Here is a 72,089-nt window from a genome sequence, read left to right as displayed (position 1 = left end):
ATTAACCATCACTTCACAATAAATATGGTGGCACCCATAGTCAAAAATGAGGGAATATGCAAATTGACACAACAAAGATGGTGGCACCAGCGGAACAGTGGACGGAGGGCTTGGCTTCCTTGGTCACTCCAGCCCATCTCCATGGCCGCTGCCCAAACAAAGACATATTGGCAGGGCCAAGGAAGAGGTGGTTAGGGTTAATCAGGCCAGGAGGGGAGGGCAGTGGGGGTGATCAAGCCACTGGTGGGGGAAGTTGGGGATGAGCAGGCCAGCAGGGGGGTGTCAATTGGGGCCAAACAGGCTGGCAAGTCAGTGGGGTGGGAGGGCAATAGGGAATGAGCAGGCCAGCAAGGGGGCAGTTGGGGTGAGCAGGCCAGTGGGAGGGGCAGTTTGGGGCAAGCATGCTGATAGGGGCAAGCATGCAGTTGGGGGCGAGCAGGCTGGCAGGTGGACAGTTGGGGGCAATCAGGCTGGCAAGTAGAGTGGTTAGGGGCAATCAGGCAGGCAGGCAGGCAGGTGAGCAGTTAGGAGCCAGCGGTCCAGGATTGCAAGAGGGTGCAGACTGGGCTGAGAGACACCCCCCCCCCCTACCCTGCACAAATTTTGTGCACCGGGTCAATAGTTCCTTAATATGTAGTCTTGTGGCCACATCACTCCAATTCCTATCTCTATGATCACAATACTTCCCTATGTTCCTATGTTTGGCTTCGCCTCTGTGAGTCATTTCTATATACAGTCTTAAGGACTTAGGGCACATTCGAATAATCAAGTATAATCAATCCCCTTATCTCAAAATCTTAACATAATTGCATCTTCAATGATTCCCTTTTCCCCAAATAAATAGTTACAGGTTCCTCCTGGATACACCATTTAACCCACTGCATAGCATTTATATTATCTAACTTCAGTACTTCTTACAAAGCTGTAGTAATCAAGACAGTGTGGTGTTAAAATTAATGGAGAGATCAATGGAACATAATAGACAATACAGAAATAGACCCACATCTATAGGATCAATTGACTTTCAATGGCAAAGGCAATTCAGTGAAGCAAAGATAATCTCTTTAACAAATGGTGCTGGAACTAATGCATAATCATTAGGAAAACAAATAAATAAAATAATTGATTCATATGCCATATTATCACACATATTTGAATTTTTGTGTCCTGTACAAAAATAAAAATTACTCAAAGACCAAAATATAAAACCTAAAAATGTCAAACTTAAAGAAAAAAACATAGAAGAAAATCTTTATGACCTTGGGTTAGACAAATATTTCTTACATATAATAGAAAAAGCATAATTATACAAGAAAAAATTCTGATCAAATTTTATTAAAGCTAAAAATGTCTGCTCTTTAATTAATAGACATAACACTAATAGATTAAAAAGTTAAGCCACAAGCCCCAAGAAAATATTTGCAAATCATATATCTGACAAAGGATATAAACATACAGTTCACTAAAGGAATTATGTGAACAGCAAATAGGCATGTGAAAAGATTCTCAACATCATTTATTATTGGAGATATGCAAATTAAAACTTTAATGAAATGCCATTGCACACCTATCAGAATGTCTAAAATTATTAAGACTGGCTCTATTAAGTACTAGTGAGGTTGTGGAGAAACTGAGACTCTCATACATTGCTATTCAGAATGTAAAATGTGCCATAAAATTTAAAACTTTCATTTTTTAAAAAAAAATTACAGAGGTACAATTTTATCCAAAGAAGTCATATTTCACCAGGTACTCTTATTAGAATTACTCCTTCATAATTCATAGTTTTCCTTACTAATTTAACAAACATGCCTTTGTTGTATTTTTATGTACCTCTTTTTCCATCTTTAATGACGTGCTGCTTAAGTGAGCATGAATTAAAATACGGTTGCTGACAAATGCGTGAACTGCAAATAAACTTCACAAACCGAAAGCTGCTGGTATAAGATGTCCGTTGCTACAAAGGGCTGGCAAGTACCCCTTTGCACTGGAGATGCTATTATTGATGGCTCTTACTGCGGACACAGGCAGGAATAAGCATCTCCAGAACACTATTTGCTGTGGAGGAGCTAAGGAGTTTGGTTTTGCCATTCACTGTTTGTAGATATTGTCTTCATAAGTCAAGTCTTTTATTAGCATAGATAGAAAAGATAGACAAGACATGGTCTTCCTTGTCTTTTATAGACCATAATCACCCCTTACAAATTGCTGATTGAAAAGATCATGACCATGAACACTTGTTGAGCAGCCCCCTGGGTTCCAAGGCTGTAACAAAAAGGAGAGAAAGGAGAAATGAATGACAAAGTGAAGCAGAAGGGCAGGTTCCAGAGAAAGTTTTAAAGTTGCCTATCAAGATTCTAAGACATGTGGCTTGTTCTAGAAAGGTAATTTAATTAAGTAAATTTTATTTAGTATTAACTGAAGAATTGAGATGGTTTTAAAAGATAATTTTAAAAGGCTCAGACTTGGTATGCTCCCTCAAAGAATTAGTGGTCCAGGTATACAGACAGAAGAAACATGTAAAAAGTAAAAAAAACAAAAAACCAAAAAAAACCATTCAGTAAATTAGGTTCAAATGAGTAATGAAGAGTGAATAGCTGTGGATGTGGACCGATGTATAAGGAATAATATATGATTTCTCAGAAGAAATACATTTTAAGAACAGGCAACCTTTGATGCCTGGAGGAGAGAAAGGGAGGCTGCACAGAGAGTCGGTGTTAGGCCCTACAACTCCTGTCCATGAGGCTTTGGTGAAGAGGATGTAGAGGTTGTGGCAGACTAATTAGAGGCAACCCCCCAAAGATGGTTTGGGGCATGACTCTAGAAAACCTGGAGTAATAATAAGTACATTTTTCTCTAGTAGATTCTACAAGCCCAAACCACAGGGTGGCAAAACATTTATCTTCCTTTTTGTACTTGGAGGGGAGGGGGTTGTTTTCCTACAGCTTTTAATAACTTCCCCAAACACTGACTTTTATTTCAACCAAACCACATATATTGGGTTACTGTGCTAGGTAAAAAAACAACAACAAAAAACAAACAAACAAAACTGTGTCCAAGAGCTCACAATGGGAAAATAGAGACCTAGAACACCAATACCTCGAATCTAGGACAGCATATACTTACTTTTGTAAGAGAGGTTTCAGGTGAGATGGGTTCTGATAAGGAAGAATTTGCATCTGGCTGAAGGCATCAGCAGGCATGTGGGTTGGATGGCTCTTCCAAAGAGTCTTTGCACAACCAGGAAAGATGTCAAAACCCAAGACAGAGGTGCAATGTTAGGCTCTCTGATAAAAAATTAGGGAGATATTTAAGGTGAAACTATCTCCAGGATATTTTTCATTTTACTTTATCAGGTGACTGCCACCCTACCTGAGACTCATTGGAGAATGAGGGGTCTTTACCTCTGCTCACCATAAACAGTGTGCTGCAGAAATGTGAACAAACCTACGGGCCGCTGAACCATGCACATGGGTAAGACCCTGGGGCTCAGCTCACTGGGTCGGAGAGTCTGCATAGACATCTCTCGGGGCTGGTAATGACATTCCAGCATCAATATCTATGTCTAGGGAAAATGTCTACATCTGCTTTCATGTTTAGAAGAAAGATACTTCACTGACTTTTCAAAGAAAACATGTATTATTTAAGAGAAGGAACAGGAGGACTGGCTATCAAAAGGGTCTTTGTGGCAAAAGACTTTCTCCCTTGCAAAGGATTAAAATACTGACTTGGTTTATTTTTTAAAATTTCTTTATTGATTATGGTATCACATAATTGTCCTCATTCCCCCCATTCCCATCCCAAACCCCTCCCCACATATGGCCACACCCTCCTGTTGTCCATGACCACTGGTTAGGCTTAAATGCATGCACACAAGTCCTTTGGTTGATCTCGCCCCTTACCCCCACCCTCCCCTACCTTACCTCTGAGGTTTGACAGTCTGATAGCTGCTTCTCTTTCTCTGGGTCTCTTTTTGTTAATCAGTTTATGTTGTTCATTATTTCCCCTAGATGTGTGAGATCATGTGATACATGAAATACCCTTATAAGAACTGAAACTGAGACAAGCCATAATGGTTATTCTGAGAGGCAAATGAATCGGTCTGTAGTGAGTTCCTTTCTGGGCCAACAGTTCTTTTAAGATCCAATTTCAATGTCAAACAGTTCCTCATGTGTACATGTCAGCCATGATATTTCAGATCTGATTGGTGGACAAATGGTGATGATGCAGGTTTAGAAATAGCACAAAAAATGTGAATTTACAAAATAACGTGTCTTTTATTCAAGTTCATTTAAGTAAGGAAATTGTTTTCTATCATGAATGTTTTAAAATGGTGATCCAATGCTTATCATATATCATGGCAGCTGAAAAACATCTGCACAGTGATTTTTGAGTAACTAAACGTTGTTTCATTACAATTTGTTTTGCTGCATAATAACTTTAGCTACAGGTTGAGCAAATATGCTTTTTCTTTGTTTTACAAAAGAAAGAGGACCAAAGTAATTGCGTGGCTAGAATTATATATCTAGTAAGTCCCAAATACATGTTCTTTTTCTATGACAACACTGTAAAACCCATAAAATGGTATTTTGAAATATGCTCTTCCAAAATTAAGGGAGGTTCAAAAGATTTAGACGTAAGATCTGAGTAGATTAAAGAATATGTAGTATATGATAAAGAAAGCGTTGTGTTATCAATAGAAAAGAAATGGATGATTTGATAAACGGTCTTGGAAAATTGTTAAATAATCTGAAAAAAAAAAAAAAAAGTTTAGGTCCCTTCCTCACAACAAAATAAATGGCAGCAAAACGTGATCCCAAGAAAGAGAAAGAACTGGAAGAAAATATAGGTGGCTATTTCTATACCTCTGATATGAAGATGCATTAAATATTACAGCAAAGCAACAGCCATGAAGGAAGCAAGTAATTTGATTGTATAAAATATAAAATGTCTTTAAGCCAATGTACTAAATACAGAAGACAAACAACTCACCTGAGAAACATTTTCAATCTGTATCACAAATTTCTATAGCGATTAGGTAAATATTTCTTACATGTCAATAAAAGGTGAATAAAAGAACAATAGGAAAATATCTTGAATAGTAAATTTACAAAAGCAAGAAAAAGAACCAATAAACATGAAATAATTCAGCCTAACTCTCATGGGTATTAAGTAATGAGACTCAAAACTGCACTGTGTATGTTCAAACTCAGGCTTGGTGACAAGCTAAGATATTTTTTAATAAGGGTAAATTATTTAGTTTAACATTTTAACTTAGATAAAAGGACTTTAAACTTCTCTGAGCCTCATTTTCCTTGCCTATAATATGATGGCATAAATAGGATACTTCATAATGCATACTTTGTAGATATATTGTGGGGATCAATTATTTATTTTATGTGCTCTAAAAATTGTTTGACATACAACAAGTACTAATTACCTTTTACATAAATTAAAATAATAATAATCAATCTTTCATTTCTCAGATTGTCAAAAACGTATAGACATAACACTTCTGATAAGGACTGTGGGGCTAGTTTTCAGATATCCTGCTAGTTGAGTGTGAGTTGATGGAGTCTTTCAAAAGAACAAAATACATCAAGCTTTACAATGTACCTATCCTTTGATCTAATAGTTCCTCTTCTCAATATTTGTTCTGAGCAAATAAATAACATTTATAAGCATGTTATTTTTATTAGGGGAAAATTAAGTAATTTAAATGTCCAATAATATGAAAATAGTTAGATAAATTATAATTTGCATATATTTTATTGAGATATAATTGACATAACATATTAGTTTTATGTGTACAACATAGTGATTCAATATTTGTACATATTGTGAAATGATCACCACAATAAGTTTATTCTTTAAAAGTATGCCTGTAAGGACTTATGTGTTATAAATGTACATACATATTATATTTAATGCTATATGTATTTGTATATATGGTGTTTTACCTGGTAAATAAAATATAAAAGTGTGGCACACCCGAAACTCCTTTTGACCTTAAACTGCCCTTTGGAAGCCAATAAAAATAAATAAATAAGTAAATAAATAAATAAATAAATACCAAGAGAATTAAAAAACCTGATGAACAATATTAACTGTTGAATATGGTAGGATCGGAGGTATGGAAGGGGAGTGGACTGATGATTTTTAGGGAAAAGAGGAGTTGGGGGTGCGAGAAGAGACTGAACATAGACTGTGCACCTATGGATGAAGACAATAGGGGGTGGGGAAAGGGCAGAGGGTGGGGTGGGAACCTGGTGGAGGGGGAAAAAAATGAGGAACTTTTGTAATAATATGAACAATAAAGGTTTATTAAAAAAAAAAAGTGTGATCAGATTATAGTGATAACAAATTTACACAGAAAAGAGAGATAACAGATGATTTGAATTTTCTTTAGTTTCCTAACTATTATCACTAAAGCTTTAGTGTCATTACTTTTATAATAAGAACTAGAGGCCCAGTGCACGAATTCATGCATGGGTGGGGTCTGGCTGGCCTGGCCCCAATTGGGGCTGATTGGGGCTGGGCCTGTCAGGAGGAAGAGATGACAGGCGGTTGGCTGGCTGGCCCACCCCAATCTGGGCCAATCAGAGCCAGCTGGCTGGGGCAAGGGGCTGCAGGTGATTGGCCAGCGGCTCACACCTATTGGAGTTGGGAGTCCATTGGGGGGCGGGGCCAGCCATGGAGAGGGGCTGTGGGTGGTGAGCCACTGGCCACACCCCAGAATGGGGTGGGGGTACTGATCAGGGGCCAGTGGCCTGGGGGCAGGGCCATGGGTGGTTGGCCACTGGGGTGGGGGGGTGATTAGGGGTGGGGCTGGCCAGGGGGAAGGGCTTAAGCCGGATCAGGGTTGTAGGGGCACATTAGGGACACGGCCAGCCAGGGGGAGGGGCTGCAAGAGGTTGGCTGCCCAGACTGGCCCCCTATGGGATGAAGGGAAAGGGCTGGATTCTGGGCTGATGTCTGCTGGCTTCACTTCCTCCCCCTCCGCAGGCCCACTCCTCTCCTCGCCAATTCTGCTGTGTTCCCTGGAGGCCTGTGGTCCCTGTTCCTGCTTGCCAGGCACCTTTACTCTCTGGGCAGGACATCAGAATTCTCAACCCCAGGGACTCCAGGTTGCCAGGAAGGGTCCAGGCTCTGTGCGGCCCCACTCTTGATTGAAATGGGAGAGTCCAATCAGGGGCAGACTAGCAGAGGGGAGGGGCCGGGAGGTTGGCTGGCCTGTCCCACCCCCTAACCCGGTGGTTCGCTGGCCACAGTGGGCATCATAGGGACTGGTCATTTGGTCATCATAGTCGTCACAGACACTGACTTTTTATATATAGAGACAGTAATTGTTGTTTTCTTTAAGGGACAAAGAAGAAGTGGGAGCTGCAGAAACACTGCATAGGCATTTAGGGGAAGTTGGTTTTAAATAGCCATATGATTCAAATTCTAACATGGTAAATGGGGCCTTTATCTCTAGGAGTGCATCCCATCTAAGTGATGACTGCCACCCAAATATTGCTAATGTGTTTGTAACTAACAAGATTGAATGTTTCTTAAAACCAAGTCAGAAACTGTGAATGTCCTGAGCTTGCAAAAGCCAAGTTTTTGACTATCCCATTGACATCACTTAAATTTAGCAAATCAGTCATCTAAATGCATCTAAATTAGTAACTCGTGTGGATAATAGAAAAATTGCATTCAGTTTTCTGACGTATTTATCGAGCATCTCATTCTGCACCAGTGCTCTGCTAGGCCTTGCGAATGCTGTAGAAAAAAATAGACTCTGACCCAGCTCGCAAACTGTCACCCAGGTGTGAGAGAGATATTTAACAAACACTTACTGTAGCGTCAGACAGAGGCTGTGATGAGGAAAGGGCAGATATTCACTGAATGAGTGTCTCCTGTGTGCAAGGTGCTACCACACACACTGAGGATAAAGTCATGAACCTACTGATTTGTGCCTTTATAGAGTTTACATCCTAGTGAAAGGAGAGAGAAAATAAAATAAATAAACTATAGGGTAGGTTAGATAGTGAGAACGTGTAAGAAAATCGTAACACAGGTAGGGGAATGTTAAACAATTGAAATTAGAGGGCAAAGGGAACCTGCGGGATGGGGGGGAGGAGGGGAGCATCTGACTGAAGACCTGATGGAGTAAAAGGAGTGGGCGTCATGTGACATTTAGGTTACGGTCATTTCAGAAGAGGCAAAGGAAGAGCAACAGGGTTCATCAGAAGCAGAGGACCCAGCAAGGGGAAAAGTTTTGAGGTGAGAACATGGCTGATGCTTTCCAGGAGCAATAGGTTGTCCATGTGGTTGGAGGTAGTGAGAGGGAAGAGAATATAGTAGGCTATGTATGGTGTCAGATATTTATTTATCTATTTATTTATTTAGGTTTTAATTCTTAATATGAGAAAAATAACACTGATCTGTATCCTTATTTTAGAAAAAAAAAATCCAGAATAGAGATAAAAATGGATAATGTAAGAGAGAGGTAATTACTGGATCAGTGGCCTTGACTAGGCAAGGGAGGATCTAGCACACAATAAAAAAATGTCTTATGGTGATTGCCTAGATAAACAAGGTCCTATGTGTTAACATAGTTCAATATGTTAAAGTTTCATATTTGATTGGGAGGGTGACATTATGAGGAAGCAGAAATGAGGGTAGAGGGAGAGTGGTGGGAAGGGATGAGAGGCAAAAAAGAGAATATTCACGATTTGATCTTCATTTTGTGACAAACTAATTGTCCAGTCTGGTAGGATGTCTTCGGAGATGCCATATCTGAGAAATTGGTAAGCTGCCCACCGGTCCAGAACTTGTTCCAGCAGTTCACCTCTCTCATCTGTCAAAGTTGCCTCCCTTCAGGAAGACCCGGAGTGGGAGGCAAGAGGTGTGTATGTAAGCACAGCAGAGGACAAGAGGGATGGTAAATTCTTCGGGCTTGGATGCAGATAGGTGGGTAGTATGGACTTTGTGAAGTTTCTCTTTTGTTTTCTTCTATTTTCTCAATAAAATAGGCTGAGTGAGAACAGGTGATGAGGAGGTTTGGGATACTTGTGGACAGAGGAGGTTAAAATGATTATCTGGGACAATGGGAGGCATAAAAGGACCACGGAGCCCAGGAGCACCCGCTTTGTCTAGGGCTGTGGTCAGCAAACTGCAGCTCTCGAGCCACATGTGGCTCTTTGGCCCGTTGAGTGTGGCTCTTCCACAAAATGTCATGGCCTGGGCGAGTCTATTTTGAATAAGTTGCATTAGAAGAAGTTTAAGTTTAAAAAATTTGGCTCTCAAAAAAATTTCAATCGTTGTACTGTTGATATTTGGCTCTGTTGACTAATGAGTTTGCCAACCGCTGGTCTAGGGAATCTGCAAGGGAAAGGGACCTTGAAGCTGAGACTTAAGAATGAGCTATAGCCGAAACCGGTTTGGCTCAGTGGATAGAGCGTCGGCTTGGGGACTGAAAGGTCCTGGGTTCGATTCCGGTCAAGGGCATGTACCTTGGTTGCGGGCACATCCCCGGTAGGGGGTGTACAAGAGGCAGCTGATCGATGTTTCTAACTCTCTATCTCTCTCTCTTCCTCTCTGTATAAAATCAATAAAATATATATTTTTTTAAAAAAGAATGAGCTATAGTTCATGGGATGGACAGGAGACTTATCATCTGGAAAAGAAACAGAGTGTGTGTTAACTCTTGGAGTCTATGAAAAGTACAGCACAGTTGAATGTAAGTATTACTGAGTGTAGTCCATGATGAGCAGAGAATAGGAAAAGAGTTTGTAGAAATAGCTCGTTGGAAGATTTGCCCTTCAGGTCTTATATTTCATAATATATAAATAATATCTATAATAGAAATATTAAAATACAATGCATTAACAAAATATATTAAAAATAGGTAATGATTCTTAACTGCTTAATTAGTTTTGATTAAGAAGGGGCTTGGTCTTTTCTGACAACATTCATAATAAAAATACTTGATGAATTAAGGTCATGAAAGTGCAAGTCAAGAGTTAAGACATTTAAAAATATTGTGAAATTCAGCAACAATGGGAATTACTGACGTTCCCAATGAAAGTCGCAGTTGGTCCCAGGAACAGAGAAGTAGGCATAACTACGGTTCACAAATATGAAAAGTATTCACTTCACAGATAATAGATATTATCTTTGGCTCCTCTGTAATATCTTCATAGCTATTACATCAGAGAGGAATTTAATGATATACTTATGAGGCTTAGAATCTTTAGTAGAATTATCCTAAGAGCCTACTCAGAATTACACAAACACACATCTGTGCACATGCATAGATATTCTTAACTTGGCAGAGAAGCTAGATAAAATGTGAAATGAAAGACATAAAAATAAAACCAATTACTATCTTGGCAACAAGGGTTCTTTCACGCTACTTAGCCATCTCTCTGAAAATAAAAGTATGCATTAACAGCAATTCAGATAGCAATATGTTTTGATACTTATGTCTCTATGAATCCAATAAATAATCAGATATACTTGGACATGATAACATCTAAAACTATAGAGAATTAAGAATAAAATTAACAGGGTAATGAGACTCCATTTTTTAAAAAAGTCAGACTTGGAGTACTTTCAAATTTTAGGTCTTCAACTAAACTTGCCAATACTGCCCCTCTTATCTTGTGTATCGTGAAAGAATGCATCTTCGAGAGCGACCCTTTGATTTTATTCAGTCTTCACTGTATCATCGGTATGTCTACGATGTCCTTGAAGTTAAATGCTCAAAGTTCGGAGAATACTAAAAGAAGAAGTATCTACCCTGGGAGAGATTCCCAAAGAAAACCCATGAGAACTATAGTTCTCCCTTCATCCCTCACTCAATAAGGTAATTGGCTTAAGTCCATGGGGCTTCTCCAAATGGAAGAACCACATTAATCACAAGTGCTTCCATCGTTAGCCATTAAACTGCAGTGGAAAAGTTAAGTCACTGCACGCATGACATGCTGTGGTCCACGGAGGGGGAGAAGCAGTGTGCCTCCTTTAATTACTCCCATGGAACTGAGCACATGTCTAGCCCTGGTCTTTTCTTTTACCGTTTCCCAAATAATGAGCGCTCTAATTGCTTCAGCTGCAGCAGCCCTTGCTCATTTTAATACCTGGCTGCCAGCGTTCTTTCCCTTTCTTCCCTCTGTTCTCTCCCCATTCTCTCCCTTCCTCCCCCCTTTTCTGGTCTGAATTAGATGAAGGTCTGGTTTTTACTCCCCGAACGTTTAAGTGGTCGAGTTAAATCACGACTTTCTTTGGTCGATCACCTAGGGAGCTTTTTAGGAATTGGGGAAACATTTTATTTATGACTCAACTTTCCACCTGTGCTGACATGGCATGGAATTTACAGCTGTATTGAAAGCGTTATAACCATCACCTCAGAAATTCCACATTCTCTGGAGCTGCATTATTATGGAACATTTGTCAGGCTGCCAATTGCTGTGTCAGCCCCTAATTGATTTATATTAGCATCGGTAAGAACGAAGTGGAGTGAGAGTGGGGGTGAGCCCGGGACCACTTTAGACTACCCAGTTGCCCAGCTTCCTGTGGACGTGAGAGATTTCCAAACAGAATTGAACACAAGACACCATGGTTGTCTTTTTTTGCTTTATTGTTATGCATCACCTTTCAAATTACATATATTAACAAAACCAGTAGAAGCTTTACTTTGTGAAAAGTGGAGTGAGCTTACCTTCTCTCTGCTATGCTGTTCCTTAACCGTAAAAAACACCTGGCCCTGAAAGGTCGGATTCATTTTCCCCTGGGGAGGGGGTGAATAAAGAAACCAAGAAACACCTTCGAAATGTTTTCCTCTGACAGCCTTCATTTACAAAATAGAGTAGTTAGCTTTAATAGCTCTCTTTTACACTTAGATTCCACTCCTCCTGGATTAGAGACATAAATCTAAATTATTCATTTAGAAACACCTGGTCTGAGGCTAGGTCTGCATTGAGGAAACCTGAAGAAATCAGCAAAAGGGGATCATGGTGAGAATGCCCAAGACACCCATTCGCTATAACATTGGTTCTTGAATGCATTTATGGTTTATCCAAGAGCTCCCAAACAGTGGAGCTCCCACAGTGTCTTGGCCAACCTGATCTTAGCTGTTGGCATCTTTGACGGATATGCCATTCCCTGCCATTCCCCAATGCATTGTATCTGGCCCAGTTCACACACGTAGGGAATGTGCCTGGCCTCTGTTGGTGCACGAGTTTTGCAACAGAATAATTATACCCTGAGCACTTTTTATATGTCAAGCATTGTTCCAGTTGCATTGTTCCTGTTGTCTAGAAGCTCTGTAAGAGGTGTAGGACAAGGGCATGGTGTGAGTGTGGAAACAGAGCGATACGATGAAAGAAAGGAGTGCCTTTGGTTTATTTGGGCCTCTTGCTATGGGACAACCATAGCTGAGATGACTCTGGGGAATGGGTGGCTTCCTTCTACGGCCCCCAGAGAACTGGCTAGTCAGTGGAGGTCCTAGTGGCAATGCCAGGCCTGGGGCACAGTGTGCCTGGGGCACAGAGCTCCAGGCCACGGCAGACCTGGAGTACAGTGTTCCTTGATCTCCATACCCTACATCTAATCCATCAGCAAAATCTGTTGACTTCAAAGTCAAAACACACAATTATAATCCTCACTGCCTTCTCAGCTGAAATTGGCATTAAAGCCTGAAAAAGAATTTTCAGGAAGGCAAAAGAAAAATAAAGAGTGAAAAAGGGATTGATAGTGTATTAATTTCCTAAATATTTATTCATTCGTTGAACAGTCACGCACTGAGCACTTTTTATATGCCAAGCATTGTTCCAATTGCAGGAAATAAAAGGATAAACGATAAATGAGGATGACAGACAATAAGCAAAATAAATGAGCTGAATATATGGTATGTTACACTGTGACAAATGCTAAAAAGGAAAATAAAGCAAAAAAAAAAAAATGTGCTTAGTGATATCAGGGGTGGGGACTGCAATTTTATATGAGGTGGCCACAGAAGATTCAATCATTTGAGCTATCGCCTGAAAAAAAGGGAAGGATCCAGCAATGTTGACATCAAGGCAGAGCACTCCATGCAGAGTAGAAGTTGAAGCATGTGGCTTGGGGGAGGGGTCCAGTGGGGGATGAGTAGATGATACAGGAGAGGTCACACAGGGGTCAGAGCCTAGGGCCTTAGAGATGATTGCAAGAACATGGGCCTTTTCTCAGTGGTGCAGGCCAGGGTACTGAGGGGTTTTATCCAAGGAAAGACTTTCATGTTAACAAGTTCATTTAGTGGCTATGTTGTTAAAGAGGGTGAGGTTGGAAGCAAAGAGATTAATTACATGACCATTATAATAATGCAGCCAAGATGTGATGGTCCTTTTTTTAGGCTTTATTGCTAATTCCACTTCCTCTTTTGTCCCCTACACTTTTGGCTTCCTTATTTATTCACTCACCAACTCTCTTATCTCATACCTTCTCAAGACTTAGATGGACGCACAGGCTAATGATTCACCTCCCTTGGTCAGGAACATGGTTTACTCTCCCGTGTGTTATACTCTTCAATAGTTGATTAAAATTGCCACTTGGTCCTCAAATTGTAGAAAATATTGTAGAATTTATTATCTTCTCTCACCAAACTTACCATGTTCTATGTCTCAGTTAATCGGTGCTACCATCCACCTAAATCACAAAACCTAGAACGTTGGTTATCTTCGCTTTCTCTTTCACAGTCACGTCCCACTTCATTTAGGTCTTTTTCCGGTGAGAAGGACATTCTGATTTCTTGCTTCCATCTTTACCTAGCAAATATAAACATGTCTGCATGTATGGGTGTATGCGTGTTGTTATATATACTGTATGTGACATAGCCACACTCAAAAACGAGATGAACAAAACTATTGACTAGACTCAAGTAACAAGACAACAACACAAGCTTCCCTATGATTTTTTCTTTTCACGATGATTCATATAAAATTCTATGGGGAAAAGTTGTAAAAGGAAAGGTTTGGTGTTGAAAGAGGAGTAGATTCTGCCAGATGAGAGAAGAGAAAGAGCATTTCAGGAAAATTATTTTGTCATTTGTCTAGGACAGTGGTCGGCCAACTGCGGCTTGAGCCACATGCGGCTCTTTGGCCCCTTGAGTGTGGCTCTTCCACAAAATACCACGTGCAGGTGCACACGTACAGCACATTTGAAACTTTGTGGCCCACGCACAGAAAAGTCAGTTTTCAGCTCTCAAAAGAAATTTCAATCGTTGTACTGTTGATATTTGGCTCTGTTGACTAATGAGTTTGCCAGCCCCTGGTCTAGGAGCTTCTTGGGGGAAGAATCATTGTTTTAATGGTGTAGGACAGCCTAAGCATCTAAGACAGCACCTAGCACAGTAGCCACTCAATCAATCAATGTTTGCTGAACTAAAAATGAGAAAATATGCATGACAACCAACAGTATGTTGCTAACAAATTTCAACTCTGAGCTGTACATATGTCAATATAAAGCCATAGAAGTTCATAGGGGCTGGGCAGGGGTACTGTATTATCCTGTTAAAAAAGCTGGGAGTGTGTGTGTATGGGTTGGGGGGGAACTGGGGAAGGGGCATGCATGATTCAAGGGATGGGCTGGAATCAATGCGTGAAAAATTTTACATGTTATACCTGGGGCTTAAACTTTAGCTGTTGAGGGTTTTTAAACAGGAAGGTGACCCATTTAGATCCATTTTAGGAAAACAAATCTAGCAACAGTGGAACAGGGAGTTGGTTGAAAGAGATACAAGGGGCAAGAAGACACTGCAAGGGACAGAGAATGATCTGAACTTGGCTGTGGTAATGGGATAAGAGGAAAGGCATGAACAGCCTCGAGACAATTCAGATGCAAAAGCAACAGGAATGGTGATGATTGCTAATTAAACGGAGTGCCAGAACTGGACCCGAAAATCAGCTTGTTCTAGAACCTAGGACATTCTGAGTGAAGTATATTCAACAGTTGTAGGTAGCTCAGGTAGAATTAATTCCAGAAACAGGGGCCCTACTAAGTTACAGCATTTAACTCATTGTATTGTAAGTATTTATTTACATACCTGTTTCCTATCCCACTGATAATAATTAGGATAAGGGTAATTTACTCAATTCATGTCACCTAAGCAACACATACAACCAAGTGTATATAAAAAAAAGTTTGACAACTGATAGTGTGTTGTTACCAAATGTCAACTCTGAGCTATAGATATGTCAAAATAAAGCCATATGCAGAAATATCATATAATTACAAAAAATGACAATAATTTCATGAAGGCATTGGTGTTATGCTCAAATATGATTTAAGAAAAAAAGTTGGACATCTTAAAATAAAAGCCCAAATCAACCATGAAACTCAACAAAGATATGTGAAAGAGGAAATAATTGTAGAAGAAATCCGAGAATAAAATTGTAATGGTCTTGAGTTGCTCAACCTTACTCTTTAAAATGTATTTTCAAAAACTCTTTAATTAAAAAAAAAAAAAGTAAATCTAATAAAAATCTACATGTGAATATTGGTTTCCATTTCTTTTAAAAATAAATTTTATTGATTTTAGAGAGAGGAAGAGAGAGGGAGAGATAGGAAAGTCAATGAGAGGGAAACATTGATATGATGCCTCCTGCAAGCCCCCCACCAGGATTGAGCCTGCAACCCAGGCATGTGCCCTGACCGGGAATCGAAGCAGTGACCTCTTGGTGCGTGGGATGGCACTTAACCAACTGAGCTACACCAGCCAGGTTGGTTATAATTTGTGTTCATGGGTATAAATCATCATATGGGAGGATATGGAATTCAGGATAAAGAATTCAGATCCTTGACAGGAAATAGAGTAAAAATGGGAAATGAACTTACAATTTTTGCAACAGTAACAATGTATTTGATAAATTGTACACATTTCAATCTATAACATATATTTTCTACCTCAAGTGAAATCAAACATCTGTATTAGAAAACACCCCACCACAATCAAATGTCTCAAGAAACAAACAAACAACAACAACAAAAAACTCCAAAAAACAAATAGCCCAAAATATTGGAATAATTCAGTAAATGTCCGTGGACAGACTTCCTCTCTGTTAAAATACTAACTAAAGTACCTCTGAGCCATTTTAGGTCAAACTTGAAAACTCTCAAGATTGTTTCAGTACACCCTTATTATACATTAAAAAGCCTCATGGAAAAGAGAAGTTCTGGTAACTGGATATTTCTGGAATACTGAAATTATTCATTATGTGAAGAAACTGTACCCCTCTTTAAAGACTCTAATAATTTTTGGCAGGATATTGTGTTATTCAATGTGTTAATAAAGTGTTGTTTTTAAAAAGTATTTCTAAATTACTAGTATGCTAACAACAGCTCTGACAAGGAGTTAATATCCAAAGTATGCAAAGAACTTATACAACTCAACAAAAAAATCCAGTAAAAAAAAAAAAAAACGGGCAAAAGACCTGAACAGACACCTCTCCCAAGAAGACATACAAATGGCCAACAGATATATGAAAAGATGCTCAAATTCACTATTAAGGAAATGCACTCACACCTGTTAGAATGGCTATTATCAATGAGACAAGTAATAACAAGTGTTGGAGAGATTGTGGAGAAAAAGGATCCCTCATTCACTGCTAGTGGGAATGTAAACTGGTACAGCCACTATGGAAAATAGTGTGGAGGTTCCTCAAACTATTAAGAACAGAGTTACCATATCACCCAGCAATCCCTCTTCTATCTTCCTGAGAAATTTGAAAACATATGCACACCTTTTCATTGTAGTATTATTCGTGGTGGCCAAGACATGGAAACAACCAAAGTGTCCTTCAATAGGTAATTGGATAACGAAGGTATAGTACATATATCCTATGGAATACTACAGCCATAGAAGATGCAAGAGTGCTATTTGTGACAACATGGATGGACCTTGAGACTATCCTGCTAAGTGAAAATAAGTCAATCAGAAAAAGCTAAGAACCATGATTTCACTCATATGTTGGATATAAAACTGAAACTCAGACACAGACAACAGTATGGTGGTGACCAGGGCAAAGGGGGCCAAGTTCATGGTGAAGGAAGATGATTTGACTTTGGGTGATGGGGACACAATGCAATATACACCTTATGTGTCATATAAATGTACACTTGAAACCTACCGTATTTTCCGGCGTATAAGACGACCCCCTAATTTTACTGTTAAAACATAGGTTTAGGCCTATATTCGCTGTATAAGACTACCCCCCACTTCCGAGGCAACACCAGTTCTTTTTTTAATAGACTGCCTCTCTGACTCTGGCCAATCTGAGCAGGCTTTTTACTAGAATACAGTGTAGCTTCGGGTACAGAACATGTATAATTTGCATGCATAAAAAGCCTGCTTGGATTGGCTGAGTTAGAGAGGCGGTCTATTAAAAAAAGAACTGGTGTTGCCTCGGAAGTGGGGGGTAGTCTTATACAGCGAATATAGGTCTAAACCTGTTTTAACTGTAAAATTAGGGGGTCATCTTATACGCCGGAAAATACGGTATATGATCCTATTCACCAATGTCACCCCAATAAATTTAATTAAAAATATAATTTTAAAAAGAATTTATTTTAAAAAAAATAAAAATAAATTATCTTATTACACAAGCCCAATTACTGCTGGTTCCAAGAGTGGGAGGGACGGGGCAGGCATTTTGCAATGACATTTGGTTCTCATTCTCTTAGAAAAATACCAGCATAGCACATCTACTGCAATATTGATTATGAATTACTTCCTATCACATTAAATTGAAAGGACTAAAACCCCTCAACTGTGTGCAAAGATCAAAGCACTTTCCAGTCAAGTTTTAAACCATAGTCCCATTGGTTTTATTCTGATAAATAATAGTTTCTTTCTGTAGGAACACTGTGAAAATAAATTGTAAAAGTTCTACAGATATTTAATCTTTAGAAAATGTTGTCTGCCATAAGGAATATTTCCCACAATATCTTTAAAAAACAGACAAAATTATACACAATAACTATCTTATCGTTAGTGTCAATAGTAAACAAAAAAAATACAAGTTGTGTGAAATCTGTTAGGATATGTTGTACATGGATTGGTCTTGTATCAGAAAGCATAAACATTTTAAACATCCCTCCTCATAAATAAGGCAGGTAATTTGATATATATTCACATTAGTTTTTTTTTCTTAAGTCTATGTTATTTTGGGATTTCTTAATACTTACTAGACTCATTCTGTTAATTGAACATGAAGTCTCAAAATTATATTATTTTCCTGCAAGTGTCCAAAAGAAATTGAGCTGCTCCTGTTTCTCTAGCAGCTAAGATTATATGCAATCCATAATTTCAGCATATGAGGAGAGTAAAATCATACTGATGCAGAATGAATCTAAGTTTTGAATTTCAGGCATGAATGACTTGAATGTCCCTCTGTGCTTCAGTCTGGAAACGTCAAATGCTTTAAATAAGTTCATAATTATTGAAGAGGTCCCTAGTGATGCTTGCGTCACATCTGGCAATAATGAAGACACATCAACAATAAGATTTGAAAATCTGGCAATATAATAAAGGCAAGGCATCTGAGATCACTTCTTCGCACTTTAGTCTCTGTGGTCCAAGGGAGAACCGACTTCCTGCCTTGGACTCGGTGTCCAAATTAAAGAAGGAAAATCTTACTGCGATCTGGGATCCAGGCTCCTGGCTCACAAACAACAGAGCGGGAAAACTTTACCCAACATCTCCTCAGAGGAGAATCTGCTTTTTTCTAAAAGCTGTTTTCAATTTACTTCAAAGCACTGACAGGGACATACAGTCACACTTTCAATTGGTTCAATTTTAAAGTTGAAAGTGCTATGTTAACTCCTTCCATACCAATTTAATTTTTCTTGGGCAAGAGAAGATTGTTTTAATTACAGATGTGAACAAGAATTTACTGGGGGGGAAATCCAACTTCATCATCCACAGTATTTTTTTAAAATACATTTTTATTCATTTCAGAGAAGTAGGGAGGAGAGACAGAAACATCCATGATGATGATAGAATCATTGATTGGCTCCCTCTTGCATCCTCTCTACTGGGGATAGAGCCTGCAACCTGGACATGTGGCCTTGACCAGAATTGAACCTGGGACCTTTTACTCTGCAGGCTAACACTCCGTTCATTGAACCAAACCAGTTAGGGCATTATTTGTGTTATTAAACTTACAGTAAGTGTATTTCATTCTATTGATTCCAACTACATGACTTCACCACTATTTAAAACAAATATTTAAATTATGTTGTGTTTAACAGATCTGATACTCAATTTTTAACTAGAGAGCTATGATGATCAAATTAGAAAAACATTTTAATTATTAAAGCATGTTGCAGGATAGCTTAGAATAGCTTTTTCTATAAGAAAGTCGGTAAGAACAGCCAAGAAGTCTACCAGCATCCTATTATAACCTGGAACAGTGGATGAAAATCCACATCTCCTTTAGCTGTTTTAACTATAAGAAATGTGCAAAAACCACCCTTGTTATAATTAAAGGGATGGTGAATGTGAAACTATTTGGGAAAACACAAGGCATCAGACCACATAAGGCATTATTGTAATTAAGGACTCATGGCTCCAGTGGTGACTTGAGCAATGGTGGTTGTACTATATTACACCAGAGTATAACAAATCTTTTGTTTGAAATGTTAGAAGCACATTAATGTACCTTGAATCTCTGCAGCCCCTTCTCACTCACTATGTGCTTTCACATACACTAATCTGATTTGAGTCTGTATTACAACCCCGGGAGGTAAGCAAAATGGTTGAATTTACTCATATTTTTATGTGCTGCTTATAATTTTCATCCGTTTGAGACATAATAATAGGAAATAATTAAGCCTACAGTGTTGAAAACAATAAAAATGCTATTATATAGATGGCACTTGGGATCAAAATGATACATTTTATTAAATGTAATGTGCAAAGTAAAATGAAGTGACCTCTATTCAAAAAAGTACAAGACAGGTATTATTTAAATTGCTTTAGTACTTATTTTCAATAAAAAGAAATCTGGCATTATAAAAATACATAAAATAGTCATGGATTTATTCCCTTAATTTACACAAGATTTTTTTGTTGTTGTTGCATAAAACAAAGTTATAAAATAGTTTAACAAGAAATTCTTATATGAAAGTTACTCCCAATATAAAATTTTTATAAATTTTGGTAATTTTGGCCCATCTGTATAAATAAGACATCTTATCCTTTTAAAATTCATAACTCCATTTAAAAACATAGGATTCTCTCTCTTTTAAATAAAAGTCCACTTGAGGTAGTAGTATATTAGAACTCTTTGGTCCCATTCAGTCTATGTGTCCAAGTCATAAGACTGAAAATGTGGAGTCCTGTGGTTTTCTAAGGTCTGTTTATAGGTACATGTGTGATTTTCTTGCTGAAAATCTGTCCTTTCTTTCCCATCTTCCTCTGACTCAGAGTCCAAGTCTGGGGAAGAATGAGCTTTCAAGTGAAAGGCTCTTGGCTGACAGTCCGACGGCTGTCCGAAGCTTGAAAAGGCATCCAGGGGAGGTCTCCTCAGAGGCTTTCCGAACGTTCCTGAAAGAGAGAGACCCGTTGAGCGTGTGGCACTTTTGGCGAACAGGAAGTCATCAGAGAGCACCTCAAATGGAGCACCTAGCCCCAGGAACGAACATTTTCTACAAGTCCACATGGTGGTGCTCGGAGTTATGTGTGTCTTGTGTTACGGGGACTAAACTTACAGAATTCCTAGTGGAATTTCCAGTCTAGAGGTCTCTCAGGACCAGTCTGGTTTAAAGAGATCCCACTTGGGGTGCATGCCTGAGATCCCTGGGCAAGCCCTTTGAAGTGCTAAATGACAGGATTCTTACACCCCTCATATATATGTGTGTGTGTGTGTGTGTGTGTGTGTGTATACTCAATACATGTGTCTATTATCATTTCTATGATTTATATTAATATTCATCATTGAGCAAAGAAGTCCCCCAATATAAGTTCTCCAAAACCCCGCTTTAGGACAAAAGAGCCCACAGTCTCCAAAGAAGGGCACGTTTAAACAATAACATACAAGTAAACTGTGCCTGAAGAAAGCATCTTTTAAAATAATCCTTATGGCCGAAACCGGTTTGGCTCAGTGGATAGAGCATTTGGCCTGTGGACTGAAAGGTCCCAGGTTCGATTCTGGTCAAGGGCATGTACCCTGGTTGCAGGCACATCCCCAGTAGGGGGTGTGCAGGAGGCAGCTGATCGATGTTTCTCTCTCATCGATGTTTCTAACTCTCTATCCCTCTCTCTTCCTCTCTGTAAAAATGCAATGAAATATTTAAAAAAATAATAATAAAGTAAAATAATCCTTATGTCATGTTCTTTCCTTTTTAGTAGCACAATATTATTCAATTGACTCAAATCCTTGCCTGAGTTTTACACAAGGTATTATTTTCATTTCCCCCCCAAAAAAAGGAATATAAATAATTATACTGTGACAAAATATAAAATGTCTTAATAGCCGGGTAAAATATTTTAAAATTCTACTGCTGAACCAACGAGACACGCTGTGGTTTCTCTCCCCTCTATCTCCGCTCGGCGAACAGATGACCTCAGCCCTTCCATCGCGCTGGTTCCAGGCACCAGACGAGAGCCGTCTGTCTGCACACGCATCCCGGTGCCAGCAGCGCCGACCCCCGCGCCGGGGGCTCTCAGGCCCTGCTGGGCTCCTCTGCCAAAGGCCGTCCGGCCTGGCTGGTGCGCCGTGAGCTGCTGCCAGGTAGGACGCCGTCCACCCTTCGGCTGCAGGTCTCGTTATAAACCACCAGACGTCCAAACCACAACCATGCAGCGCACACAGCCCCACCCTGAAGGCTGTTGTAGCCCAAAACCACTTTTTCCACATGGCGCTCCTCAGCCACTCCTGAGACCCGTGCGTTCTGGAGGATGCGCCCACACACAGTGCGGCCCAGAAAGCTCCCGGGGCTCCGTTTGTTATGGACTGAATGCATAATGAAGTGAAATCCCCCGTGTCTGACTGTGCTTTCAGAAATATGTAAACCGACCCATAGAACGGTCCTAGCAGCAGCACGAAAAATCAGAAACATGTTCCCCTCGGCTCAGCATCTCAAGTTCTCTCTCACTGCGCCCTCCCGCACGCAACGTGGACGAGGGGTCCCACGTCAAGGCATCTCTCCTCGAGGAATACACTTACCCAGGAACGAGCTGCTTGAAGTCACGGACGCCGGCTCTGAACTTGGACCGAAATCTAGAGAGGACTTGTTTGGAGACAAACTTTTCGGGCCGGGCCCTTCGCGTGGAGGGTGAGCGGAGCTGATTAACTTCCTCACGTGGGGGGGCCAGCCTGGGTCCCCGCCGCTCTGCTCGCAGGCTTCTTCGGAAGGATGAGGACAGGGGCAGCACTCCTTCTTCTTCTTGTAGCCGGGCTCGCAGTGGTCCAGCAGAGCGGCTCGAGGGTCCGGGCCGCAACCTTTTTCACGTTGGGAGAGAAGGAGAGGAGAGGATCAGAGGGAGGGCGCGCTGGTACGAACCGTGCAGGGAACAGAACCCAAGCAGGAAGACCACATACCTGGGTGATAGGCGTCGAAGGGATCCGGCCCGTACACGCTCCCCTTCACATACACGGGGCCCGGGGGGCCCAGGAAGGGGCACAGGAATGGGTCCGTGGCAGCTTCTACGTCGGTTTCACTGCTATTGTCAGTGTGACACGTCCCTTTAAAAACAGATACCTCAGTCACTGAACCCATTTTATCCAAGGACCGTTCAGTACTCTCTCCACTTGGGGCACTTTCCGCGTTTACAGACTTTGGATAGAGCAGCATATAAAGGGGGGAAAATTACAGAAACTTAGGGCTTTATTTTATTTTATTTTTATGAACATTCTATTAGGTATGTGATTATTTATTTTTTATATATTTTTATTGATTTTTTTTTACAGAGAGGAAGAGAGAGGGATAGAGAGTTAGAAACATTGATGAGAGAGAAGCATCGATCAGCTGCCTCTTGCACACCTACTGGGGATGTTGCCCACAACCAAGGTACATGCCCTTGACCGGAATCGAACGTGGGACCTTTCAGTCCTCAGACCGAGGCTCTATCCACTGAGCCAAACCGGTTTCGGCGAAACTTAGGGTTTTAAAAAAAAATGCATGGAAGCCTATGGATTGGGTAAACGGGTGGCATCTCACTAACAGGAACTTGATTAACCATTAATCGCTGGCCCCACCCGTTGGCAAGAGAAACTGGTCTGTGTGTGAGTTCTGCAGCAAAGTGCTGGGACCTGAACCACAGGATGCCAGGGGCACTGTCCCTCCCTCCACCGCCACCCTGATCGGGACCACAGACTGGCACTTAACCAATGGCCTCTTTGTGCCGAGCAAACATGGGCCTAGCCAAAACCAAATCCTATCGTGAGCATCTGAGCTAAACAACCCAGAAAGGAGATGCCAGTTAGCAGAGGACACGGCAGGTGAGAGGCAAGAGGCGTGGTGAGGGTTGGAGCTGCCGTGATGAGCCACGAGCCTGGATGTGGGAACGGGACAGTCAGAGGGTGGCTGTGACTTGGTGATGCTGGTGACCCCTCGAGGGCCCTGAGAGCAGATCGACCTCCAGCCCCAGCCACTGCGATGCTCCAGTGCCGCCCCTGGAGCCTTTCGTGTAGACTTTCATGAATGTCCTTTCAGTAAACCCTGCTACCTGTGAACAAAACTGGGCCTCTGCTCCTTGCAACCAAATGAGCCTAAGCAGAGCATCCATTTTTATCTCTATGCCCTCTGTTACTGCCTTACCAAGCCCTCTGTCATTGTCAGTTGAATTTCTGCTCACTCCTAACTAAACTGTAATACTGAAAACAAACACTCTTCTTTCCCAAGTGTGGCACCCCCCACAGAGCAGACACTCAATAAACGCTTGCTGGAAAAGGTGCCAAAATGTTTGAAAATAATGTCAATAGCTTCCACTTGTTAGGCCCTTAATATGTGCCAAGTAGTTTTCCATTACCATTTCATTTAATTTTCACAGCAACCTAACAGGACGCACTGTAGCTGCCCAGGGAGACACAGGGAGTGTCGGAAGTGGCTCTTGAACTGAGGCTGTGATCTTACTTATTCTGCCTCCACTTTTTTTCTTAAAAACCATAGTTCTTTTTAAAAATATATATTTTTTATTGATTTCTGAGAATAAGGGAGAGGGATAGAGAGATAGAAACATCAATGATGAGAGAGAATCATTGATCGACTGCCTCCTGCACGCTACTGGGGATCAAGCCCCGAAACCCAGGCATGTGCCCTTGGCCAGAATCGAACCTGGGACCCTTCAGTCCACAGGCCAAACCTGCTATGGCAAAACCACAGAGTTTTTAAAGCAAAGAGTTAGAGTTAGATTTCTCTAATAAAAAGATGTTTAAATCATTTGACTTTTAAGACCACGCACGAAGCTAGCCAATGCCATTTAATAAGAAGAACAATTCAGAGCACCAACGAATATTTATAATGTAAAGAAAATACTTACCTTGCATGGAGGAATTAAATTTTACTTAACCTACTTGTCTCCTTTTATTGTCAGAAACAAAGATTTTTCTAGTATGTAAGAAAATGTATTTAATTTTAGCTTTACTAGTGTGACCTTAGGCCACGTCCTAAGATCCGTTTCTGGTGAAAATTAATATTACATGTGAATCTTCCATAAGGTTATTTTCAAAACGACCCTTTCCGAGAGCCCTGAGCAAAGATGTTCACCTCACACACTTACCGTTGCTGTCGTGCGGTGGTAAGAAAAATCCGCCCCCTGAGGAAGTGACGAACTGGTGGTGGCTCCCGCTTTCTGAGGAGACGTACCCGTCCTGCCTGTCAGCTAACGTCCCCTGAGACGACAAGTAACTGGGGATATCTGCCGGCAGGTTGGTCTCATCTGCAATCAAAACAGCGGCACTCTCTTAGCCGGGAAGGATCCCAAGGGCCCCTGGCTTCCCCGATGAACAGTACGCTCTGCTTTGGTCTCTGTGCAAGCGAGTCGCCGAGTCCTGCAAAACCAGCTGGCGGGGCAGCACGCTGGCGGGCAAGTCAGGGATCGCCTGCCTTACCGCCTGTGGGACGCCCCTCCCAGATTTCACAAACATCAAATGTTTAAAAGGAAAGCCATTTCACGGGGTGGTATCTAAGCTCTGGAACCAAGCATGACGTCTGCAATCGTCCTGACGTAGTATTACTCACAGGAGTTTGCATGCAGGCCTCTCCCTAATAACTCGAGTCCTCCCTAGATTCCTGCACACACAGGACAAAACCGAAACCTACAGCAGAGCATACACCTCCTAGCGAAGGGGCTGGTCCTGGTTCTCCATCGGCATCCTTTGAAGAAGTCAGGCTACTGAACGCTTATGATGGCCACCGGATCTCACAGCCAACGGGACGTTCTGATGAGGTTTTCACAGAACGTATTAATCTTTAAACATGGGCTGTATTTTGGGGCCGGGGCGCTATTTTTAAGCTAACCCTATTTCTGCAGCTTGAAACAAATGAGTCACCCGTCTTCTGACATGGCCTCAGACTCCAAGACACACATTCTGGAAGAGAACTGCCCCAGGATCATGCACACACACGTGCGAACACACACACACACACACACACACACACACACACACACACGACTGCTCCGCCCCGTGCCAGGCTTCTGTTTACACACCTGTGTTGGTGATGCTGCAGTCTTCGTTCCTCCGCCGTGTGTGGTATATGATGACCACCCACACGAGCGAGGTGCCCACCACGCAGCAGACCACGGCGATGATCACGATGCCCACCGTGGCCCACCCGTCGTCATCCAGGGCCGAGGCCGTCATCTGCGGGGAGTCGCAGGTCGGGGTGGGGATCACGCTGAGGCGCACGTGGCCCCGCTCGGTGCCCAGCGTGTTGGACATCTCACAGGTGTACTTCCCGGCGTCGCCGACATCCGAGTCCACGATAATCAGCAGCTGATTGCCCGCCGCGAAGAAGTGCCTCTCGGTGACCACCAGAGGGCTGTCGTCCTTGGTCCAGTTCAGCCTGGGAGGGGGGCTCCCGCCCGCGATGCACTGCAGGACGGCCGTCTCCCCCTTGGTGACGGTTCGGTCCAACAGGGGCCGCAGAAATGACGGCGTCTCTGAAATGACAAGTTAGGCCTTCAGTCTCGCCAGTGACGTCAGGTTTCGCGTAAGACCCAGCCCCTGAATTTGTCCAAAGCGGGAGGTAAAACTTTATTCTCCCACAAACGAATAGTACCCGTGTTTCTTTGAAAGCCTAAACATCTGCAACAGGTGGGATTCCACTTCATTGTCCGGGTGTCATTTACTCCGAACACCCAAGTAAGGATGACACTTACTATTTTTTAACCTCAATCCTCCCTCCCCTCTTGACAAGGCTGGGGGACGGTGGAAGAGGCAGCAAAGCAAAATACATCAGACATTTTCCAGGAACAGAAAACGCATAAACATAATTTCGAGCACAAGAGTGTGCTGATGCATAAAAACAAATCAGAACATTTAATGTTTTTTAAAGAGAAACTTTCTAGTGCCAGGTGTCCAGGCCTATATTAAAAATTCTGGAAACGATTTACTTTTCCTATGTGGTTTTGAGAGGTTATTTTAACTCCTTTGCAGATACACACGCGACTAACATGTTCACATGTCTAAAAAAGTGTTTGTTTAGGTAAAAGATAAACACAGACTCTCATTTCCAGAGTGGTAGGTAAGCTGAGAAAAGACACCAGGTCCTTCCCAGTTTGTGCCTGTACGTATTGCATCATACATTCTTTGTCCTGCTGAGACACTGGTGGAGGCGGCATGATGGGGAGCGCAGGGGCGGGTGAACCCTGCAGTACAGAGAAGGAATCTCCCGCTCCTGGGAACAGAGAGCGCGGCCCGACTCACTGGCCACGGCCTGGGAAGGTGTGAAAAGCACTCCTGACTTCAGAGAGTCTGAGAAGCCATTTGTTGCTCCCAGCCTCACCCCCGCGGGCCATGTCCTCACCCCCGCGGGTCTGACACGGAGGGTCTGACACGGAGGGTCTCCACCTTCAGGGTGAAGGGACAGCACAGACTCTGAGCACACCCACTCACCCAGGACGGTGAGAGTGGCGTTGGCAGACACGCTGCCGGCGCTGTTCTGGGCGGTGCAGCTGTACACCCCGATGTCCTCGACCTTCACGTCCACGATGAAGAACACGTCGTCCTCGGGCATTACGTGCATGCGCCTCTCCCTGGCGGCCGGGAAGTCCGTGCCCCCGTCCTTCTGCCAGGCGATCTGCGGGGCGGGGTGGCCCAGGGCGGCGCACTCCAGGCGCGCCATGGCCCCCGCGCGGATCGTGAGGTCCATGGGCGTCTTGGTGAAAGACGGGAGCACTGCAGTGAGAGAAACCACGCGGGCATCAGCACTGAGGCACGTGAGAGGCTCGTTCTTCATGCTCACAAATGTCCCTGACCTAGATAGGTAAGGCAGGGTGATTTTTTCTAATTACAAGACAAGGAACCTGACGCTGAGATGGAAAGATTGAGTGACTCCCTCCAGGTAACAGACTTTTGGTTGGCTATTGTCTAGTTTCCTCAATAATTATCTGCGAGATCTTGGGCCAATCAATGCATCTCTTTTATCTCTTTGCACCCTGACCACTCCAATTTATTTTTTCCTTTTAAGTTTCTCCTGACTTTAATAAATACTCCATGACTTTAAATGTGTTTTGTCGTACAATTTGAACTCAAAATAGTCCCATGTCAGGCTTCAGGGTCATTTGTGGAATGCATTAATAAAGCATATACAAGATCTTGCACCAGGGAAGATACAAATGATTCAATGATAAAGTGGCAAGGATCTCACCATAAACTGTATACCTGCTACACAAAGCCAGCGATGATACATTTTTTTTTTTTTTATTAATAGCAGCTAACTTTCATTAATAGCAGCTAACTCACTGCTTGTACTGAGTACTTACTGTATTCTAGGCGGTCTGCCAAGTGCTTTACAGAAATCATTTTACTTAATGGTTTTCATACCTACATAAGGTAGGTACTATTATCCCCAACTGACAGATGTAGGAATGGAGGCACAGAGAGGTTAAGTGACTTGCTCAGAGTCACACAGCTGTGAGCAGGCCTGGCAGAATTCAAACCCAGATCTTTGCTTTAAAGGCGTTAATGCTTTTAACGCTATGCTTAGGGTCTCCCCTATCCGAGTAGTGTGCTGTGAACTCCAAAGGGCACAAGCTGTCTAGTTCATCTCTGGGTTACCCATCATGCTACATATGGGTTGACGTAAACAATGCTTCCTTAGATACAAATAACCAAGAATCTTAATTTTAAGTGGAGGGAGAAGTAGGAGAAGAAAGGGCTGGGCGGAGAACTGAGAACAAAGGACAGGATGAGGAGTAAGAGGAGGAACAGACCAGGTGCTTGGCTTCTGAAAGGTGCCCGTAAATGGCGAAAGGCAGAGTCGGATCACATACTGTTCACGGTGAGCCTGGCTTTGACGGAGTAGGAGGAGCCGAAGTGGTTGGAGATGACGCACTGGTACTTCCCTTCGCTGGTGAATTCCACGCTGCGCAGCCGCAGGATGGTGGTGTACTCCATCACCTCTCCGCCCTGGGCCCGGAGGTGCGCGTAGTTCTCCATCTCGGCGTCCTGCAGGAGCTCGTTGTCCTTCTTCCAAGCGAACGTCATCGGGGAGTCACTGCTGCTGGCCGCCGAGCAGATGAAGCTCAGGTTGGAACCTCTGATGGCCGACTGTGTTTCCGGCTGAACCGTGATCTGGGGTTTCGGGAAATCATCTGTTCAAAATGGAGAGGGGGAAACAAAACCATCTTAGAGGCTTGAGAGTCCACATGCTGCTCAGAGTGGGTGTGTGTTTCCCAGATGGACTGGCTGCCCCAGTGCTGCTGACACGAGAGCCTGGGAGTGTTTACGAAGGAACTCGTTCTCCAAGCGGAGACAGAGATCTGTTTATCGATCACTGGCTGAGAGGAGACTGCTGCTTGGGAATACAGTGTATCCCAGACCCCTGGAGCTTTTTAATTAGGAACACAAGGAAAAAAAATCAGTTAAGAAACGTCCAGGCGTTACGGGCCACTTTGAAAGGCCACTATCAGGAAAACTGCACTTCTTCCCATGTCCTCCACATACAAGGAGCAGCAAAATGAAAAAAAATCAATCATCAATAATGATAATCAATATCACTAACGACAGCGATGGACAGAACCAAAAGCAGAGCCCGTATTAAACACAGCCCTGTGCACGGGGAGCAGAAAAGGAAGCCTGCAGTGAGAGGCCGCACCTCCCCCGCCCGCTGGGAGCCCTGCTGCCCGGGACCATCCATCACGCCGCTGTGCGACACGTCAGGGCTACACTGTAATTACAGCGAGCGACTCTCTCATTCCGAACGGCTATTCTTAGTTCTCTGATACTTTTTGGACAAGTCACCTTTTTGAACTTCGGTTTCTCAGAGATGGCCTAAACCCAGAAAGAAACATCTTGGATCTACCAGGATGTGTTGTGTGGGTTCTCTGAAAGACTGCATGTGGGGGAGAGGGGTGGGGGGTGGGGGAGAGGGATGGGGGGTGGGGGAGAGGGATGGGGGGTGGGGGAGAGGGTTGGGGAGTGGGGGAGAGGGTTGGGGAGTGGGGGAGAGGGTTGGGGAGTGGGGGAGAGGGTTGGGGAGTGGGGGAGAGGGATGGGGGGCAGGGAAGAGGGATAGAGGGCGGGGGAGAGAGTTGGGATGTGGAGGAGAGAGTTGGGGAGTGGGGGAGAGGGTTGGGATGTGGAGGAGATGGTTGGGGAGTGGGGGAGAGGGATGGGGGTGGGGGAGAGGGATGGAGGATAGGGATGGGGGATAGGGGAGAGGGATGGGGGTGGGGAAGAGGGATGGGGGGTGGGGAAGAGGGATAGGGGGCGGGGGAGAGGGTTGGGATGTGGGGCAGAGGGTTGGGATGTGGGGGAGAGGGATGGGGGCGGGGGAGAGGGATGGGGGGCGGGGGTGAGGGATGGGGGCCGGGGGAGAGGGATGGGGGGCGGGGGAGAGGGATGGGGGGTGGGGGGCGGAGTAGAGGGATGGAAAGTCGGGGAGAGGGATGGGGGTGGGGGGATGGGGAAGAGAATAGGTGTGGGGAGAGGGATGGGGGGTGGGGGAGAGGGATGGGGGGCAGGAGATGCTCTGGGAAGGCCAATGCTGCTGATTTCCAAAGCCATGGCTGGACGCTATGCTCGGGACAGTTTCTTCTTTTGTGTGATTATTTTGAAATCCTCACCTGATAAATCAATGTTCACTCCCCACTAGGGAGGTTAACATTATAGCTACTGTATATTCAGGTGGGCAAAAGTAGGCCTGCAGTTGTGAGTATGCAGTTTACTCTTGCATTATTTGTTAATTATTATATCATTGCCTACATGAACTGTAGACCTAATTCTGCCCACCACGGTATGCCTCGGAGTAATAAACAGCTCATATCTGCGAACTTGAGAACTGTGAGAACAGCTCAGGTCCTTACAGAAGAAGGCCAAAAAGCGTATTTAGATCCAAAAGCTACATCAGTCGTTTTATTCCCAGAAACTGTTGGCACCGTTTCACGCAGCAACCTAAAAAATGTAGGTATTTTCTGTTATATGTATCTAAAGTCATAGGCAAAGCAGTTTTAAATAAAAAAAATGTTAAAGGTCAATGTAACGTTCGGTTCTGTAATATCTTCACACACGCGCTCAAATTTCGGCAAACTGTGACTTCATGTTCTCCACACCCTTTTCACGAAGGTCTCCGTGGCAGCGAGGAGGACACAGAGTCGTGCAGGAGGCCGCAAACTGCGCCAGGGAGATAGGAAAGCACGGGGTTTTCCTGCAGATCTACTAACGAGGAGGTGACACCTGGGTAAGCATGCTTCTCCTGCTGAAATGCTTAGATGCTAAAGCAAGAGACCGTAGGTTTATCTGTAATAAGTTTCCGACTGCTTGCAATGCTTGACCCACCAGCAGCAAAGTGTTTAGCAGCCCATCGTTCACCAGCTAATATGATCTGCTCTTCCCACTCCACATACACAGCCTCTGCCCCGGGTTTAGCGAGGGCTCCTCACTGAGCTCGCGGGAGCCTGTCAACGGACCCCTGGAGTTGGGACCACAGACCCCAGAGTTCCCGTTTCACACGTAGAGACCGTATGGACTGAGGCTCAAGGCGTTTAAGTTACACGGAGGGGCTGGAGCTACACCCTTCCCCCGTCTCCGGAGCTCCAATGCCATTCTCTTTCCGCCACGCCGCCCTCATGCCAACACAAAGACGACGAGAACTCCTTCGCATCTGTAAAATTCAAATACAAGCCAACTCTAGATCCATTTTCACCTATCTCAGCAGAAATAAGTGCTTTATTAAAAGAGCATTCGTTTATTGGAAACCATTATTTGGACAAATGGGAGACATAAAAAGAAGAATGACTAAAAGGCCGCGGCAGTAGTCATACTCACCACACACAAAGCCATCTGGGCTGACAGCAAAAATGCTTCTCCCCTTCAGCAGCTGAGGATGGGCGCAACTGGCATTCACAAAGCTCTGAAAGTGGTTCTCCGCCACCCACTGAGGGAGCCACTTTAGCTGGCAATCACACAAAAGGCTTGATGTATTTAAATGCCTGAGGAGAGTAATTACATTCAATTTGTTTTGTATGAGATGCAGATTTGTACAAGTAAACTGAACTCAAGTAAATATTAACAGCACAATGGATGTGGAAAGCAAATACACATATCCTATGTAACAGTATCCTTTGGCCCATCTTGAAATGCGAGAAATGTGACCCGCACAGTTCTGTTTGTGTGTGTGGGGGGGTGTTTTTTCCCCCTAACCTAGTGAGACAGAAGTGCTGAGAGATCAAAAACACCTTCCTGCTGAACACTTGTGACCGTAACCGGGCCCTGTACTACAGGAGGGCTCACAAATGTAAAATGCAAACTCATCACAGGAAGAACAAGAAACGTCTCTTTGCAGCAAAGGGAATCAATTTTCCTTACATTGCTTTCCCCTTTTCTTTTGCTTTCTGGTGTGAAAGTTAAGGATAGTAAGAAGGTGCTGGACACATTTTTGCAGGGACAGGATCTAGGATGAGATGCCCCAAGGTGGCCTCCCCTCTGCGCTTAACTGGAAACGCTTAGGAAGCAAAACTTACAATTGTTGCAGTTTCTTCATTTGGGAAAAGGCATTGCCTTGTAATGACATGATGGCGTTGTCACTCAGGTCTCTGAAAAACAATCAAACACACAGATGAGAGGGAAGCACGGGTCACCATGTGCCCTCAGGCAAGGGCGGGTTGGGCCCACATGGCCCACTCCATTCACCGAACGCTCTCTGTGGGGAAATGCCCAAGACCCACGAGGAAGCGCAGGCTGAAGAACAAGGATATCTGTCTCAGAGGCGAGTTCCCTCATGGTGACAGCGATCCTCTTTACGTTCCCACTCACAGGTTATTTGACTCGTAAGGGCCCGGACTGTCCTGCTGTATAATTTTACTGAAGTTCTCATTATTTAAGTTAACCATTTTCGATACACAAATAAAATTGTCGCAATTATGCTTTTAAAAAAAAAAAAACCATCCTGCATAGAATACTCCCTACGATGCTCACCGTGGCAAGTGGTTTACCTATGTTAAGTGAATTCCTCGCGGCAACACAGAAGACGGCCCTTGCACCTTGCTCAGCGGGAGGAAAAGGGCAATTCGATTTGAACCCAATTATTTTCAATTTCAAACCTGTGCTTAATTGCTAGCCCCATTCTGCCACCCACAACACGCTACTGTAAAGACTCGGGACGGCCAAGTGTTTAGACAAGATGTACTTGCTAAGACAAACAAACACTTGAGGCAGAACATTTATACAATGAGCAAATATTCCGGGCGGGTTTTATTTTTAACTAGTACTTACAAGCAGCTTGAATCAAAGCGCTCTCCACAGCGATTACTACTCTGTTTCTCTTTACGAGGGTCAGAGTACACAAACAGGGCTTTGAATGAGACGAGTGGCCGCAGAGGACAGAATGAAGGCACCAAACATGGGCAGAGGGGAAAGAGGCCGGGAGAGCTAGCACACTGCAGCAGAGGTTCATACTCCTCTAATTCCACTTTCCCAGAAATGGACTGGGTTGGATGACAAACCCTTTTGGCTGGTTTCCCTTTGAAAATAACTTGTTTCAGTAAGTCCAGCAATCCTGGCCTGGCCTTCCAAATTCTGCTTTGCACAATCATTCCGCCACAACCTGAACTGCTGCCCTGTCAGCATGGCTAGCCACCCACAGCCCCCTCCCCCCACCCCACCTCACAGGTAAGCCAGGCCACGGCAGCAAGATGGCCCAGAGAAAACAGCCCCGTCTTCCCTCTCAACACAGGACAAACGAGGGCACAAACCAAATGTACGCTTTCAGTGACAACCGCTCCTGTCTAAGTTAACAGATACTAAATTCCTGGCTCTGAGCCTTCCTTAGCAGTGAGAGTGGACATGCCCAATGACTTTATACTTCTGTCCAAGGATAAGACATACACTCATGGTTATAAGCAGCTGGTTGGTTCGGTGCTCATGCAAGTTTTGACTCCTATCATGGTTGGCTAACCCATTCTCCTAAATCTGTAAACAGGTTAGCCCCTAAGTGCCATGCCAACATTGTGCGCTGGGAGTTACGGAGAATGGCCAGTGGCTGAGACTGTGAAGGCAAAAGCTTGTGTGGTGCGGGGACACCGTGAAGGCAGAGGCAGCCCTGGTTCGAGTCCTGAGTCTGCCCATTGCTAACTGATGGGTTAGTGGCAGGAGAACAAGAAAAAGGACAATAAAGGGGAGGGAAATAAGTTGTACGTTTTATAATTAAACAACACACCAACAAAAACTCTCAGCGTAGTGTTCCAGGGGTCCTCAAACCTTTTAAAGTGGGGGCCAGATCACGGTCCCTCAGAGAGCTGGAGGGCCGGACTATATGAACTACTAATCCCTACTGTAACACCTTGGCTGCGCTCACTGCCCAAAAAACCTGGCGGGCAGGATCAGACTCCCCTGGGGGCTGCATGTGGCCCGCGGGCCGTAGTTTGAAGACCCCTGGTTTATACCTTCCAAATGTCACTCTCAAGAACTGTGGGGACTATTTTTTTTCCCCAATATCCAAATCACCTTCTTAACTGTACAATGGAATTAATAAACCCTCAGAATCTCCACTTCTTTGTTTAGAAACAAAGATAATAATAACCACTGAGTAGTCTTCTCATAGGATTAATGAGACAATATACCTGGCAGCATGCCTAACATGTTGTGGGTGCATAATAAATGATCGTTTTAAAATTATGCTTTACTTTTATTTTATTATTTTCCATCACCATTTAGCCCCTCTTCCAACTCCTCCTTCCTCCCTCCCCCCCCAATCACCATACTATTGTCCATGTCCATAGTTCTCTTTTTACCTCAATCTCTCTACCGTGCCTCGCCACCACCATCCCCTACAAGAGCTGTATGCCTGCTCTCCATCTATGAGTCTGTGACTGTTCTGCTTGGTAGTTCAGTTTGTTCATTAAATTCCACATATGAGTGAAATCAAATGGTACTTGTCTTTCTCTCACTGGCTTATTTCACTTGACCTGGAGAACACTGTGCTAAGTGAAATGGATGTTTAAAATATATATACCACTTGAGAAAAATAACTAAATAAAGCCCAACATAATCTTCAGTAATGACCCTAAAATGGCAAGGAAAATATACACCTGTATACTTCTAGACAGATACAGATAGATGGATGGATGGATGAATAAATAGGTAGGTAAGTAGGTAGGTAGGGAGATAGATAGATAGATAGATAGATAGATAATGGATAAGTAGGTAGATAGAAGGGTAGACAGAGATAAACAGATGTGCAAATGTACTTTATGGTATGAAGAGGATGTCAACAAGATTACATTTTAGTTTGTCTTATCTTTACTGACACATAAGAAAATGCCTATCTTAGTCTACCAAGAAGAACTAAATTCCAGCTACTCACAGATGTTCCAATGCATCCAAACCAGTGAAGGCTTTTTTGGTAATAGATCGAATCCGGTTTCCCTGGAGGATTCTAGAAAAAACAAAACAAAAACAAACACAAAATTTACATCGGAATAGTTAATAAAAACCATTCTTGGGAGTAGAATTCTCATGACAAGAACTGCTTTTGAAATCACTTGTGAGTACTTTATTTCCTTGAACAATATATTCTGTAAAAATGTATCTGTGCCATCTACTTCAATAATATAGTTCAGCATGGTTTGCACAGCATTCAACAGAGAATCCAGCAAAAATGGGTATTCAGTAAATGACTCTGATGATTAAATCAAAGCAGTGATTCTCAAAGTCTCTTTAGGAATGGAGAAGCATTCCTACGGGTAGAAACTTTATTCCAAGGACACTGTCTCAGCACTTTAAAAAATAAAGCAGATAACAGTGGAGACGTTCTCTTTAGCCTCCCCACAGACATTCAGGACTATATGAAACTCAATTTGAAAACCACCGGCTAACGGGACAGAATTTGGCCACCTGCAAGGCCGTTTTTATGGCTACAGGTAAGTATGTTTTGATCCATTTTATGGCTACAGATAAGTGTAGGACTGCTTGGAACCTACACTTCCATGTTCTCAGTAGATATTGGGGTCACTTCATTTAAACATTTCTGTGAGTAGAGTGCAACAGTGAAAATTACAAATGGTTGAAATTTTCACACAATGATCACCTTTGGAGTCTAAGCACTCTCCACAATTTAAAATAAGTGACACACACCAAAGTGTGGAATAGAAACCCTTATACCTAAGGACGAAAAGCAAACTCATCCACATCTTGTGTAACAGCACTCCTTGAGGGAAATGACGCAGGGAAGCAACCAGACTAAGCACCTATTTCTACGCTCCTTAAGCTTGTGGAACTGCCTGAGCGGAGACACGCTGTTGCTTTATGTCCAACAGGGAGTCCAATCACGAAGCACATCATACTCACAGTCGCTGCAGCTTGTCAAGCCCCGAGAAAGCACCATTCATGTCCTCAATAGTCCAGGAAATCTCATTGTTCTTCAGATCCCTAACAGAAAAGAGGGATGTTATGAAACTGGTACTAGGTACTTAACAAAATACACAAGCATTCTCTTTGGGGACACACTCAGAAATCTAAGATCCCCACCCAGGTGGCATGTAATTTGTAATCATTTCCTTGTTAATTCCCCACATCATCTCCACCCCTTTCCACACAATGGGAAATTCCCTGCTCTCTCTCCCAACCTAACTCCTACGCCCTGTCCTCTTCTTGCCACAACATTTTAAGTTTTTTGAGGGTTTTTTTTGTCCAAAATCAGGACAGCTGACTCGGGTTCTATTAATTCCTCTATCAAGATGACTAAATTCTGAAAGACTTGAATAGTCTGAAAAATACATTAAACTTTAAAACCACTGTTTCCAACCACATAAGCAGGCGTGTGCCAAAGCATACAGCACGTCTTTCAATTATGTAATGCTTCAAATAGTGAACAGAGCAAAAGCCTCTGACAGTGCAAAAAAAAAAAAAAAAAAAAAAAAAAAAATCAAAAGCCCATTGCGCAACATTAAAATTAACGTTTGCGAGATTTTTTTCAAAGGTCAGTTAATCAACTCCCTCTTCTTTCTCTTGAACAGAGATCAAGCCTGGCTATAACTGGTATGAGATCTTTTGTGCGCTGGGTCATTTTTTAATCTGCATTTTCTAAAGAAAAAAAATTAGTGGATTTGAAATTGTTTCCCTCTTGAGCAGTCAACCAGCTTCCCGGAGATCCTGAGAAGGCTGAGCATAATCACCAACACAGGCTGATCGCTGTCCTTTCTAATCCCTTTAAGGAACACACGTGGGTGAAACGGACCGATTTTAAACTGATCTGGGAAAGATTAAGACACTCCTTCGAGGCCGCACACACATTTCCTTCACAACAAAGGAAATCTGCGGGGAGGAAAGTGGGCACATTTAGGAACCAATTAGGTTCCCCTACAGAGAGCAAAAAATGTGCAACTTACAGAGTCTTTAAACTGGAAAGCCCCCGGAAGGCACAATCAGCAATGTAGCTGACTTTGTTGTTCCCAATGTGCAGTGTATTTAGCAAGCTCAGGCCCAGGAAGCTCGAATCATCTAACCTCGACAAGTGATTGAAAGTGAGGTCCCTGTAGAGGAAAAAGGGAACAAACAAACAAAAAAAAACCTATCATAGCTTTTATTTTCGAATCCAACACAATGATTTGTTTAAAATTACAAAACAGGTTAATAGTAACATAACCACATGAATCCTTATTCCAAAACGCCGCCTCCTTAGTTATGCCCAGGTACACATTATTCCTGATCCCAGTAACATAAGAAAAACACCTGTGTTTGAAAGTAGCCATCGTTGCTTTTCAGCTCAGGTGCCACAGGCCTGAAGCCTCGACGGGGTCTCCAACTTAGCCCAACAAAAATGTGACCAGGTTGCATGTGAAAAAAATGCTGTCACCTTGGATACTGTTATGAAAATTTCACAGATCGGTGGCAAGAAGCTCATGCTCTGGCATGATCCCTTGCTCTCAAACTTTGGGGAGAATAAAAGGCAACTCACAGCTCGCTGAGTTTCTGGCAGAACTCCCAGGCATCGGGGCTGATCCTGTTGATGGCATTTTGGCTGAGATGAAGCTCCTGCAGCATCAGCAGGCCATAAAGCCAGCCTTTGGTGATCTCTGTTAGGTTGTTATGGTCCAGCTGCCTACAATGACAACACACGCATCAAAAGCAGGATCGAGGGGACCTATGATGACAACCTATTACATGTTCCTATTGCTGCTGTTAGCTTCTGTTAAAGAACTCAGGAAAAAACAAAAACAAAAAACAAAAACAAAAAACCAACCATGTGCTTACAAATTCTCAGTCACTTTACCTGAGACAAAACTAAGTTATAAATGATTGTTAAGTGATGAGATTTTTAACATGATAGGACTTCAAATAAAAGCTACCGAATGTTTAGTGATAACACCACCTGGATAGGAATTATGATAAACCACACTTACAGGATTTCCATGTTGCTCAGCCCCCAAAAAGCTCCATCCATAAGTCTTGTCACTCCGTTTCTTTGCATTTTCAGAGACTTCAAAGCTCCCAGCCCTTGGAACGTGAGCCCGTCTACATTTCTTATCCTGTTCCGGTTCAGTTCGCTGCATTGGGTAGTACAGTTACATTGTTAGCTGGTAGGACAAATTCTGGAGGCAGTAATAGCATGTCACATGACTACAATGTAGTTACCCCAGTGTTAAATGACATACTGTCTTAAATTTCTACACATTTTTTATCCATAAAAAAATGTTGATTTATTAACAGTAAAGTGAACTTCCTTCTGAACTGTGTGATGCATGTTTGAAATGATAAAATACTGAAACTAGACTACACTTTTATTTCAAAGCTGCTGTCCAGTATAAAAGTAAACAAATGAATATTTGTTTCTAAATGATCTAGAATAATGAATGTCACATTCAGACATGAGGTCTTTTTCAGGAACGGGGACAAAACTTTATCCTGTCCAATATGCTTACAACGGTTGGTTACTCTTGTGATCCTTCTCTGTTTAATGCTTTCTCTTTAAGGCAGTCATTCCCAACCGTGGTTGCACACTGGAATCACCTGGAGAGTTTTAAAAATTACTGAGGCCTGGGTCTTACCCCCAGAGGTTCCAATGTAATTGGTATAGGGTGTGGCCTGGTCACTGGGATTTTTTTAAAGCTCCCCAAGTGTCTGTAATGTGCAGCCAAGGTTGAAAAAGCACTCTTTTGTAGGAGCCTGTTCGCAGATCATTCTGCCATTATTAACGAGACAGTTCTTTACAGCCACTTAAGCTATCAGAGCCTCCTGGAGTTGTCGGCATTATTCTCATAAACCACAGCTGCTGAGAGTCCCCACGAATCCTCCAGTGCCACAATGGCGCCTTTGTACAGAGGCTGCTCAATGATTACCCTGTTCCCTCTTTTGGTAACAGCCCGACATGCCTTGTCAGGCAGGAGCTTGTGCTAGGTGACTTCAGGCTCGCTCTGACCCGGGGATTCCACAACTCCGGCTCTCAGAGGGAAGACGGCAGCATCCTTGCGGCTACACGCCTTCTGCCACATCGGGGCTGGCAGGGGACAGACACCGGGCGGAGAGGAGGTGAGGAAACATCACCTAAGAGACGTTTTACTTACAGGTGTTGCAGTTGGGGCAGTTTGAACATCTTGGGTGGGATAGCTGAGATCCGGTTCCTGTTCAGCTTCAACGCCAGGAGTGTGCTGGCCAAATTATCAAAACACCCCGGCTCCATGGACGTGATCCGGTTGCTGTTGATGTACCTGTTGAAAGTCTGGAGATGAGCGTCCGTCCCCGTTTCTTTGGGAAGACAGCACATGCATCGTCTGTGTTATAAAGAATCCCCACAGAACCTAGCCACCAGCTGTAACAATGGACCCTGGAAATAATCGCTCTCTATTGAGGTCCTGGTGGACCAGCACTGACTATGATTCGCACTCTTTGGTGGGGAAAGAGTAACTGGGAAATCTGAAAGTTATAAAAATGTGTTAGAGATGTTTCTCACTCTTTGGAAATGAATTTCCTTTTTATGAACATATTAATAAAACAATAATTGAACAACAATAGTTGAAATCTGATTTTTTTTTTTTTTTTTTTTAAAGAAGCAGTCTGCACTCCATAAGTTTTCTAACAGTCAAGGGATGTCTAATTTTCTGTAAGAGTAAAATGAAGATTATGGCCCTTTAGATTTAAAGCAAATTACAAGTCAATAAGAAAGTTATCTTTTTGATCCATCAGTTTTTTTTTATATCTTAAAGTTGATTTTTCCTGTTATAACCTGTTATTGTCACCAAAACTAAATACTTTTGCTAAAGAAATCTTGACTTACAGATATTTGAGCTGTAGAGGTGGAAATACAGTTTTAAGCTCTGAAATATTATTGTTGCTGAGGTCCAAAGTTTCCAGGGACTGAAAGTGTTTCAGCTGTTCAGGTAATATTTCAGCAATCCTGTTTCCAGCTCTGGAATGAAAGGAGAGCAATGAAAATAGGAGGAAGGGTGCAGCAATCGGAAAGGTGAATAACATTCTCTATTCCTAACCTGCTCTCTAGAAACAATGGAAAACTGCTCTACACAGTACTTTTTCAAAAGTTAAACAGCATCTCGCTGGTCACTTTAATTCTGAATTAAATGGTACACTGTAACATTAGAATATGATATGAAGAACATCCCTATGAAAACATGGGTGTGTTACCTAAATCCTATGCCCTTCGGAGCAAAGATGGCTGCACTCTAACAGGAGGCCGAGTGCCCTTCTTCCCAGCCACAGGCTGGATTTACAGCTAAACTACCACGCGGTCAGCTTGGAAAAACAAGAAAAGCACAGCTGATTGGAAGTATTTTGACCGAGGAACACTGAAGACCAACTACGTAGAGACGGTGCCTACACAACAGCTACATGACGTGGTAGCGGCTGAGCCTCAGAGCCTGAAAGAAGAGCCCTCCATGAACGGGGCAACCGAGTCACAACAGAAGAGTCCAAATGACCCACAGGAGGGGGCATGCCGAGAGCACACAGCTCCAGGTCCCACAGGACATTCACTATGAAAGCCCACCCCACAGGACTGGGAGTCAGAGCAAGCTTATCTAAGACATCAGTGCTATGCACTTCAATTGCTTTCTCTTTGTCATTTTGTTAATATTCATTCTTCCCTTTCCTTTTTATTGAACGGCATGTGAGTGGCAGGCCAGGCACCAATCTGCTAGCTGCCTCTTCCTTCTTCTTGATTCCCACTCTACCTCTAATTCTTCGCTGGGAAAGTACTCAAACTTCAGGTGCCATGAACTTAAAATACTCAACAGACTAGAGCTTTTAAAAAGATCATTCTAGAAAGACCTCTTTTTCTTTAAGAAATAACAAGTTTTAATATGTTGCCACAGTCTTCAAAAACCAGTGGATGTGTTTCAGGGCTCTGAATTTTATACAGTATTACATATGAACACCCCAATTTATGTAATCACTGATAATAATTAGACTTAAAGTTTTTGACATTAAGTCTTGAATACCATACCAGAAGGCCCAATAAGGTAGCCACATGAGGCTCTTTAAACTTAAGTAAAATAAAATGTTAAAATTCAATTCCTTACTCATCCGTAGCCACATTTCAAGTCCTCCGTAGCCACGGGTGCCTGGGGCTGTCAAACGGGACAGTACGCACACAGAACACTGTTATCACTGTGAAAAGTTCTCCTGGTGAGCACTGCACTGGACTACAAGTTGAAAAGAAAAAGAAGGAGGCCAAGGCAAAGCTCTTAAGAGGACATCAATACTACAGGTTCCAAGGCAAAAGGCAGCATTCAATGGCCATCTTGCTAGAAAAGAGGGATTAACCTGAGGTGAGGGCCATCTTAATTGCTATATTAGATCTCTGTCTTTCCAGACAGTCATTTGTCAGAGGAAATAGCATGTTAAGGTAGAAAGGCTGGAAGGTCTACCTACAAACAAAAGGTCTTCTCTTTGCAACCAACTCAAAGACAGTAACACACTCTGAAGGCAGAACTCTGTGTGTAATACAAGACACATGCTGGCATTTCTATACATAGTCTGTAGTTAACCTCCGTTTAATGAGAAAACGTAGAAAATGTATCTCATATATGTATACTAAAGGCCCACTGCACAAAGATTCATGCAAAAATAGGCCTTCCTTCTTCGGGCTTCGCTCCCGGCCACCCGGGAGCCTGCAATCTTCACTCCCAGCCAGAATGCCACTCCTGTAGCTCCCTCTGCCCCCATTCTCCCCCTCATACCCTTATCGCAGGCATCCCACCCTGCCCGGCGACTCCGCACCTGTGCATGCAAATTAACCCGCCATCTTTGTTGGGTTCATTTTCAAACTCACTCCTGATTGGCTTATGTGTATTGCGGAGGCATGGTCAATTTGCATATTTCTCTTTTATTAGTGTAGATTTCTTACCAACAGATATGTTTCTATGGTGCTGAGTTTATTATGCTTTTTTGCATTATTATAATTCACAGTCCTCTCACCATCTCAGAAAGCTCCTGAGTTAGGTACAACTTGATGTATTTTCACAAAATCCTGTGTTGTGTTCTTACATAGCCCTTACCCTGGCGGTCTTGTCTGTCATACTGTGCACTACCCGCTCCATGCAGGGATACATCTCTACACCTCCCTCTTGGAATGCGCATGGAATCTAATCGTGTTGAAGATATATTATTAGGTTCCAAGCTCTATGCTAAGCATTTTTTTTTCATATATATATTTGCCATTTAACCACAACAACACTTCTCTGGTATAGATATTACAGTTAAAAATTAGTAAATTAAAGCTTTCAATCGAACAGTCCAAGCACTCCCAAAGCACCTCACAGAATGAGGCCTCACTGGCCCCAGAGCGATCCCTGAAGGCTTGTTTCATAGCATACCGCTTCAAAGACAGTTTGACAATTAAGGCCTCATGGGGAGATGCTCCTGAAGAAATGCCTACTACCCCGCACCCTTGTAAAAATGCTGTCCTTCTGGTTCCAAGCTAACGCGGGGACCCACCCTGGCTCACCGAGCACCATCATGCCACCGTAAGGAAGCCCTGGGAATGCCTCCGCGGTGCTCGCACACAGGGCCGCGCAGAGGGGGCCCCGGGCTCTGCGAGTGTCTAGCACCCATCACAGATGTCTTCCTGAACGCGTGCCAGCCTCAGGCGCTGCTCTCCTCCAGGAAGAGAATGCGGCTGTTACGTGTTCCATGTAAACAGCGAGTGAAACTTCTCAGAGCAGTGCTGGAATCCTCCACGTGCCACTTGCAAAAGGGCTGTGGGGGAATCTTCCTTTTTGATCCAAGCCACCTGAGAATCTAACCCCGAGGTCAAGTAATCCCATACAAGGGAACAAGGTGCGGCACTTTTGTGATCGCCGTAAGGTGGAAAGCGCACACAACGGAATTGGCATCTCCACGCACAAGGCACAAATAGCAAGGCCTCCGATTCCCACAACATCCTACAGACTTTGTTTAGAGTTAAGTCAGCCGTGGCCTCTGATTCCGACCATTTCCCACATCTGGATTCGCCAGTGTGCATGCGCCCCTTGATCTAGCTGTGAGGTACGGGGCAAGGCGAGCGAGGCAATTAGTCAGTTTCAGGTCCCGGAGATGGACTCGGTCCAAGAGACAAGCCACAGGGCCTTGGGGTTAGTGTGTGTGGGTTAAACAAAACCACGCTATAGGGGACAAAAATGTTCTCTTAAATCCATAAGCCAACTGTTGGCCTTACCAGGATGTCCTCCCACCATCAGCGGAGTAACCCTGGAGTGCCCAAGCCACCTCCCTCCTGCTGCCCCCCTCCCCCCTGCCCCCCTCCCCCGCCAGCCACACTCCACCTCCCTCCAGTCCCCAGCCAGTACCTCCCATTAAACTCCGCATCTGGTTTTGGCCCCCAGGCTGTCTGGGGCTAGCACAGCCACACTTCTATTTAACAACAACAAAAAGAAAAATGCTTGGCTTTAGTTTTCTGCAATAAACGGAGCAAATTGTTTTTTTGTTTTTTGTTTTTTTTTTGTGGGAGGGAGCGGGGACCCACAGGTGTCTATCCCGTTGGTCAAATAAGGCTACGGGTTAGATAACAGGCCTTACAATCTCTGGTTTTATATATTCGTTTGTTTATAAGGTAATTACGAACAAGGTATTAAAACTGCCAATTACTTGAGTGACGAATAAAATTTTCCTTGCAGTTAAAGTATGCCCCAGCCAAAGCCAGCAATTTCCTGAGCTGCACACCTCCTGAACGGCCGTGTGAAAGCGCGCAGTGCTGGACGGGGCGGCACAGAGCCGTCTTTGTCCGCACGGCTCCCGGCACAGAAACCCCTCACAGCCGCCAGGATAATGGCCCCTGTATCACCGAGTCCTGCCTCCGTCCTAATGGAGCTGAACTCCATCCAAATGCCAGCTCCATGCTAGCTCTCAGACTTCACTGGCCAATAACTGCCTGATAGGTACCAGTTTTGTTTTTGTTGTTTGTTTTAAAAGCCACGCTTTCTGTCATGAAAGGTGTTTTTGTTTTTGTTTTAAGGAGACATCGACATTTAAAACACGAGATTATAAACTCCTTTTAATCACCTAAAACCCTCAATCTAAACATGCCTGATAACAAGAGTGGGCCACCGTTAGCCACTTCTAGAAGACAAAAGATTTAATTCAAATTTGGCGTTAATTTTTCCCCCCTCCAAATATGGATACACACCAAAACTGATGAGCTCATTAAAAGCATGGCTGTTACGGTTTTTGGCAGGAAATGGGAAATGATTTGACAAAACAACAACAAAAGCCGAAGTGTGTGAATATCTTTTCCCATTACTTACGTTCAAGTGAAAATGCCATCTTTGCATTGTTCAAAAACCACACTATGGTGCTGTACGCATCGGAAGGCGTTTCAAACCCATGCAAATCCGTCTGAAAGACGACTAATATTTTGGTCTTCCGTGTTTGTTGACAGTACAAGGTGTTCCGTGGTTAAATCACTGCCGAGGTCAAGCATAATCAGTCCCTTGTGGACACACACAGGCCCGGGGTCTTGGTCGGCCGGAATGCACGGGGTTCCCTCAGGCTTCTCAGAGCCACAGCAAACACAGTCCCAGGCATTCCGGCCCTGGCCTCTCAGGCCCAGCAATAATGGCTTCATTTTGTTGCTAATTCCACCTTTCAGCCTTCTTTGCCAAATGCCTTTAAAAGCAGAGGCAGCCGAAACCGGTTTGGCTCAGTGGATAGAGCGTCAGCCTATGGACCAAAAGGTCATGGGTTCGATTCCAGTCAAGGGCATGCACCTTGGTTGCGGGCACATGCCCAGTAGGGGGTGTGCTGGAGGCAGCTGATCCATGTTTCTCTCTCATCAACATTTCTAACTCTCTATCCCTCTCCCTTCCCCTCTGTAAAAAATATATGTGTGTATATATATATTTTAAAAGCAGAGGCAAACATGACTTACCATGTTGAAAGATGACATTTGCTCTGAGAGTGCTCGAGATCTAATAATGAAGAAGGTAGAGAGGGTCCCCAGCCTCACGGAGCTTAGATCCAGTGGGGAGAAAAGGCCGGCAAAGGGGAGTGGTGGTCCCTAAAGCGGTAAGTGCTATGAGGAGGAAGCAGTGGAGGGGAAGAGGGAAGAGCAGCCTCCAGGAGGTCAGTAAAACCTCCCACCCAGGAGCCCCCTCCTGCTCCAAGCAGAAGCAAGTGAGAGCGAGGCGAGGCATGATTCCCTCTGAGGAAGGGAGGGAAAAAGAAAGCCTTGGTGGCTGAAGGGCAGGGCTCCTGGGTGGAGACGGCAGGAAGAGGAAGCTGGAGCGTGAGGTGCTGGAAGGAGGTAACAGTAGGTCAGGTGGGCACGCTGGAAGGCATGTGGCTTCTATCGGAGGACCAGGGAGGAAGAGGAGGAGGAGGACGGAGGGTTTCAAATGGCAGGGCGACCATCACAGGTGCATTTTAGAAAGGCTGCTCTGGCAGCGGTGGGTACAAAGACCCTGTGGGAGGCAGGCAAGACCGGGTGCAGGAGCACCGCCAGGAGGTGCAGAGGACACAGGATGGCACGCTGGGATGATGCTGACTGTGCGCCCAGATTAAGGTGACCAGACGTCCCAGTTTTAACAATTTGTCCCGCGTTCCCCCGGCGTTTTAAAACAGTCCCGATTTTTTTTACAAAAAAAAAAAAAATTGTCCCACCGAAAGCGGGACTGTCCCACCCAAAGCGGGACGTCTGGTCACCTTAGCCTAGATGTCCCCTTTGGGGGTGAAGCACCAGTCTTCCTCCGGTTTCCCAGGGCCCCGGCTGTGCTTTTCTCCTCCCCTGATATTACACGCGTGGGTTTCCAGCTCCGTCGCCTCTGGCACTCCTGGAATTCCCTCCACCCGTGCTTCCACAGTGTTCTGTATCGCCCATCTGGGAGACCTCCTGATGCACAGAGCACGGACGATGGTCCTCTCTCGCTCAGGTGTGAGATGCTGACGGGAAGAGCCAGTGCTGACATTTTACCGTGTGCTCACAGCCACCGGGGAAACCGAGAGATGTATTCTTCTCCTCTATAAGGAATGCGCTTACGGGTTCCGATGCTCTCAACACCTACGCTCCATGTAAACCCTGACTGAGTTGGTAACCGTAGAACAGAACTCATGCGGTTGGTGACACAATCACTCGGTACGGCGATGATGGATTTCACTTTTGGACTCACTGTGACCGCCAGGAAGCGTCAGAGTCTTAAAAGAACCCCATGCACTCAGAGGTGGATAGAGGTGCTGCTGTTAGTATACTTCCAGAGTTTGGAAGGCGAGTCATGGAGTGAACTATCCTTTGTTGGTGAGGAACCGGAATATCAGGTTTTTTTTCCACACTGGAATTCCTGGGCCAATTAAACTGTAACTGCTTGATGAATAAGAAGTATCTGCCAATCATTCCAACTGTCTCCCACCTATTGCACAAGAGGGCAGGGAGCCTGAGGCTGTGCAGCTGGGAGGTGTGAGGATGCTCAGTCTTGACTATCTAGAGGAGGTGTGTGCGTGTGGCTCTTTCCTTACAGAGAGGGGGGGTGCTCAGTGAGATTCAATTTGGAACTATATTTTCATATGTTGCAATTCCCTCCTTTCTTAGAATGCATTTCTCTAACCACATCCCTGAAGTCCAATTCAGTTATTGCAAGGAACAAATTGCTGAATCTGCGGTCATGCCATACAACCACACAGCAAGTATATGAACTGTATTGACTGGGAGAGCCGGCCTGGCCCCAGGAAGTTCTGATTTCTATATATAACATGCAAGCAACCAGTTTAATATTCATTTATAACGGAATTACAAGTTGTTAAAGAAAACACTACATTTTGCAAACACTGTAAAGGCACTTATACTTCCAACAATAACTCTTTCCCCTCCCCTCCCCCCCAACAAAAAGAAAGCTTCCTTGAAAACTATCTTGGCGAGAAGGCTAATACCCCATAATATTAGGCTTCTTTAAACAGAGAGACTTGGCAAGCAAAGATCCTCTTCCATGCAGATAAAAATAAACTCTCTCTGCTCATCTTTTTTTTTTTTTTTTTTCTGAAAAAGTAATTAAGTTTCATTAAAAGAACACGTGTTTAGACTGGTCCACTGGTACTGTGGCGTCAAAGAATAAAGCCAAATGAGGCAACTTGAGCAAGGAGAAAGGTTCTTGATTGAGAATTAATGATACTAAGCAGCAAATGAGCCAATGTGAGGGGCAAAGAGTCAGTTCTTTCAGCGAAAAGCCAGGTCAATATAAAATATAATTATCTTTTGGACCATGAACATCCTAATGATGGCCACAGTGTCTTAATAAAATCATCGGGGCCCTATTAATATGGGCAATTATAACACATGGTAAAAATGAAAAAAAAAAGAAATGAGTCAAAAAGCCATTCATACCACATACAAAACAGCTCTTTTTGATCCCCAACTGTAAATTCAATTTAGTCCTTTATATAAACAGACATTAAGAGCAAGTTTTTTTCTTTTGTTTGTTTGTTTTGTTTTTTCCCCATTTAGGATGCTTAAGATACTCACTGAACAATTATTGTAATCTGAAACAATTTAATTAGGTGCAATAAAAATTAACTCTAGTGAAATTTAACATTTCCCCCCTCTTTTGAGGCACAGGCCCTGCCTAGCCATTTCCACACGCCAGACCACAGCCATGGTTAAGCTGGGAGTGCAAGTCTTCCCAATGGCTTGTGCTTTACTTGTGAGTGGAGAGAACTTCTATAATTCATTTCTGGATCCACCAGGTCAGGCCTAAACGAGTGGGTTCAAGACCCTGAAGCGACCAGCCATGATCGGTCCAGAAACTCTCGATCAAAGTTCGGAGTAGCCCCTAAGGACGTATGTAACTTGAGGTTCTAGATGCACATGGAAGTCAGAACATGTTACGGCCAGGAAAGCCATCACCCAGCAAAAGGCACATAAACCTCTGGTCCTCTAACCACTAACCAACCTATTAAACTGGAGGGAGCTCCTTTTTTAAGTAGGGTCTCTTTGAAGCAACAATTCAAACTACAGTTCCCCAGCAAGCGGAGGTTGATTCTGCTCCTGATTCTGCTCCTATTGACTACACCTTGTGAACCTCGGTTTCCTCACCTGTCAACAAGAGGAAAAGGGACAGGACGAAGAAGCTGAGATTCTGGATGTGGACGACCAGCACGGAAGGTGACAAGGTTTGCGACAGAGGCTTCACACAGTCATCCTGCCAAAGCTGCAGCCTTTCAGAGAGCCTGGCTCCCTCTGGGGGCTTCCCATTTTTCCTCTGTCCGAGTCCCCCTACCTGGCTGCCCAGTCTTCCCTGCTTTGCTCCCTCATTCCCCTGGGCAGAGCAGAGCCTCCATTAGCTTTCCAAGAAACCATGCCTAGGAGTGTAGGAGTGTGTGAGTGTGAGTGTGTGTGTGTGTGTTTCTCATGTTTGGAATATCTTCATAGGATTGACAGTTTGGGTGTGAACGGAGTTTACATTAGAAATCATTTTCCCTTAGGATTTGAAGACCATGTTTTGTTTGTTCTATTGCCCTTTTAGCTGTAAGTCTGAGGAGCCGGAGGGGTTTCTGATTCTCTATCCCAGTGTTTCTTCTACTTCAGCAGGCATCAGAATTAGGGGACAGGGACTTCTTGAAGGAAGTTTGTGAGCCCACCTGCAGGGTTTCGTTAGCAGGCCTGGGTGGAGCCTGGGGATCTGCGTTTTACCGGGTTCCCCGGTGAGGATATTGCTAGGAGCACCCGTGGGGGAACCACTGGCAATCCTTACGGCTGATCTGCTTTCCCCCCCGCTCCTCTCAGAGTTTTCTCGCTGGTATTCTGCAAATGCACAGCAATGTCCCTTAATGTATGTTTTGTTTTTGTTTTCTTGTTTGCTGGCTCACTTTCAGCCTACAGATGAGTTTCTCAGTTCTGGGGAATTTCTTGGTATCTTTGATAATTCTCTCCCTTCTATTTACACAGACCTCCCTTGTGGAGCACCCATTAGACAGGCATTAGACTTCCCACTGGATCTCCCCATTTCCTCATTTTTATCTCCCCTCTTCCATTCCTTTGTCTTTTGGAGCTTCCTTTTGAGAATTTTTGACTTTTTTCCCAACTCTTCTATTACCTTTTAATAGTGTCTGTTATTGTATTTTTAACGGCTGACCTCCTTATTTTCTGAATATTGTTATTATTATTATTTTTACTATTCTTTTACCTCCAGAGATACTAGGTTGTTTTGAAGTTCCTGTCTCCTTCCATCGGATATCCTTCTCCCGTTTCTTTCGGATTCTGACTTCATTGTTAGAAACTTCCTCAAAAGTCAGCTGATCACTGGCTACCCATTCATACTTGATAAAAAGCAGCTCTAAAAAGCTTATTAAGGGCTGTGAGCAGAATGGACCTATTAACTGTCAGTCTTAGTCATCTCCACATCTTATTGCTCAAATCCTGAAATTTCAAGGCTAGGGCCTGGGAGGGCTAACAGGAAAATAAGCTGAAAGGCGGGGGGGTGGGAGGGGGGTGGTGTCAGTACTGTTAGGAGTCAGATTTTACTTCATTTCACTGGTTGCGGAGTATGCTGCCCTCAGTCCCCGCCCCTTGCCCAGCTGGGCCTGTGTCCCAGATCGTTTCAAATCTCCAAAGAGATTTCTTCTGTACACCAGGGCAGGGGCAGTCACGGGGCTTTGAGTTTTAGAGGAGGATCCAGAGGTCTTCCTGCTTCTTAGAAAAGAGGTGTAACCAATCCCCCGTTTCTAGTCTTACTCTGCACCCCACCTTTACAGGCCCTGAGTTCTTCAACTATCCTGAGGTTCTGCAGGGGGAAAAAAAAAAAATTAGTTTGCTTCTTTTGGGATCCACTCCAGTCTCTCTCTGAAGTCAGATACAGTGTGCCCGTTTGCCTGCAAAATGTTTGTGGCATCTTTCATTTGAACTATCTCCCATTTTCTCTTTGTTCCCATCGGTGTGCAGTCCTTTAATTCCATTGTAAGGGAATTTAGGAAGTTGCAGAGTTAAATGGATGCATTCAGTCCACCATCGGTATTAAAAGGGGTGGAGAGTGAACAGTCCAGGGTAGGTGCCGCAGAAGAAAAGTAAAATTCGTCGAATAGATGATTCGTGATTCAAAACCTCTCGATATGCTAAATTGATGGACTAGAAGCAACCAGATAAATTAAGCTGGGATAAGGTAAGTGTTTTGGATTTTTAATCCATCATTTTAAAAGTCCTAGCTGAAAGCAATTTTCATGAAAATGACAACAGACTTAGGGATCTCAGCTGATGACAACTCAGTATGAGACAATATCACAACAGGGTCCATACGATGCCAATAAAATCTTCAGCTTCACTAATTTCCAGTATTTGGGGCAAGAGCGATGATGGTCCAACCACATTCCATACTAAGACCACAGCGCTAACGTTTGTTCTGGGCACAGTATTTCACACTGCCATGCTAGATGAGGTGTGTGTGGACCTGCACTGGCCCGTACACTAGCCAGCGCCTGTGTAAACTGTGTAAGTTAAATTGAAAATCCAGCAACACTAGCCACATTTCCCAGGCTCAATACCCAGAGGCCGCCTAGACACGGCCCAGTCCCCTGAGCTACTGGAGAGCCCTGGCCTAGACCCCAGCTCCTACAGGAAATCCGAACTGGACTCTTGAGCTGGGGGAAAGAAGGCTTTATGAAAACCTTATATTGTGAGTCTTGCTTTATAATTTAGAAATAGAAGGAAGTTGTTCTCTCCAGCACATAGAGCTAGGACAATAGGTAGAGGAGCCACAGAAGGGCAGAGCTCACAAAAAAAAAAAAAAAAAAAAAAAAGGCCTAGCCATTGGAACTGCTCACAATGGAAGGGCTCCTCCCCAAGAAGCGGGCTTTTGTCCCTGGATGTGCTCAAGGGGAGGCTGGATAAGGCCTCTCTCAGAGGCTTCTCCACAGGGAGAAACGTCTCTTCCAATTCTAAGTTACCAAGATTGAGTACAGACACGCAACACTAACCAAAAATGAGTTATGACCAGTTATACAATATAGCAAACTCTTTCTAATTCCTCTCTCCTTTTTTTTTGGATACATAAATGGAGGTGGTGGTGAGGAATTGAAAGCAAAAAAGACAGGAGGAGAATAAAAGAGGGGTTTACACAACCAACTGACTACTTTCCTGACATCGGTAAAGAGTAACACCCTCCATTCCAAGGCCAATACCTTGTGCGGGGATTACGTGTCAGCCAGTGACCAAGTTCAAAAAGCATCTTTTTTTCTAAAAAGTTATTTGCCAAGTTTGTTTTGTTATGAAAACATTTAAAGCGGCTCATGCACTGTAAACTGACAGCCCAAGGACGTACCCCAGGGTTACTCTGCGCTGCATGGTCCTTGCAGCATAAATATTACCTTCCTATTTCCTTCTGTCGTCTCCCTCACTCTACAGACTACTGTGTCTATGGGCTAAAGCTCCGTGGGGGAGAGGGAGACAGCCAGGCAGGTGATTTTAAGTACTAGAAAGGAGGTGCTTATATTTATAATTGCCTTTCCTTTCATGTTTTGAATTTAGTACTTAAGCAACTTCCAGCCGAAGAAAGAAGTCTTACTGGTTAGAGCCCTCGCTCATTGTTTTAGTCTCTCCACCCAACTGGAGCTCTGAGCCTCTGGTCTGAGGGAGATAAAGGCAGCAGAGATACTAATGTAAGGAAGAGGAGGAGGAAAAGCAACCAGGCTGCGATACAAACACATGTTGAATCTTGCCACCCCAGTAGCTGTAGCTTCATTGTTTTGTCTGCCTTGGGAGCGCAAGCCTCACTCAGCTTAGAGAAGACTCTGGCAGAAGCTGTACTGGATTCTTCAAAGCAGCAACCCAAAGGGCTAGCTAGCATCAAGTTGGGGGAAGGGATGAGGAAATGGTGTGGGCAGCTCAGGATAAATATTATAATACAGGAGCACTTGTAGCATGCTACCCTGGAGGGTCAAGTCAAGGGACTGGGGGGTCACAATTGTACGGGCTCCATGAACCGCCACGGAATGAAGAAAGCTGCTGAACGGGTCACTGTGCCAAATCTAATCATGTCGTTACCTTGGGAAAACGAAGTTGCATTGATGCAATTTTTAAGTGGGTAGGAACAAGGATGAATGGAATAGTTGCTTCTACAGTGAACCAGGTACGTTAATTTGGACCGGGCTACCCACGTGGCCATTCCTCTAACAAACATGCCCTCAGTGTGTACCATCTGCCAGGTTCTGCACGGATGCCAGGGAGACGACAAGGATGGAAACACACATGAGCTCAGCTTTTATAAAGTTTCATTCCAGCGGGGGAAACAGACAATAAAGTATCACAAACATGCAACTGAAAAACGTGACGGCACATATTGTGAAGGAGAGAAGACTATATATAAGATATAAGGGGAAACCTAAGCCGGGCTTAAAGGTTGGGGCGGGGGGGGGGGGGGGGGGGAGGCGAGTTCCAGGCAGAGAGAGAAAGCATGTGCAACAGGACCTGAGGCAGGAACGAGTTGGCCCAGTGGTCTGCAAACTCATTAGTCAACAGAGCCACATGGCAACAGTACAACGATTGAAACTTCTTTTGGGAGCCAAGTTTTTCAAACTTAAACTTCTTCTAACGCCACTTCTTCAAAATACTCGCCCAGGCTCTGTGGTATTTTGTGGAAGAGCCACACTCAAGGGGCCAAAGAGCCGCATGTGGCTTGCGAGCCGCAGTCTGCTGACCCCTGAGCTGGCCCATTCCCAGGAGGAAGGAGTCCAGAGAAGGCTCAGCGGGAAAGGAAGATTCGGCTCCTCCAGAGCACTGTGCACCTGAAGGAGGATCTTGCTCCTGGCCTAAGAGCAATGGGAATTCCTGAAGGGTTAAAGAGCCATGCGCACTGATGTGTTTCAGAAACAGTCATTCTAAGTGGAGAAATCGGAAACCTGGCAAACGTGTCTTCTGGGGAGTAGTTTCAAGTGAATGGGAAGATAAACTCAGAGAGTGTCACAAACACACCTCTGTGTACAGTGAACTCCTCTATATAAACATTTAACATATCACATATAAACATTTTTAAAGCCCAATAAAAGAACACAACTTATCATATTAACATGTGCCAGTGCTCACTGTGTAAGACTTGGATTTCATGAGCTTATTTCCATAGAAGCACAACAACGTCTGGCTTGTGCGGGTGAGGTCTGCAGCCCTCTAGTGCAATGTCCCTTACCCGGGAAGTCACTGGACCATTCACCCACATGGGTAGAGCATACGTTTTGGAGTAAATGTTTTAGTTAAGGTGATCCCATTCCATGGACTCATCTATACCCAGATGTGGGTAAAGATGGGGCATGGGTTATGTCCACTAAATCAGAACAATATTCCCCCATTCCCCAGAAACTTAAGCTCTAATTTTGACTAAAGCTGCTCCCCAATTGCCATAATTAATATGACAAACGGTAACCACTTTTCAAATATCGGGTCACATAGGTTTTGGTTTAAAAACAAACTAATAACACTTTGAGCTGTGCTGCAGAGACATAAAATTACTCAGTTACTTCAGCATTTGAAAATGTATATAATGGTTGCTTTCCTTATAGGCAGAGCTTTATCTCTGAGTTGTGAACTATTAAAATATCAATGTTTTAGAAGTTATAAATTGAGTTTGATTATTTAAATAAAGTCTGAGCCATGCAGCCCATCAATAATCTTTTTTTTTTTTAATATCTTTTTTTGATTTTTTACAGAGAGGAAGGGAGAGAGATAGAGAGCTAGAAACATCGATGAGAGAGAAACATCGACCAGCTGCCTCTTGCACATCCCCCACCAGGGATGTGCCCGCAACCAAGGTACATGCCCTTGACCGGAATCGAACCCGGGACCTTTCAGTCTGCAGACCGACACTCTACCGCTGAGCCAAACCGGTTTCGGCGCATCAATAATCTTTTAAATCACTATCTCTTAAACTGATTTTTCCCCCCTTAGTCTGCGTTTTGGAAGGAAATGGGAAATGCATGCTTATGAATGAAATTGCCATTGAATATAGTACTGGGTTCGGTTTCTAAGTAACAGACCACTGTTGATCAGATTTCTAACCCCTAGTTCACATGTACCCTTTTCAGAAGTCCATATGCAAATGACACCCACCCCACGGCCAATTTCCCTTGGTGGGAAAGAGATGTGGCCACAACACAGAGCGGTGCTCAGAGTTCCAAGGACGGATGGGGAACAGGCGTTGAGTAAGTCATAACTGATAAGTAGCAAAGTCACGTTATCTGTCTGTCTTCAGGGAACTCGATTCAGAAAAGGAACACCGTTTAGCAATGTCTCGAGAAGAAGGAGGAAGGCAGATTCCGTGCTTCCCTGAAGTGTAAGCATTCCATCCCCCTGCATTAAAAAGTCTGCAGTAACTCCCCAAACCTGTAAGACACCTGAGCCGATCTGCACCCACTTACCCGAGTCTCTGTCCTCCCCTGGACCTCACACTCCCCCCGTCCACACTTCCTGAAACCACAGCTCTGCACTGGGCAGCCCAAGCATCTCTCTATCCCAGGCGGCACTCTCTCAGCAGTCTCTCTCTACTGGCTCTCTTCCCCTTGTTATCATTATTCAAAGGAGAGGCCAAATCTTACTGTTCTTTGTTCCCAACCACTTAGCACTGATTAGGTCTTGTCCATGGGCAATCTATTTAAATACAGCTCAAAATCTGCCTTTTAGTACACAAGCCCTTGTTCAATTACCAACTAGAACTGGATGCTCACCCACTTTTTAAAGCTATTTGAAGCAAACAAAAGTTTCCTGAAAATTCACCCCAAATGCAAAGTTCTTTCTCCTCCCTTCTCTGTTGCTGTCAGGATAGTGTTTCCAAATCCTGTCTTCTTCTTCCTGTGACCCTCCTGTTGCAGAGCCCACTTTGGCTCACTGCCTCTCGTCTCTGCTGCCCGGCCAAGCCCACTCGCTGCAGCTGTAGCAGCAGCAGCTGCTGCTGCTCACTCTGCTCAGGGCCCTTTCCTGTACATCATGCCACCTGATCCTTCCCCGGCACCCGATGAGAGGTGGAGAAACATCTTACTGTGTTTTCACAGATAAACAAAGAAGAGTTAATTAGCTCTGCCCGAAGCCAGACAGGTCATTAGTGTGAGACGAGACAAAAACCTGTGCACCCCACTCCCAGCTCAGGTCTCTCCCCTGCGGTACAGGGGCCCATGGTCTCGCTGGCCTCCTCATGCTTACGGAGCCTCTCCTACGTGCCAGAGCCTGGGCGGGGCTTCTGAGGGGACTGAGAGCTCAGCAGGACGTGAGTCCTACCCCGGAATGAGATTTGTGACAATGGCCAGTGGAGAACGCCACACGTTGTACTTGTGTGAGTTTCAAAACCAGAGAATAAAAGAAAAGTCACACGCCCTTCTCAGAATCCTAAAAGGCCACACAAATCAGTTCCCAATACTCTCTACTCCCCGCCCGACCCAGGATGCTTCTTTATAAAATGCATCAGATCCTGGAGGCAACTATGATTCTCATACTTTCCTGGCTCCCTAAAGCAGTGGTTAGCAAACTGCAGCTCTTGAGCCACATGCGGCTCTTTGGCCCCTTGAGTGTGGCTCTTCCACAAAATACCACGGCCTGGGTGAGTCTATTTTGAAGAAGTGGCGTTAGAAGAAGTTGAAGTTTAAAAAAACGTGGCTCTCAAAAGAAGTTTCAATCGTCGTACTGTTGATATTTGGCTCTGTAGACTAGCGAGTTTGCCGACCTCTGCCCCAAAGCATCCCCAACACAGGAGGACAGGACGTGACGGAACCCCATCACACATGGCACTAGGTTCTAAGACCAGTGGAGTGGGGGGAGGGGAGCCAGTTATCAGGAATGCATCCCTAAAGATCCCTCAACATACTAGCAAATCCTTTTTAGGCAGACATTTTCTTTCGGTCTATCTCAGTGAGTCCCGCATAGGGCCAGTTTGTATTTTGGATTTTTAGTTCGGGACCTGATGATGCAGTTCCCACGTGGGATGGGCAAAGGGGCTAGGAAACATCTGTATCTCTGAAGCCCTAAGTCATGCTCAGCGGGTCAAGATGTCCACTTAGAACAGGGGTGGAGAACCTTTTTCTTGCCAAGGGCCATTTGGGTATTTGTAACATCCTTCGTGGGCCATACAAAATGATCAACTTAAAAATGAGCCTGCTGTGTTTGGTCCAACATGTCATCTACTCCCCCCTAATGCCTTGGCAGGCCAGACCCAATGACGTCCTGGGCCTCGTACAGCCCGTGGGCCAGATGTTCCCCAGCCCTGCCTCAAAACAAGGAGAACCGGGAGAGGGGGGTTTTTAACTTCCCAAACACTTTCATTTCGCACACACTCCGGGGCATGTGCTCACCGGCTACAGTGGGGAGCTTAAATCCTTATGCTGCTTAAATTACTTCTCTTGTTCTTTTTTCCTTAATTATTATTGCTGTTATTATAATCTTTTTTTTTTTTAACCAAGCACACATAATGGAACATAAATTAAGAGAAACACAGGTATGCTTTGTCTCCACGGTAAATTTTTAGCCACTGGTACAGACCGAGTTTATAGGAGATCTGTTTGAATTATGCTAACTGCATGTGGCTGTTCCATAAATATTCCTTAATGCATATACTAATTAAGCACCAACGACGTGCCGTACATCTAACATCAGGTGCTGGGAGAAACAAGAGGGAGCCACAGAGGCCTCGCAGTAGAGGAGGGGAGAAAACGACAAACCAATTCCAGACAGACAAGGCGAGAGGGCAGAGGACACGAGGCGACCTCACCCGCAGGTTCCTCCCAGGACGCCCTTCCCCACCTTCAGGCCAATTCAACTGTCACAAGTCCCCCCTTAAAACTGTCAGCCCCTCTCCCACCTCCTTCTGCTTTAGACTCCTCCCTGGCACCTATCACCTTCTGGCCACATTTCTTATGTATGTTACTTTTTTTGTCTTTCTCCTTCCTCCAGAGCAGGGGTCCTCAAACTTTTTAAAGTGGGGGCCAGATCACGGTCCCTCAGAGAGCTGGAGGGCCGGACTATATGAACTACTAATTCCTACTGTAACACCTCGGCTGCGCTCACTGCCCAAAAAACCTGGCGGGCCGGATCAGACTCCTCTGCGGGCCACATGTGGCCCGCGGGCCGTAGTTTGAAGACCCCTGCGAGTCCAGAGGGTCGGCTCCTGAGGGCGGAGACTTTTAGCTATTTTGTTCACTGTTGAGTCTCAACCCTAAAGCAAGTGCCAAGCACACAGTAGGGTTTGGTAAATGTTCAAAAAGGAGTCTTCCCCTCCCGCCCTAAAGGGCAACAGCCAGAGCTCTCGGTCCCTTCGTCCTCTTCCCTTTGGCTTCCGAGTCCTTATGGAAAACTCAAGTTTTCTTTTAAAGCTTGTTCACTTGTTTATTTTTTTCTCAACCCTCACGAGGATGGAGGCTTCCTGACAGGCGGGACTCCGTCTGCTTTGCTCACTGCCCTGTCCCCAGCCCTGGAACGGAGCCTGGCGCTGCTCACGGATCCCACAGATTTTAAGGGAATGAACGATCACGATCATGGCTTATAGTCACTGAGCATGTGCCAGTGGGTTTTACCCATCTCTCTCCCCAAACCCTCACAATCCTGGGAGGTGGGCATTGTTATTTTCATTTCACAGATGGGGACACACAGACGGACGGTAACGTGTCCACGGCCACAAACCCAGCAAACGGAAGGAAGCGCCAGCAATGAATGCTGAGCCATCTGACGTGCGCCTCGTGTGACGGACGTGACGGAGCTGCTCTGTGGAAGGACAGCGCCGTCATCCCTCCTGCCCAGACTCAGTATTTCCTCATCATCGGCCCCACGGAAACCACCCTCCTACCGCCTGCAAGCCACGCTCCACACGAAAGCCAGGGTGACACTTTCAGAAAGCAAGTCTGATCATTTTTTATAACAACTTCTTGGGAAGGATGACAAATGTCATCTCTGGAAAAATAAGTATTATGATGAAAACAATGAACTCGGGAGAAATGCTCTACCTTTGAGATAAGAAATAATGAGAAAATGCTTATTTGATCATGGTAAACGGGACTCCGTCAGCAATTCTAAAAATATTTACGCAATTTCTGCTTAGAATCAGCCAGGCAGATGTGCTGGAATGGATATTCTTGGGCCCCACCCAAATGCATTAATTTAGAATTTCTAAGGACTGGGTCAGGAAATCTATGATTTTAACAGGTACTCTAGGTACCTCTTGGACATTCCCTCATCTAAACCTTTCCATCTCTAAGATAGTAGGCAAGTATCAGCATGTTGGGCAATCCCATATAAACCATCAATGTCAAGACTAAGGCTCAACTAGCTTTATTCAATGACCAATAGCTCCTCACTTATTCAACAATTATCTATCTATATAATGTATGTATAAAAGGCTATAATATGCTAAGTGTCCCACTGACTCTCTGACCAGTTGCTATGAGACACGCACTGGCCACCAGGGGGCACACACTCAACACAGGAGCTGCCATGATGCACACTGGCCATTTACAAAAAACATCACTTCGGACCTGGTGCCCACAAACCAACACTCGGATTCCCCCAAGTGGGATGCAGGCCCCACCACCACCCCGGAGTGACAGCCCACCAAATTGTAGCCAATGCTTCCAGGACCCCATGGCGCAAAATGCGGCCCACAGCCCAGCCCAACCTGGAAACCGAGGCTGTGAGCACTGGGTAATGACGTCACATAGCAACGCCTGGCTTCCTTTCCCTAGCGACTAGCCTCCTTGGAGTTTCTTCAGCCCAGTAACACGGCTTGCTTTATTGGCAAGTGCAAACATTTAAGCGTTTTCTCCTGCCTTATCTCATTTGATCCTCACCGAAGTCCTGGAGTAGGTAGATAGGAGACTCGGTGGAATCCTATTTTCTTTTTATTAGCCAGAAAATGGAGATTTAAAAGTTTATAAGTTTGACCCGACTGAAAACAAGAAATGGTGGAGCTTGAAAATGACTTCAGGTTTTCTCACTGTGCGGAATATAGTCAAACGAACACTGCTGCAGTTAGATATTTTACCCTTTGTTCTCCCTGGTAAGGTGACCAGATTGTCCCACTTTTGGCGGGACAGTCCCGATTTTCAACAATTTTTCCCGCGTCCTGTGGCATTTTAAAAAAGTCCCGATTTTTGGAAAGAATCTTTCCAATCTTTCCAAAAATCGGGACTTTTTTAAAATGCCGTGGGACGAGGAAAAAATTGTTGAAAATCAGGACTGTCCTGCCAAAAGCAGGACGATCCGGTCACCTTATGACCCTGCACGATCTACAATAATAATCTGTTTTGTGTTGATATTTACTGCTGTGTTTCTGACAATTACCTGAAAGACAAATTGGGGTGCTTCACTGGGCTGCAAAAAAGTTTAGCTAAATCAGAAAGCAGGTCTAATTAAACAAGTTTATTCCATATACATATATATAAAAGGCTAAGTTGACTCACGCATGACTGAAACATATAAAGCTCTCGCTGGCACCAATTGTGCATGCGTTTTTATCTGTCATTGTGGATCATGAATTTGGTTGACACTTCTATTATAAAGGGCAAATAGTGGTATTAAAGTGTTTCATCTAATTAATTTCCTTTCAATGTGCACGAATCCGTGCACTGGGCCACGAGTGTTCTATAAATCATGGATTCAAACAAGACCTAATCCAGGTCACAAGTTTCAAGTGCCCATTGCTTAAGCAGCTCACGCACATCACAGGAAGCCAAATCTATCACATCTGGTGAGCACAACTCACTTATGCCAGGTCAACAGTCTTACCACAAAACGTGTTCATTCCAAATACTATTCCATCTCTTTTCCTAAAACATAGGACCCTGCCACGGGTGGGAAATAATTGTGAGAGAAAAATAAACAGAAAACAAAAATTGCCCTTAGAATGCCAGTTGACTTCTGAGCTAGTACTGTGTGGGATTCAAAGAAAAGCAAGTCTGTTCAGGCCTTTTATATCCTGAAAAATCCCTAGAAATGTTAGCATGAGGCTTCTGAATGAGCAGACTCAAGGCTCACCCAATGGCCAACTTAAGACAAAAGCCGCGTTTCCCGGACATCAGGACTGGTCCTTAAATAAACTCATCCCTGGACCTGGGGTGCCATCCGACCCAATATTAGCGCCTGCAGCTGAGAGAGGAAAAGCATCTAACCAGGTCTTCTCTGGTCTTCTCTGAGTCAGCCCGTCAACCTGGGAGGGGTCCCCACTGCACAGAGCAGCAGGAGTATAGAGCACTGACACCAAATCTCATGCTCAAGACTCCAACTCATTTTTTCTTTTCTTTGATATGTTTTAAAATTATTAAACTTGTGCAAATTACCTGGAGAAATGATTTCCTACACAAATTGTTAAAAAAATATATATATCTTGACAGAATAAAAGTCAAATAATCCTGAGAACTTCTTTTTTTAGAAGATGTGGGTGTTAATTGTGGTGTTACAGATTTCTAATCTGACTCATGTTATATGTTTCAACAAATTTTTTTTTTTTTTGAAATTTCAGAAATAGATGAGAATTAACTTTTAGCTCTGACTACTCTCCAGTGCTTCTATATTAAAAAAGCACACACACAGGAGTTCTCCCTACACAAGACAAGGCAGAAAGCAATAGTGCTTTCGAAACAATGATTGTGTACTACAATAGCCAATGAAGCCTACAGGGAAAAAACAAAACCTCTGTAGAAGAAAACAGGCAGAGAGTGAAGTTGTCAAGGTATTTCACAGGCATAAGAACAAATTTAGCATCCATGTTGAATTAGCGGCCCATCACATAAATTATTTTTCACAGATTCTATGTGATCTAGGTAATAAAAAGGATCTATCACTAGGCAGATGAATAAGGCAGTCCCTGGTTAGATGTACTGCAACAAGTTGAGGGGAAAGAAAGTGAGATTACCCAAGTTCCCAAAAGATTGGAACTCAGCATTTCCCTAAAGTGAAACACAAACAAAACATGAAGATGATTTCAAATCCAGAAGGTTTCTACGTTTCCACATTTTATTTCGGTTTTCTAATTACAAATTATGCCTACAAAGTGCAAATCACTAGGTTATTTATTCCCAATAGAACCTTCTAGTTGCCTTACCAGTTCTTATGCTTTTGCCTCTGTAGCAAGCCAGAGAAGACTGTTTTCCCTGTCCCACCCACACTCTGAAACTCCGCTGCGAATGCTCTCAGCCATGAAGCATGCACTGACCCCCCTCAAGGCTCTCTTGAACATGCTGATGGAACCTGCCAATACACAGGACAGGAAGAGAAGGGTGACGTGGCGGTCCCTGAGATTTAAAAAGGCCCCTCTGGTCAAATGAGAATAGCGAAAGATGTTTCAGATACCAAAGCCAGGGCTTCATTTAGACTCCAAACTTTTAAGCAATGGTGAAAAGACAAGAAAGCAGATATTGATGCTAGCATAAAGATATTTCTTAAATTCAGTGTGTTTATTTGTCAAATATCAACTGCTTTTTCTTTCATTCCTTTCTGTTTCTGATCTTTGGAAAAAACCACATCAGTATCAAATGTCACTTAGTTCTTATTCAAACAGAGGAAAGCAGACACAGCGGCTGCACCAGTGACTTGGCTGACCCGGGCCCTAAGTAAAAACAAACCTCTATAAATCACCAGATGTAAGCAATTGGGTAGTGATCACTTTAATTAATTGAACAGCTTTCCTGAAATTTACTGTATAATTTCGACCCTCCCAACACCTTTCCCAGAAGCACCTAACAATGGTGTTATGTTCTTCAGTTGTTTAGAGGAGAAAGACATTTTTAACTTCAGTGGGTTAACCATATTTTTAAATCGTTCAAGATTAAGACGGTAAACTACTTGATTTTAGAAATTAAATCATGCACATTCTAAATGCTGCCTTGAAATGCCCAAGTCAAAATTATCCCAAAATATCGTCAATGCATAAATATGCTATCCATCCTAAACATACAGAAAAGCTAACACCATTTTAATTTTATTTGAAAACTTGTATTTGCAAAATAATGGGCAACGGTGGTTCTAATTTCAATCGCATGATTTAATGTACCTGTATAAAAGTTCAGATTTTGATTTGATGTTTCTGAACCTTGATTTCCACTGCAGGGCACCACACTTAAAAGAGGATACTCCAATGCCTTATTAAAAACTCGCATTTCTCCTCACAAAACAACACCCATCCTCCTCCACTGGTAACCAAGTAATAATACCCAACCCAGAGATCCCATGCCAACCAGTAAGCAATACGAGAGGTGAAGTCCCAGTCAACAGGATAAAATCAAATACATGTTTCTTTGGGATGCAGGCGGACTCCCTGAATTTTGAAGGCCAATTCAGCAAGGATAGCAAAGTGTAAAAAGTGTGTTGTTACAAGGATACTTCAAATTTAGCAGAGAGAGAGAGAGAGCAACTGGGGCTGAAAAGCTAGTCAACAGTTTTAAAGAACACCTCGTCACCCACTGAAGGGGGTCTTCTTATTTTGCTTCAAAGGTCTTTACTCCAGCTCATACCCAGCTGTCCCCAGAGCCCCTGCAGACATCCAGAGGACATCCTGCTGGCATTCACTTACAAGGAGAGAAGTGTAATATTTGCTGAGACAGGTCCTAGGTCTGGGATGGTCTCCAATTCATTGTTGTTCAGTTTCCTATTAACGTCCCCAAAAAGAAAGAAAGCTGATTAGGTCATCTATAATTCGTAGAGGTGAAACTCTGTAAAATTATTTTAAATTATTGCTAACTCGTTACCAGTTTTAAATAATTTATTATACTCCAAATGTTTTCACAGTTAAGTAATGTGATGGGTAGTATTTTATTCAAACGTCAAACAGAAGGCAAGTAGGACTCACACTTCTCGAAGGCTCTGGAGGTGGCTCGTGGAACTTGCCTTGATGACAGACAACCTGTTGTGACTTAAGTCCCTATGAGAAAACAAAAATAAAATGATAAGTCGTTTTTAAAAAAAAAAAAAAATCACAGCACTTAACGATGTACAAGACAGAATGGATCTGTGAAATATCTCTATCAACACTGGTGATGACATAAGACATAATTGGCCCATCCTGCCCATAAACTAGATGGTAACCAAAACGCCAAACTAAAAAAAAAACACACACACACTCTGAGGACAGAATTCGTTTAGGAGGCTGGCAGATTCCAATGCTTTGAGCCCACAAGTGTTTCAGGAGATGTTTTTCTGGCACGGGGTGAACAGACCTTTTGTGAGCTGGCTGTTTTGCTTCACCTTCCCCATCCCCTACCATCTCCTCACTTCCAACTTGATATGATGAAGTCATGGCTTATGAAAAGTGGCTAATTAGGCAGGTTGCTAAAACTAAAACCTCTAAAGAAATCTTTTCATTTTATTATCATAAATGGAAGCATCGGTGTCTTATTATATAGTCAAGCAAAGTAGAAATTGCTTTTCACACATTTATTTCTCTGGGCTAAGGCAACAAATTATTTAAAGTATCATTGTGTGTGTGGGGAGGTGTGTGTGTGGGGGGGGTGTGTGTGTGTGGGTGTGTGTGGGGTGTGTGTGTGTGGGGGGGTGTGTATGGGGAGGTGTGTGTGTGGGTGTGTGTGTGTGGGGGGGGGGTGTGGTGGTGTGTGTGTGTGTGTGTGGTGTGTGTGTGTGTGTGTGTGTGTGTGTGTTCGTGTGTGTGCACACGCTAGCACTGAGGGTAGAAAAAAACCTAACCCCTATGCTCTCCTGAATTCCTCAAATCTCAGTATCTGGTAATATAATGTGTAATTTAAACCCCATCAGCCACCTAACAAAGTTAAGCAGAATGTACAGAAGGCTGTGATCACATTTCTTCTCAATCATTAAAATAACTCTGCTCTCTTACTCCAAGACTCAGTCTAACCTGACCTCCCAACTTCCATTGGACGTTATTCTTTTTTAAAAGAAGCAACACAAAACTTCTCCACGTACAATACTCCAGGCTAGGGAGTCATCACAGCGCTGGAGATTCAAACTGTGATTTTTAAACCTGCCAAATATTTGCTTATCTTCCCTGTATTTGTCAGCATGTTGAATAGGTGCCCTCAAAATGGTGCGATGAAAATAAAATGGCTGAGCGGCCACTGACAACCAGGCTAACCATAGCATGGTTTAAAAAGGTTAACCAACCCTTACTAAATTGATTCTCTCCGTGTTTAAAAGGGAAGATTTTTAAATAACCAAAGTCTCAAATAACCCAATTTGACGGGAGAAAAGCATGAGCCATGTGTTACATGCACACAAGTATGCCACCTCCCCCCCCCCAAAAAAAGAAAAAAGGCAGAGAAACGAAGTGTTCCTCAGCGCACATCCACTGGTTCACAATTAGAAATCAGAGAGCCTTTCAGACTTTGAATTTTTGTTTTGAGAATAAACCTGGATTTCTCCATTTCACACACACACAAATCTGCAAAGGTTTTTTTTTTTTTTTTTGGAAACATGTTTGCCTAAAGACCTACCAGACAGTCACAGACATGAGCAGATTTGTTCTGGTAGAGTTATAACATGAAAAAAAAAAAAAAAAAAAAAAAACCTGGCAGAGGCTTTAAACTATAAAAATCCTGCAATTACAGCCACTGCTGTGCATGCTCCCCACGCTGGAGCCAGACACTTTCCCTCACAGGCCCAGTGCAGGTCCATCTGGAGTTCATCAAGGAAACCGTGAGCCCAGCAACGCACGTGAGCGCTCAGACAAAACCTGTGTGCTCTGAGCACCACAGACAGCCCCAGCTTCCCACAGGGCTCGAAAAACAACCGAGGAAAAGAGCCCTCCGCCTGGGAGGTGGCCTGAATCAACACCAAGTCTCACTTGGACCCCCTTAACTAAACACTGAACCCGCATAAAACTGCATCTCCTATTGTTTCAAGGGTTTCATGGTTTTTTTGTGTTGTTTTGTTTTTGTGAAGGAGGAACCAATCTGGCATTTATATTTAACACAGGTGACTTTTCTTTTCATTTAGAAAAACGAAAAAAACCATACCCTCACTGGATGTGCAGGGTTATTCCGCAAGGCAATCCTGCGGGGGAAAGAGATGGAGTGCCTCGCAGTTCTCCCGGCCAGTGATGGGATGGGAGCGCCAACAAAAGGCCTTTAACTGGAGAAAACGGCCTCCAGAGAGCAGGGCACACGCTGAGGGGACCACGCACTTCTGGTTCAGAAGCAGGAGCTGGTAACCTTAAATACTTCAGTTATTGCAACACTCCCACTCCCGAATTCTGTGGGCCACTATTAAAACCACATTCTATGTGGGAAAAAAAAAGACACCCCTTAAGTGACTTTTACTGCTAACTACTTAAAGCCATGAAACTTTTAATGCACCTAAATTTAGACTTAATACAGTTTATGTTCCAGAAATGCTTATTTTCCAGTTAAAGGATGTCACATTTTCCTAAATCTTCCTTATATTGTTTTTATAGCTAGACCGTTACAAACAAATTCCAGTTGTACAATGTCCACGTTTTGTGAAAACCCCTAAGAACAGTCAGATAAGGAAGGCAGATTCATTTTTAGATCCCCCATTAGTGAACATCTTCACCAAGAAACTTTTTTTTTAAGAAAAAGAAACCATTTATATTATATTTAGGGGCATATCTTGTCTACATTTTTTGAAAATTTTAAAAATTTTATTTCAATTATCGTTTACATTCAATATTATATTGCGTTGTTGTTTTCAGGTGTACAGCTACACACAGTGGTTAGACAACCATATACTTTACAAAGGGTTACCAAGAAACCTTAAACACACACACACACACACACACACACACAAAAACAAAACAAAAAAAAAAAAAAAAAACTTTTGGTAGTGAGCTTAATAAAAGGAAAAGGTGGTCAGGCAGGGAGGTGTTCACTATTTACCCAAAACTCAACTGGCCCAATACTTGCAAATCAAACTCTACTTGGTAGAGACAAACCTTCCTGAATAATAGCAAGCGAATAAATATATATGAAAATAATTAATTTACAACAATGGGTCCCAGCTATCATTGTCTTCCTTTCGCCACTTGGAAATCTGACTTCCAAGTCAAATGTTAAAATGCAAATCCAGCACCGCTTCTTAATCAATCCCACTGGGGCCTGCAAGAGCTGCTAATTCAGCAGAAATCTGGAAAGCTGAAACACAAAAAGCCAGGCTGGAGCTGTTTTAAGACACTGATCCAAAGTGACTCATAAATCAGCCTGCTATGTTCAAGTTTGAGTCTGGAAAATACAGAAAAACAGCTGCGAAAACCATAAGGACTAGAACCCCCACCCAGCCCTGACTCTGGTACCAACCCGAGGATGTGTAACAGGAGGACACTCCGGGACATCCCACCAGCAGAGAGAAGTCCCTTTCGGACTCTTTCCCCCTGAGCCCCACTAACTCAAACACCTCGACGTGTACGATGAATAACTTTGAAATTCCAGCGACATTTTAATAATACTTGAAGCTCTCAAAGAGCCCCTTTCCCCTCTTTGGCTAAGGAGCATGTCTCTAACAAGCACTCCTTAGGCTCCGGACCTGTAAGCACAACTGTACCCGTCCACCCAAGGCTGCCTTTTAAGGCAGCTGGTTGTAAGCAGCCTTCAAATAGTTCGTTTTAAGAGCCACTTCCACTAAAATATTAGAGGTTATTTTTTGAAAGAACTAACTGCAATATCATTACGTTACAGCTCAAACTATTCAATTTTTCACACGTGAGGTTCCTATGACAATAAATTACAACGGAATAACGTGAAGAAATAATGGTAACAAAGAGAAAGACTGGTTTTGTTTTTTTTTAACTTGCTAATTCAACAAAAAAAAGGAGGACACTAAACTTTTTCTGAATAGTGCTTCCATAAGCCAGTCCCTAAGGCAAACTAAGGAAAGGAAGTCAAGCTATGGAAGAACAATGTGCCTTTTTCGACTTATGCCTACCCTCTGAAACAATCTCCTTGAAAGCTTTTCTCATTAGGTACAACTTAGGAAGCAGCTTTCTTAGGCCTCCTGTTACAAACCCCAAGGAACAGAGAAGTTAAAGCTCCATTTCTTGGGTTTTCCCTCTCCTTTCAAAGGTGGAGAGAGGAGACCTAAGCACAAACAAAAGGAACCATTTACAATGAAGAATCCAGACCACATGGTTCAGTGACAAGGACAAAGTTGGTTAAAAGTCACAGGAGTACAAGAATGACAGAGCTGTCCAATGAGGGATCACAGTGGGGCTCCTGACAACAGACCCGGTGCTTATTTATACAAGTGGAACTTATTTTCACATACATTTGAGGAATGTGGGCTTGTATTGAGACAATTTACTGCTGGCGGAAATGTAATTAAAGATTGTGCTAACCAAATAAACGGTAATTTGTTTTTAGTGTGCCACCAAATTATCTGCAAAACAAAATCCTAATTAGGTCAGCTACTTTTAAGATAATGTTTAAAGAGGTATCAAGCCCCCTTTGGTTTAACTCAACTTCTAATCAAGAGCAATACAGTTATTTTTTAAAAGACATCCAAATGCACAAAAAAAAAACAACACATATATGGCAGGAGATGAGGCCGCTTGATATTGAGAAACTACGGAATATAAATTGGATTTGTGATAGATCCAAGCCTTTCCAAACTCAGCCCAGGAGGCACTACTATATTCATTTCTTTTCTTTTTTCTCATCCCTCTATTATTCATAGGTGTTCACCCCCAGTCCGTTCCATATGTTGTCAATAGAGCCATTCACGTTTCATGAATAAGGCAGCATGACCTCCACAAGAGGCAATTGAGCAGAATTAGCCACAACTAATTGAAAGTCTTCCTGCTTTGGGGGAAAGCCTTTATCTCCATCTTCAACCCTAATAAAAACTCCTAAATAAGACATCCCGTGATAAGAGGTTAAATATCCATCTAAAACTCTCCAGGTCTACTTTTTTATTAAACCAAGGTTTGCTAACACACCAAGAATATTATTTTGATGGTCAACAACTCTACAAAAATATTTTGATTGGCACAGGGATTTAAAAACAATTTCCTTCTACCATTATTATTATTATTATTATTATTATTATTATGAGGACATTAGGATAGCCTTCTAGAATTGTTTAGGAATTTAGAATTTCCATTGCAATCCTGCTAGGCCCAAACCTATGAAGTATAGACTTTTACTTCTTTTAAAGGGATAACTTTTTATTTTTTATTTTTAAAGCACCAATTTTGACTGTTTGCATGTTCCAGGAGTCCTCCCATTTCAACAAAACGAAGGTTGGGAGAGAATAAAGACATGACATTTGGAAAGAATCAGCCTTTCCAAACTCAACTACATTTTTTTTTCTCCCTGTTCTTGCACGCAGTTGGCAGTGATTTCGGGTTTTCAGACTTCACAGCGAGCATCCAAAAACTTGCATAACAGCACTCAGCACTCTCCCCTAAACCGTCCGGGCGTGCTGGGAAGCCGCAGAAATCACGCCCTCGGTCCTCAACACGAGCTCCCTTCCCCTCCATAGACCTAGGGATCAGTCTTGCCAACTTCTCACTGGGAAGAAGATGCTACGATTTGGCCTAGGAGGGGGACTGACGGAGCACCAGGAGAAAGAACAACAAAAGAATGTCTCCACCACAGCCTGGACAGTGCCCGAACTCAGGGAGAGCCTTCCGAATTGGAAGGAGCGCGTTCAGTCCTGGTGCTGGGGTGCAGGGACGGGGCCTGACCCAGTTAGAAACTATGTTGAACCCCAGGATCCTCCACACTCCTAGGGAGAACCGGGAACTCCGATCGTCCGCTGGGTGCCACCTTTCCTGGCCAGGCAGGGGCGCATCTGACCCCCCTGGGAAAGCTCCAGCCGCAGAAAAGTTGGCTCTACTTCCCCGACTTGTCAGAGGCTCCCTCCCCTCGCCCAAGTGAGGCTAGACGGGTGCGCCTAGGACGCCTCAGTCCCCCCAAACCCTCCAGCGCAGCCCGCCAGGCGCAGGGGAAGGGTGCCCGGGTCCCCGATGGCTCCTCTCCATCCACACCGAGCGCCGCGCGCGGCCTGGGCCAGGAGCAGCTGCCCGGGCAGAGGCTGCTGCGCGCCCGGTGCCAAGGCCCCGGGCCGGCCTCCCCCCTCCGCTCCCGGGAAGGATACTTACAGCCGCGCCACCCAGGGCGGGAGCGGCTCGGGAAGGTGCGCCAGCCGCAGGCGGCTGCAGTCCAGCAGGTCTCCGAGGCAGCGGCAGGCAGCGGGGCACGGGCGCGCGGCGGGGACCCGGCGGCCGGGGGTGCCCTCGGCCGGGCCCGCGCGCCCCAGCAGCGCGCACAGCAGCAGCCCCAGCGCCGCCGCCGCCGCCGCGGGCGCCCGGAGCCTCGGCGCGCCCATCGCCGTCCGTCCCGCGGGGCCTCCCGCCCGGCCCTGCGCTCCGCGGCCGCCGGCGCGCGCTCCGAGCCCCGCACACACTCCCGGCCGCCGGGGTGCCGCCCGCGCTCCGGACCGGCCGCGTGTGCGCGCCCCCCCTCTCGCGCTCCTTTCCAGGGAAACTCCTTTCTTTTTAAGCTCCGCAAGCGACGCCTTTTCGTGCACTGGAGCCGCGCGAGGGAACCCGAGGAGAAGGGCGACCTGCGGCCGGCAGAGCTGCAGGACGAGCTGCAGGACGAGCAGCGCCGCGCGCCCAAGCCCCCTGCACCCGCGAAAGAAACTTTTCCGCCGCCGCCTCCCCGCCCGGAGCGCCGGGTCCCGGCCCGGAGGAGTCGGGGGCGGGGCGAGCGGCGGCCGGCGCGCGCCCATTGGCTCGCCAGCCCCCCCCCCCTGGCCACGTGACCAAAACAGGGCTCGGAGCCCTGGGCGGGAGCGCAGGAGAAAGTGGAGCTGAGGTTGTAGGAAACTTGGGGGTTACATTTTCCAGCCTCTCGGGCCAGGAGTTTCCACTACATCCTGGGAAGCATGTATGCGATGGAGCTGGGGAGTAAAAGGTAGAGTGAGCAAGCAAGGATATAAGGTTAGGGCGGCTCGCGGAGCTGGAGGTATTTTAAGGGGAAAAAATCAGGGGAGTCCAGTGAAGTTGGCTCTGTCCCCAGAAAACTTGTCAATGCCAAATGTTAAAAATGTATAAGTTGCCCTACTATCCACAGATAAGCGATGGTTTCAGTGAAAGCATAATTTTCTTTAACAGTAATGCTGGTCGGGATTGTCCACATGTTGGCTCCAAAAATAAAAAATAAAAAAACAATAAAATGTAAAAGTCGTGGTATTGGAAATGGTGTATTGAGTTACAAATAGCCAGCTGGATAGACCTGGAAGGAAATTGTGGGAAATGGCCTTCTATTAAACCGCGATGGCCATCCTGGATTGCATGCAATCGATGGAAATAATGAAAGGAGTCACAGAGCAAAATGAAAACTAAGTGGAAAGAATTAATCCCTGTTCCATGGTCCACCTGGGCTTTGAGTGATGACAAATCCCGATTGAGAATGCTACCAGGCTAGAAGTACTTGCCTGCCTCCTCAGTCTGGGGTGGATGCAGCACAGAGCATTGCCAGTGAAGTCTGTGCCTTGACTTATGCTTGCAGGTGATCCGGGCCACCTCGGAGGTCACCTGGGACCGCCCTCTTCTCTCTGTGTGTGATGAAATAGCCCCAGGGAAGGTAACGAACATGCTTGTGGCAAAACCTGGAAGCTGGTTTTCAATGTCCACTTCTTGCTTGCATGGTTTCTTGCCAAAGCATTCCTCGGGCCCACTTAAGCTTTTCATTATTGAGAAGTGGAGATAGCTTGTAGAGTTGAGACCTTAACTCCAACTCTAATGCCCATTGATTCCCACTGTAGCAAATGACCCGCGTAAGCACCTCAATTCATGAGGGAGAGAGTGACTCTCTTTGAAGTTGAAGCACCCTGCTTCACATACATATCCCATCCTCTTCTTCCCAGCTGCCATTAGCATCAACTCCACCATCTTTGTTGATGATTTAGAAAAATAGTGATAATGACAGCACATTGGTTTTCAAGGGAACATTTTGCCTACTTGGGAGTGGTCAACACACACCACAGTCATGCTAAGGATTTTCCATCTCTGCCTCCCTTGTCTATTATATATGAAGGAAATCGGGCTTGGTGCGTTGGAGTTTTTAAAAAGGAAAAAAAGTGTGCCATTATATATGTGCCATTATGTATGAGCGTGGTGGCATGAGTATGATGGCCTGCTGATTGACACATCACCCACCTGATGGAGTCAGAAATAGATAGGCTACCACTTTGGGGGGCTTGTCTCATTTCCGTTCCCCAATCTATACTCCCCTTATATTACTTCACCTTTTGTGAGTTCTATTTACACCCACATGCTGATATTTACCATAACCATGTTCAAGCCCAGATATTTTTCCTAAACTCTAGATTCATATAGTCAACCACCTGTAGGTCATCTCAAATTGATATCCGTATGTAACATGTCTGGAATTAAATTTCACTGCCCGTGAGCCTACAGCTTTTCCTCCTGATTTTGCTATCGCAAGGAAAGACACCTCCCTCCAGCCAGATGGAGGTCCAGAAGCCTGATTTACTCTTAACAGCTCCTCCTTCTCAGCACCACCTGTACATGGAATTAATTAGCAAGTCCTGATGAAGCTAGCAACTAAATATATCTCTTCTCTGTCTCCACAGACATTGTGTAAACTCGACCACCATCAGCTCTTGGTTGTATTACTGCCATAGCCTCTTTCCTGGCTGACATTCCAGGCCTTTCTCCACAGTGCAGTCTAATGATGTCCCAAAAGCTCAAATCTGAGCCTTGACTCAGTTACCTAATTCCTTTCACAGGCTACCATTGCCCTCAGAGTAAAGTTTCATGTTTTTAGCATGACATACGCAGCCTTTCAGTGTGTGTGTTTGGCCTCTACTGATCTCTCAAACTTTTTTTTTTTTTTTTTTTTTTTAATCCTCTCCCTTTTATTCTAAGAACAACTTGCAATTCTTTTTCCATGATGTGCTCTTTGCCTTTGGTCTTTCTTCACATGCTGGTTCCTTTGTGCAGATCACTCTCTGCGCTTCTTCTGCCTGGTTGATTTGTGCTTCAATTAAGCATCCCTCTTTTGGAGGAGGCTCCCTGATATTTTAGGTGTTTCTCCACTCATCCCAGCACATACAGAATTCACTGGAATGTAAGT

General features: G+C 44.1%; 1 protein-coding gene across 1 annotated transcript; it reads right to left on the bottom strand.

Annotated features, from left to right (window-relative positions):
* Positions 1-17,804: 17,804 nt before the first annotated feature.
* LRIG3 (leucine rich repeats and immunoglobulin like domains 3) lies at positions 17,805-69,676 on the bottom strand. The gene is made up of 19 exons (XM_084879642.1): positions 69,086-69,676; positions 62,852-62,923; positions 62,576-62,650; positions 39,901-40,032; positions 39,191-39,334; positions 38,030-38,173; positions 37,585-37,728; positions 37,016-37,159; positions 35,976-36,056; positions 34,993-35,064; positions 32,153-32,224; positions 31,458-31,621; positions 28,463-28,783; positions 27,084-27,365; positions 25,676-26,128; positions 24,746-24,904; positions 22,566-22,709; positions 22,191-22,466; positions 17,805-20,569 (listed from the first exon to the last, which is right to left on the bottom strand). The coding sequence occupies exons 1-19, from the start codon at positions 69,310-69,312 to the stop codon at positions 20,325-20,327; spliced, it is 3,351 nt and encodes a 1,116-aa protein (XP_084735768.1). The 5' UTR covers positions 69,313-69,676; the 3' UTR covers positions 17,805-20,324.
* Positions 69,677-72,089: the final 2,413 nt, after the last annotated feature.

Source organism: Pipistrellus hanaki (genome assembly GCF_964339955.1).
Source record: "Pipistrellus hanaki genome assembly, chromosome: 3".
Lineage (NCBI taxonomy): Eukaryota > Metazoa > Chordata > Mammalia > Chiroptera > Vespertilionidae > Pipistrellus > Pipistrellus hanaki.
This window is presented reverse-complemented; position numbering and strand designations above follow the sequence as displayed.

What these genes read in the sequence shown, in the direction of transcription:
- LRIG3 (XM_084879642.1), bottom strand. Translation starts at nt 69,312, where the DNA reads ATGGGCGCGCCGAGGCTCCGGGCGCCCGCGGCGGCGGCGGCGGCGCTG. An exon ending in CCTCTACAGCTCAAATATCT is followed by an intron (nt 39,335 to 39,900) that starts GTAAGTCAAGAT and finishes GACTTTCAACAG; the next exon opens with GTACATCAACAGCAACCGGA. An exon ending in CTTGACAAGCTGCAGCGACT is followed by an intron (nt 35,065 to 35,975) that starts GTGAGTATGATG and finishes TGTTTTTTCTAG; the next exon opens with AATCCTCCAGGGAAACCGGA.